We start from the raw sequence: 72,089 nt of genomic DNA, 5'->3' as shown, positions 1-72,089 counted from the left end.
TATTAATCATATTTTTTGACTTTTTGACAAAATGTTCGGCTTGAAATCCTTAATTTTACGATTCCGCTTGGAAATCCCGTCGGCTTGATGTCTCGCACCCACTATTTCACAGGGGTGGCAATTCGTAACTAGGTACCAAAGGGGTAAAATAGTTGAAAAGATCCGAAGCAGGCCCGGCCCCAACGAATTCAGCAGCTATATAAAGCATTTTCAGCTGCCCCAAAAAATTCTTTTTTTTCTGCCCTGAGAAAAATTTCAGTAATTATGCGTTTATTACAAAAACAATTACGCTTAACATAACAGAAAAAAAGTCACATAAATTTTGAGTCCGATATATGCGGAGCGAGAAGCAGAATTGTCAAAGAGCAGAAAAGGGTCCCAGAGCAGAGAAACAGAAAAATATTAACTTTATATGCTAATCGGTCAAAACATCAATATTATCAAAAAAATATATATATTCAATTATGCATAAAATAGTAATTTGATTGAGAATTTTTCTTCAATTCAAAAACAAAATTTTGATGAAATTACAGATTACTCAATTAAAGGGATCAACCGAAAAGTTCCCCACCCGCCAAATCAATTTAGGGGGGAGAAAAAATGGATTTTTCACAAGCTAACTTCGAGTATAGTCTAGATTTGTTCCAGGGGCGGATCTAGGATTTTCTCGATTCGATTTTTGAAAAATTTTCGAAAATTTTGTCGACTTTTTTTTAGGTCGACCAAATTGATTTTTCGAGCTCTCCCCAAAGCACTGTTTTGTCCCTATTTTGGAGAAATTTTCTGCGCCGCAGGCAAAATTTTGAAAAAACAGGCCAAAAACGGCGTTTTTAAGCACTTTTTGGAAAATTTTTGACCAAAAAATTGCGTTTTTTCGGCGCGCGCTCCCCCCTCAAAATTAGTATACATTGGCGCCCAAGGCGCCTTTAGAAACATTTTAGGGTCCATCATCAAAAATGGATATCTCAAAATAGTACGAAGGGGGACCCTTTGGGTCGGCAGTGGGTCGAATCCCTGAGGGGGAGGAGCTTCCCCCCCCCCTAAATCCGCCCCTGATTTGTTCACAACTTGCCGCATTAATAAAAAAAAATTGTATTAAAACGTTAATATAGGTATTTAAGAGCATGTAAATGCAATCCCGCATAAAAATGCTTAAAAACAGTCTTATTTGTGGTTTTGTATGAAATGCATATTTTGTACAGACTTATATTTTAAAAGTAATACATGCCTGGGGAGGGCATTGTACGGTAGGTCACTTGGGGAGGGGGGGGGGATTGTACGGTTGATCCAATTAAAGTATAATACATGCTTTTCTTTGGTAGTATTGAAGGATCTTGTTTATTGCAATAGGGGGGGGGGATAGTTAACAAGGTACAAAATTCGTATATATTAACTGTTCATTTCTTTCTTTATGGGGGGGGGGGGTTATTCGTTCAATTTACCATAGGGGGGATTAATTACAAGATCCGTATTGAAATATTGATGATTTATTGTTCCAACTTTGGTAACGAAAATAACGGAATAATTTTGCTCGGGGGTTTTTTTTCTCTTCAGACTAATTTCGACTTTTTAACTTGTCATTTTTGACGGAAATTTTTTAAATATCATTCAGAAGGTATTGGTCTTTTGAGCTTAAATTAGAAAAGATATTTCACCTGAGATCATTTTTCGTTAAAAAAATGTCGGTGTTTAAAGATTTCCATTTGGGCCAATTTGAGACAATTAACGCGTGATAGATTTAATTGTTCCGAATTTCGGAGAAAACGGAATATTTATGCTCGATGTTCTTTTTTTTATTCAGTCAATTTTCTCCAATTGAAATATTAATTTTCAACAAAAATTTTTAAAACCACTATGAAGACATTCACTTCCTTAGTTCAAATGTAAAAAGATAATTCACCTCCATGTTTTTTTGTAAAGTTCTGTGGGTTTGAAAATTGGCAAATGTCCCATGTTCTGGACCAAATTATGCGCGCTTTGATAACTTTATTAATAATGGTGAGATAGTAACAAAAATTATTTATGCGTGGCAATTTATCCAACACAACAAAACTATTCCAAAATGAAATGAAGCTAGCTAATTGGTGGTCGTATTATGTTTTTATGACTCGAAATTTTACACTTTCATATATTTCAAAACGTATAGGTTTTCAATATTTTCTTTTCACAAAAATTATTCAACATGAATTAAGTGACAGTCGGAACATTCAAGGCTTTGCCCTGATAGACGAGCTGTCTTGTTCGTCTTTGAAATTGTTCCATAGGGGGTAACTTATTTTGAGGGTAACTTATTTGCCATAATTGATTTGTTACAAGAAGCAAAATTTATTACTTTTAGTGTTTTTTTTAAATTTATCATTTAAATTTAATTATTACATTTTTTTAATTTCCTGTTTTTACTGCTCCATAGGCCTTAAATTATTCTGGCAGAATAAATGCTATTCAAAAATTAAGATTTAAACTTCTTCTGCGAAATAATTATAAATAAACATGTGCGAAGTATAATAAAAAGCGATCGAGCGATTCTAATTGAACCTACCGCCTCTTTTAAAATATCACCTGCGTAAGTAATCGCATACAGTTGCTGCTAAAATGTACACTTTTCCAATCAAAATTTTTTCTGCTAATCTTTTTTCGCTTTATATATTTTTCGCCTTAAATAGCCGCCCTCAGATTAAACAATTATTTTGGCGCCAATACGTCTTAGTTGCAAATTTTCTCGCTCAAAATATTAAAGTGTCAGTTAAGATAGTAATTGATCGCCGTTTTGTTTTTGATTGCCGGACTTGGTGGCGTCCCTGATGCTTGAGGGAACGAATGCTTCAAATTAATTTTAGCTTATTTTCAGCCATTCAGAATTGAGTATTCAAAATCTCAAAGTATATCGAGAAAACCTCAAAGTAAAAAAATGAACCCAGACCATTAGTGTTAATATTGACCGATTAGATAATAAGCAGATGAGTTTTCAAGACTAAACATTTTTTATGATTTTGAACTCATTAATTTGATGATTATCTGAGTAGTAATGCGGTTGTAACCCGCAATTTGTATTATTTTTGGTTAATTTCCACTGATTTAATACATTTTCTGTTAATATTGACTTCGCTTTTGTGAAAAAAGCATTTAGACAATAGAAACGCTTATTAGCGATTTTGGTTGGTTCAAATTTTCGTCACTGTTGAACAAAGTTTTCATTTTTGGCACTGTTGAACTAATTTTTTTGGGACTGTTAAACTGCCTCTGTCCGACAATTAAGACGCAAATCCCCCCAATTGTATTTCTCAGAAATTTAAACCACTTTAATTTAATAATTTAGCACATAATATTTGATTTCAACGGTCCAAATTTTATAATTTATCAAATTTTTTGTTACAAATGAAATCGAGGACCAAATTAACATCCTCCTCCCCTCCCCCTAAATCTGTTTAGGGGGCAGGATGTTAACTTGGTTCTGAGTTCCAATTTTTAGCCAATCAGAATAAAGCATTTTACATGCAGCGCTATGTAGATTTAACTTGGGAAGGGGGGGGAGGATGTTAACTTGATCCGAACTTGAGGATGTTAACTTGGTCGACCAAATTGATTTTTCGAGCTCTCCCCAAAGCACTGTTTTGTCCCTGTTTTGGAGAAATTTTGTGCGCCGCTCCCAGTCAAAATTAGTATACATTGGCGCCCAAGGCGCCTTTAGAAAAATTTTTGGGTCCATCATCAAAAATGGATATCTCAAATTAGTACAAAGGGGGACCCTTTGGGTCGTCAGTGGGTCGAATCTCTGAGGGGGAGGGGCTTCCGCACCCCCCTAAATCTGCCCCTGATTTGTTCACAACTTGCCGCAACGATAGAAAAATTGTATTAAAACGTTAATATAGGTATTTAAGAGCATGTAAATGCAATCCCGCATAAAAATGCTTAAAAACAGTCTTATTTGTGGTTTTGTATGAAATGCATATTTTGTACAGACTTATATTTTAAAAGTAATACAAGCCTGGGGAGGGCATTGTACGGTAGGTCACTTGGGGGGGGGGGATTGTTGTACGGTTGATCCAAATAAAGTATAATCCATGCCTTTTTTTGGTAGTATTGAAGGATCTTGTTTATTGCAATAGGGGGGGATAGTTAACAAGGTACAAAATTCGTATATATTAACTGTTCATTTCTTTCTTTATGGGGGGGGGTTATTCGTTACAATTTACCATAGGAGGGATTAATTACAAGATCCGTATTGAAATATTGATGATTTATTGTTCCAACTTTGGTAACGAAAATAACGGAATAATTTTGCTCGGGGGTTTTTTTTCTCTTCAGACTAATTTCGACTTTTTAACTTGTCATTTTTGACGGAAATTTTTTAAATATCATTCAGAAGGTATCGGTGTTTTGAGCTTAAATTAGAAAAGATATTTCACCTGAGATCATTTTTCGTAAAAATGTCGGTATTTAAAGATTTCCATTTGGGCCAATTTGAGACAATTAACGCGTGATAGATTTAATTGTTCCGAATTTCGGAGAAAACGGAATATTTATGCTCGATGTTCTTTTTTTTATTCAGTCAATATTCTCCGATTGAAATTTTAGTTTTCAACAAAAATTTTTCAACCCCTATAAAGATAACTCACTTAACTCACTTCCTATAACTCACTTCCTGAGTTCAAATGTAAAAAGATAATTCACCTCCAAGTTTTTTTGTAAAGTTCTGTGGGTTTGAAAATTGGCAAATGTCCCATGTTCTGGACCAAATTATGCACGCTTTGATAAATTTATTAATAATGGTGAGATAGTAACGAAAATTATTTATGCGTGGCAATTTATCCAACACAACAAAACTGTTCCAAAATGAAATGAAGCTAGCTAATTGGTGGTCGTATTATGTTTTTATGACTCGAAATTTTACACTCTCATATATTTCAAAATGTATAGGTTTTCAATATTTTCTTTTCACAAAAATTATTCGACATGAATTAAGTGACAGTCGGAACATTCAAGGCTTTGCCCTGATAGACGAGCTGTCTTGTTCGTCTTTGAAATCGTTCCATAGGGGGTAACTTATTTTGAGGTTAACTTATTTGCCATAATTGATTTGTTACAAGAAGCAAAATTTATTACTTTTAGTGTTTTTTTTTAAATTTATCATTTAAATTTAATTATTACATTTTTTTAATTTCATGTTATTACTGCTCCATAGGCCTTAAATTATTCTGGCAGAATAAATGCTATTCAAAAATTAAGATTTAAACTTCTTCTGCGAAATAATTATAAATAAACATGTGCGAAGTATAATAAAAAGCGATCGAGCGATTCTAATTGAACCTACCGCCTCTTTTAAAATATCACCTGCGTAAGTAATCGCATACAGTTGCTGCTAAAATGTACACTTTTCCAATCAAAATTTTTTCTGCTAATCTTTTTTCGCTTAAAATAGTTTTCGCCTTAAATAGCCGCCCTCAGATTAAACAATTATTTTGGCGCCAAAACGTCTTAGTTGCAAATTTTCTCGCTCAAAATATTAAAGTGTCAGTTAAGATAGTAACTGATCGCCGTTTTGTTTTTGATTGCCGGACTTGGTGGCGTCCCTGATGCTTGAGGGAACGAATGCTTCAAATTAATTTTAGCTTATTTTCAGCCATTCAGAATTGAGTATTCAAAATCTCAAAGTATATCGAGAAAACCTCAAAGTAAAAAAATGAATCCAGACCATTAGTGTTAATATTGACCGATTAGATAATAAGCAGATGAGTTTTCAAGACTAAAAAATTTTTATGATTTTGAACTCATTAATTTGATGATTATCTGAGTAGTAATGCGGTTGTAACCCGCAATTTGTATTGTTTTTGGTTAATTTCCACTGATTTAATACATTTTCTGTTAATATTGACTTCGCTTTTGTGAAAAAGGCTTTCAGCCAATAGAAACGGTTGTTAGAAATTTTGGTTGGTTCAAATTTTCGTCACTGTTGAACAAAATTTTCAATTTCGGCACGGTTGAACTAAATTTTTTCGGGACTGTTGTACTGCCCCTGTCCGACAATTAAGACGCAAATCCCCCCAATTGTATTTCTCAGAAATGTAAACCACTTTAATTTGAAAATTTAGCACATAATGTTCAATTTCAACGGTCCAAATTTTATTTTTTTTCAAATTTTTTGTTACAAATGAAATCGAGGACCAAATTAACATCCTCCTCCCCCTCCCCCTAAATCTGTTTAGGGGGCAGGATGTTAACTTGGTTCTGAGTTCCAATTTTTAGCCAATCAGAATAAAGCATTTTACATGCAGCGCTATGTAGATTTAACTTGGGGGGGATGTTAACTTGATCCGAAATCAAAGACCAAATAAAAGGCACATTCCACATTCATGGTGGGAGTAGGGAAAACATCTGATAAATCAAACATTTTTTTATTTAAGTGATCGGTATAAATTAGATTTTTGTCCTAATTTTTGAAAATTGTCGAATCTTGTAAAAAAAACTAAAAAAGGGGATGTTTGCTATCCTTTTTTTGGGTTTTGTGGATGTTTGACATATCGGATGTGTTTACGAAATACATTTAGGGTTGTGCCTTATGACAAACAAACACTAGTTGTTCACTTTTAGGGAGGAAATCTTTGGCATAGTTAGGGAAGGAGTGTTTTTTTACTGATCGTCCCGAGCTTTTAAAATAAAGTCAAATAAAAAATGAAGTTGGAATGTTCGCACCTGATTGGTTAAAATCATGTACATGGCCAATTTCAATGAAATTTTGTGTTTATTTTTTTCACGGGTTTATGTAAAGTTAAAATACAGTTTTTGTTCAAAACAAACCGGTTTGAAAGAAACGGCGGCTCGGATTCAAATATTGAAAAAATTTTTAATTAGGAAACACAAGAGCCTCTTAGCATAGAAAAGTTTTCTGAAAGCAGAACACAAAAATGTACAAGGAGTTTCTGCCAAAAAGCCTTCAGTTGCTTATGAATCAGCAACAATTTTTTTTATAAGAAACGGACCAGTAGAACCTATTTCTATCAGTTGAGAAACTGATATAAATTATAAAAGACGACTTTTCAGTCATACTAAAATACATCAAGTTAGTCAAAATGTGGAATTTTTTGATTAATTTAGTTTAAAAAAATTGATTTTCTGAAACAAAAAACGGGAAATAAAAATTCAATTTGTGTGAATTTGTGAAAAATACTTGCATTGCTTAGGTTTTCGCAATATGGTTTTGATTTTCAAGGACAAAAAAAATTTGTTGTCAATTTTTCTGGAACACTGCTTAGCTACAGTGTTTCAAAGGAATTTTCGTTCACTTGATTACGATGATCAAACTTCATTCCAACTAAATTTTTGTAAAAGCGGTCAGTTTGAGGTAAAATGAGTGTCTTTTAAATTTTGCCTATCTGTATCATTTATTGTGCCTGTTTATACAGTTTGTTAATTTAAATAGTACGAACTTAAATAGCTTGCTTCAATTCAGTTTGTAACGAATTTGTATTGCGGGATAATTCGCGACGCAAAACTCAACCCCTTTACACTTTCGGAATCATAAATAAAATCTTCAATTACTCCAGAGCATTGCCAAATTGGCAATTTTCAAACCCCCGGAAACCTACAAAAAGTAATCGAAGGTGAATAATTTGCTGAAATTTGAATAAGGGAGTCAATATTAACAATGAGGCTTACAAACTTTTCATTTATGATTTTTAGTTTGATCGCCAAAATAGCCGAGTAAAAAAAACAACACTAAGCATAAGAATTCTGCAAATCTTCGAAAATCGGAAAAAAATAGAAAAAATCATATGTTTCAATTTATTTATCCAAACGCTTTCAAAAAGTTTTAGAACTTAATTCAAAATCGATGATACGACAACCAAAAAGTGCCCGGATCAATTTTTTTTTAAACATTGTTATCAAGCAAACCATTTATGTTTTTCAACTTATTGTTACGATTACTAATTTTAAGATTAGCAGAAGATTCAAATCAATTTTTCTCAAAACTGATAAAAAAATAAAAATATAGTTTAAAATTATAAATGGGACCAAAAATGTTTAAAATGGCAGGACAGACTGATGAGATTAAAAAGAATACAAATTTTAAAAAAAAACTGTTCAGCAATTTTAATTGGCAAATTAAAAACTCAAGATGCAAAATATAATTGGTTGAAAATGGATATTCAAGTTTTTTATGTACGATAGCACACTATTTTCCAGGGTTTAAACTGGCATAATTTTGCTTTTGTCAGATAACACCCAGAAACCGCAAAACGCAAAAATTAAAATGAAGCGTTTAATGAGTTAGGGTTGATATAACCTGTTTGAATGTATGAATAATTTTAAAAAAAATTTCAGTCGACGTCTCGTTCGACAATTTTTCCCTTCGAACAATTGAATTCTTTCCTCGGCCAGTCTAAAAAATATTCAGTTCTAGGGTGCAATTTTTTTATAAAGTCGACTGAATTGATTTTCCGAGTGCTCCCAGAACACTAGAGAGTCCGTAATTTATCAAAATTTTATATTCCGCTGGCAAAATTTGAAAAAAGAACTACAAACTTCCATTTTTGGCACTTTTTGGAAAAATTTGTCCAACAAATTGCGTTAAGGTAGTTTATATTAGCGCCGGAAGCTCTTCTAGGACATTTTAAAGGGTCGGTCAGCCAAAAGCAATGTCATGAAAAAATAACAAAGAAGCGACGCTTTGGTTATTGTGGCGGTAGAGTCTCTGAGGGAGGGGTGAGAACAAACCCCCCGCCTACATCCGCTTCGGCCGTTAACTTACCTTCAATCGCGCCGTCGCGGTTGGGTTTTGTTTGGTCGTGCCGGTTGCGGTTTACTTTTCTTTGGTTGCGACAGTCGCGGACACATTGCTCCGGTCTGCAAAGTCTGGAAATACCAAGTTTTGGTCGCGGAAATTGGGACATACTACAATTTGGTCGCAATCAGTTGTTTATAAAGTCACCACCTCGACCTGGTAGTAAGGTAACTAAATAGCTTTGTTGAAAAAAAAGCTATTGGCTTTTTCTCATCCCTCCTATACATACCACTGATGATTAGCTACTAATGATCATTGGAGTGGGTGGATCGATATATCTGTTGAAGAAACCTTGCCAAACGTGGTTCAAACAACACAGTGTTGAGAGAACCCGGCTTAAAATCGTTGGAAACAGTTCTAATTTCGAGCAAATATGGATAGCGAAGCGGCTCATAATCAGGCAATAAGTTTTTGCCTAAGCCGTCTAGACTTTCATTCAGTTCACTGCTCGAACAAAAAACAACAAAGACTGAAACGACAAGCTATTGTTTCTTACTTTTTTAATAATTTGGTTAGAAACTTCTGTGCTATTTGTGCATCATTCGGCTATCCTTGTTAGTCAGATTTAAATTTTTTTGAATAGCGTATTTTGAACGCAGTTTTTTAAATCGTCCGAAATATTTCACTTTTTGAGCTGGGCTTTTAAAAATCATTTCATCTCAAGTCAATTATTATTGAATTTTTGGGTGTTTAATTATAGCCTAATTGAGACATTTTGACTTGACGCGCGATATATTTCATGCGATTAACGCGTAAGCTGCAATTTATTCTGTCTCATGAATCGTTTGCAAATTGAAATGAGGTAAACTATTTAAATATTGCTAGGCAGTTTTATCCTAACTTATTTTTTTCATAGCATTTGGGAGAGAAATTTTAAAGAAAAAAATCACTTCTTAATTTTTTTTTTAGTTTTTAGTTTTTTTTAAGGTTATATTATTTTATATCAAAACCTGTTCGATAGACAAAAAGAGAAAGTCAGAAAACTCAAGGATTTGACCTGATAAAAGCAGTCTCGGTCTTGTTGCTTCGTTTCGAAGAAAGTATGGAATAGTTTTACTCTGGCGCGAATTAATCATTTTATTTTTTTTCTATAATTTATTGTTTTTATCAAAAGAAGTTGGACCCTATTGAGAAAAGAAACTCCTTGAGTCGAAATTAAACAAATAATTTACCTTCATTTTTTTGAACAAGACACTTCTTAGTTCAGTAGATTATGTTAGAAGTATAGGTTACACAATTAGCTCAAAAACTTTTGTCTGGATAAACAGAAATTGTTTTTAAATCAATCTTAAAAAGAATTATACTGGCATGCTGGTTTTAAACCTTTGCCTTAGTCAGATCAAACTCTGAAACCAGATACATGGAAGTTGTTAGTTTTTAGAAATTTCAAAATAACGAAAAAAACTACATCGGGATTTTCTCTAGAGCCAAAATAAAACCAAACGTTTGATGATGTCAGAATGATTTAACATAACAGGACACAGAATTCGTGGCAGTTTAACGTTTTAATTTTATTCAAAAAGTCAAAAAAGGAAAAAAATTAAACGGTTTCAAATCCCTGACGGAGAGAGGGAGAAGGAAAGGAAAGGCGAACAAACCCCCCACCTACATCCACCCCCACACGTAGCCCCGGTCACAGTAGCAGATTTAGGGGGCGGGGGGGGGGGGCACGGATTTAGGGGGAGGGGCACGGATTTAGGGGGGGGGGGGGGCACGGATTTAGGGGGGAGCACAGTAGCGGATTTCGCCTTTTTTCAAATACTTGCCTGCGGCGCAGAAAAATTGGTCAAATTAGTGTCTTTATAGTGGTTGGGGAGAGCTCAGAAAATTAATTTCTAGATCCGCGCCTGCGCGGTCATGGTTGAATTTGCGTTTTGTCTCACCGGACAACAGTCGCAACAGTCGCGGAAACTTTGTGCAAAGGCTGGAAACACCAAAATTTGGTCGCGGCAATCTGAATAGTTCAGTTTAATTTTTGATCTTTTTAAACATAAAAAAAATCATAATAAACGGTTTCAAATTCTTGAGGGAGGGTAAGAGTGGAAAAATTAGTGCGATAGATTGTGACAATAAAGTGTTCAACAGATCCAAGATCCAATTAATTAAGGAAAGGTTAACATCTTTTCATTTAAAACTTTCATATGAGTTAACTAGTTACAAACTACTTTTTTATAGTTTTTTTTTCATATTTACACCAAACGTGGATATTTTGCATTAATTGGGAAACTAAAAAGGATTGAGGGATTTTTTTTTCCGCGGTTTTTCAGAAACCGCTAAAAAAATACTTTTTTGTTCGGTAATTGCTGGTTCAAAGATACTAAATAAACTGCAACTTTAGAGAATAAAATTTGAAATCTTGTTTCTATCTTGATTTCAGGCAAACTCGACACACCAAATGATAGCTCTGGTTTTTAGTTAGAAACAAGTTGACTAAGCCAACCAGAAATGATCTCTCATAAATTCTGCGAAAAAATTTCACCAGTGGTGTAAAATATTGTAATTTTGGGAGAGTTGCATTGGTACTGCTCACTCATTAGCTGCTCACTCATTAATTGCTCACTCATTAACTGATCACTCATTAACTGCTCACTCAATAACTGCTCACTCATTAACTGCTCACTCATTAACTGCTCACTCATTAACTGCTCACTCATTAACTGCTCACTCATTAACTGCTCACTCATTAACTGCTCACTCATTAACTGCTCACTCATTAACTGCTCACTCATTAACTGCTCACTCATTAACTGCTCACTCATTAACTGCTCACTCATTAACTGCTCACTCATTAACTGCTCACTCATTAACTGCTCACTCATTACCTGCTCACTCATTAACTGCTCACTCATTAACTGCTCACTCATTAACTGCTCACTCATTAACTGCTCACTCATTAACTGCTCACTCAATAACTGCTCACTCATTAACTGCTCACTCATTAACTGCTCACTCATTAACTGCTCACTCATTAACTGCTCACTCATTAACTGCTCACTCATTAACTGCTCACTCATTAACTGCTCACTCATTAACTGCTCACTCATTACCTGCTCACTCATTAACTGCTCACTCATTAACTGCTCACTCATTAACTGCTCACTCATTTACTGCTCACTTATTAACTGCTCACTCATTTACTGCTCACTCTTTAACTGCTCACTCATTAACTCATCACTCATTAACTGCTCACTCATTAACTGCCCACTCATTAACTGCTCACTCATTAACTGCTCACTCATTAACTGCTCACTCATTAACTGCTCACTCATTAACTGCCCACTCATTAACTGCTCACTCGTTTACTGCTCACTCATTAACTGCTCACTCATTTACTGCTCACTCCTTAACTGCTCACTCATTAACTGCTCACTCATTAACTGCTCACTCATTAACTGCTCACTCATTAACTGTTCACTCATTAACTGCTCACTCATTAACTGCTCACTCATTAACTGCTCACTCATTAACTGCTCACTCTTTAACTGCTCACTCCTTAACTGCTCACTCATTAACTGCTCACTCAATAACTGCTCACTCATCAACTGCTCACTCATTAACTGCTCACTCATTAACTGCTCACTCATTAACTGCTCACTCAATAACTGCTCACTCATTAACTGCTCACTCATTAACTGCTCACTCATTAACTGCTCACTCATTAACTGCTCACTCATTAACTGCTCACTCATTAACTGCTCACTCATTAACTGCTCACTCATTACCTGCTCACTCATTAACTGCTCACTCATTAACTGCTCACTCATTAACTGCTCACTCATTTACTGCTCACTTATTAACTGCTCACTCATTTACTGCTCACTCTTTAACTGCTCACTCATTAACTCATCACTCATTAACTGCTCACTCATTAACTGCCCACTCATTAACTGCTCACTCATTAACTGCTCACTCATTAACTGCTCACTCATTAACTGCTCACTCATTAACTGCCCACTCATTAACTGCTCACTCGTTTACTGCTCACTCATTAACTGCTCACTCATTTACTGCTCACTCCTTAACTGCTCACTCATTAACTGCTCACTCATTAACTGCTCACTCATTAACTGCTCACTCATTAACTGTTCACTCATTAACTGCTCACTCATTAACTGCTCACTCATTAACTGCTCACTCATTAACTGCTCACTCATTAACTGCTCACTCTTTAACTGCTCACTCCTTAACTGCTCACTCATTAACTGCTCACTCTTTAACTGCTCACTCATTAACTGCTCACTCATTAACTGCTCACTCATTAACTGCTCACTCATTAAATGCTCTTTCATTAACTGCTCACTCATTAACTGCTCACTCATTTACTGCTCACTCATTTACTGCTCACTCATTAACTGCTCACTCATTAACTGCTCACTCATTAACTGCTCACTCATTAACTGCTCACTCATTAACTGCTCACTCATTAACTGCTCACTCATTAACTGCTCACTCATTAACTGCTCACTCATTAACTGCTCACTCATTAACTGCTCACTCATTAACTGCTCACTCATTAGCTGCTCACTCATTAACTGCTCACTCATTAACTGCTCACTCATTAACTGCTCACTCATTAACTGCTCACTCATTAACTGCTCACTCTTTAACTGCTCACTCATTAACTGCTCACTCATTAACTGCTCACTCATTAACTGCTCACTCATTAACTGCTCTTTCATTAACTGCTCACTCATTTACTGCTCACTAATTAACTGCTCACACATTTACTGCTCACTCATTAACTGCTCACTCATTAACTGCTCACTCATTAACTGCTCACTCATTAACTGCTCACTCAATAACTGCTCACTCATCAACTGCTCACTCATTAACTGCTCACTCATTAACTGCTCACTCATTAACTGCTCACTCATTAACTACTCACTCATTAACTGCTCACTCATTAACTGCTCACTCATTTACAGCTCATTCATTCACTGCTCACTCATTAACTGCTCACTCGTTTACTGCTCACTCATTAACTGCTCACTCATTTACTGCTCACTCCTTAACTGCTCACTCATTAACTGCTCACTCATTAACTGCTCACTCATTAACTGCTCACTCATTAACTGTTCACTCATTAACTGCTCACTCATTAACTGCTCACTCATTAACTGCTCACTCATTAACTGCTCACTCATTAACTGCTCACTCTTTAACTGCTCACTCCTTAACTGCTCACTCATTAACTGCTCACTCTTTAACTGCTCACTCATTAACTGCTCACTCATTAACTGCTCACTCATTAACTGCTCACTCATTAACTGCTCACTCATTAACTGCTCACTCATTTACTGCTCACTCATTTACTGCTCACTCATTAACTGCTCACTCATTAACTGCTCACTCATTAACTGCTCACTCATTAACTGCTCACTCTTTAACTGCTCACTCATTAACTGCTCACTCATTAACTGCTCACTCATTAACTGCTCACTCATTAACTGCTCACTCATTAACTGCTCTTTCATTAACTGCTCACTCATTTACTGCTCACTCATTAACTGCTCACTCATTAACTGCTCACTCATTAACTGCTCACTCATTAACTGCTCACTCAATAACTGCTCACTCATCAACTGCTCACTCATTAACTGCTCACTCATTAACTGCTCACTCATTAACTGCTCACTCATTAACTGCTCTTTCATTAACTGCTCACTCATTTACTGCTCACTAATTAACTGCTCACACATTTACTGCTCACTCATTAACTGCTCACTCATTAACTGCTCACTCATTAACTGCTCACTCATTAACTGCTCACTCATCAACTGCTCACTCATTAACTGCTCACTCATTAACTGCTCACTCATTAACTGCTCACTCATTAACTACTCACTCATTACCTGCTCACTCATTAACTGCTGACTCATTTACAGCTCATTCATTCACTGCTCACTCATTAACTGCTCACTCATTAGCTGCTCACTCATTAACTGCTCACTCATTAACTGCTCACTCTTTAACTGCTCACTCATTAACTGCTCACTCATTAACTGCTCACTCATTAACTGCTCACTCATTAACTGCTCTTTCATTAACTGCTCACTCGTTAACTGCTCACTCATTAACTGCTCACTCATTAACTGCTCACTCATTAACTGCTCACTCATTTACTGCTCACTCATTAAATGCTCACTCATTAACTGCTCACTCATTAATTGCTCATTCATTAACTACTCACTCATGAGCTGCTCACTCATAAACTGCTCACTCAATAACTGCTCACTCATTAACTGCTCACTCATTAACTGCTCATTCATTAACTGCTCACTCATTAACTGCTCACTCATTAACTGCTCACTCATTAACTGCTCACTCATTTACTGCTCACTCATTAAATGCTCACTCATTAACTGCTCACTCATTAATTGCTCATTCATTAACTACTCACTCATGAGCTGCTCACTCATAAACTGCTCACTCAATAACTGCTCACTCATTAACTGCTCACTCATTAACTGCTCACTGCTCACTCTTTAACTACTCATTCATTAACTGCTCACTGCTCACTCATTAACTGCTCACTCTTTAACTGCTCACTCATTAACTGCTCACTCATTAACTGCTCACTCATTAACTGCTCACTCATTAACTGCTCACTCATTAACTGCTCACTCATTTACTGCTCACTCATTAACTGCTCACTCATTTACTGCTCACTCATTAACTGCTCACTCATTAACTGCTCACTCATTAACTGCTCACTCATGAGCTGCTCACTCATAAACTGCTCACTCATTAACTGCTCACTCAATAACTGCTCACTCATTAACTGCTCACTCATTAACTGCTCACTCATTAACTGCTCATTCACTAACTACTCAGTCATTAACTGCTCATTCACTAACTACTCAGTCATTAACTGCTCACTCATTAACTGCTCACTCATTAACTGCTCACTCATTAACTGCTCACTCATGAGCTGCTCACTCATAAACTGCTCACTCATTAACTGCTCACTCAATAACTGCTCACTCATTAACTGCTCACTCATTAACTGCTCACTCATTAACTGCTCATTCACTAACTACTCAGTCATTAACTGCTCATTCATTAACTGCTCACTCATTAACTGCTCACTCATTAACTGCTCACTCATTAACTGCTCACTCATTTACTGCTCACTCATTGAATGCTCACTCATTAACTGCTCACTCATTAATTGCTCATTCATTAACTACTCACTCATGAGCTGCTCACTCATAAACTGCTCACTCAATAACTGCTCACTCATTAACTGCTCACTCATTAACTGCTCACTGCTCACTCTTTAACTGCTCATTCATTAACTGCTCACTGCTCACTCATTAACTGCTCACTCATTAACTGCTCACTCATTTACTGCTCACTCATTAACTGCTCACTCATTTACTGCTCACTCATTAACTGCTCACTCATTAACTGCTCACTCATTAACTGCTCACTCATTAACTGCTCACTCATTAACTGCTCACTCATGAGCTGCTCATGAACTGCTCACTCATTAACTGCTCACTCATTAACTGCTCACTCATGAGCTGCTCATGAACTGCTCACTCATTAACTGCTCACTCATTAACTGCTCACTCATTTACTGCTCACTAATTAACTGCTCACACATTTACTGCTCACTCATTAACTGCTCACTCATTAACTGCTCACTCATTAACTGCTCACTCATTAACTGCTCACTCAATAACTGCTCACTCATCAACTGCTCACTCATTAACTGCTCACTCATTAACTGCTCACTCATTAACTGCTCACTCATTAACTGCTCACTCATTAACTACTCACTCATTAACTGCTCACTCATTAACTGCTCACTCATTTACAGCTCATTCATTCACTGCTCACTCATTAACTGCTCACTCGTTTACTGCTCACTCATTAACTGCTCACTCATTTACTGCTCACTCCTTAACTGCTCACTCATTAACTGCTCACTCATTAACTGCTCACTCATTAACTGCTCACTCATTAACTGTTCACTCATTAACTGCTCACTCATTAACTGCTCACTCATTAACTGCTCACTCATTAACTGCTCACTCATTAACTGCTCACTCTTTAACTGCTCACTCCTTAACTGCTCACTCATTAACTGCTCACTCTTTAACTGCTCACTCATTAACTGCTCACTCATTAACTGCTCACTCATTAACTGCTCACTCATTAACTGCTCACTCATTAACTGCTCACTCATTTACTGCTCACTCATTTACTGCTCACTCATTAACTGCTCACTCATTAACTGCTCACTCATTAACTGCTCACTCATTAACTGCTCACTCATTAACTGCTCACTCATTAACTGCTCACTCATTAACTGCTCACTCATTAACTGCTCTCTCATTAACTGCTCACTCATTAACTGCTCACTCATTAACTGCTCACTCATTAGCTGCTCACTCATTAACTGCTCACTCATTAACTGCTCACTCATTAACTGCTCACTCATTAACTGCTCACTCATTAACTGCTCACTCTTTAACTGCTCACTCATTAACTGCTCACTCATTAACTGCTCACTCATTAACTGCTCACTCATTAACTGCTCTTTCATTAACTGCTCACTCATTTACTGCTCACTAATTAACTGCTCACACATTTACTGCTCACTCATTAACTGCTCACTCATTAACTGCTCACTCATTAACTGCTCACTCATTAACTGCTCACTCAATAACTGCTCACTCATCAACTGCTCACTCATTAACTGCTCACTCATTAACTGCTCACTCATTAACTGCTCACTCATTAACTACTCACTCATTAACTGCTCACTCATTAACTGCTCACTCATTTACAGCTCATTCATTCACTGCTCACTCATTAACTGCTCACTCATTAGCTGCTCACTCATTAACTGCTCACTCATTAACTGCTCACTCTTTAACTGCTCACTCATTAACTGCTCACTCATTAACTGCTCACTCATTAACTGCTCACTCATTAACTGCTCTTTCATTAACTGCTCACTCATTAACTGCTCACTCATTAACTGCTCACTCATTAACTGCTCTTTCATTAACTGCTCACTCATTTACTGCTCACTAATTAACTGCTCACACATTTACTGCTCACTCATTAACTGCTCACTCATTAACTGCTCACTCATTAACTGCTCACTCATTAACTGCTCACTCATCAACTGCTCACTCATTAACTGCTCACTCATTAACTGCTCACTCATTAACTGCTCACTCATTAACTACTCACTCATTAACTGCTCACTCATTAACTGCTGACTCATTTACAGCTCATTCATTCACTGCTCACTCATTAACTGCTCACTCATTAGCTGCTCACTCATTAACTGCTCACTCATTAACTGCTCACTCTTTAACTGCTCACTCATTAACTGCTCACTCATTAACTGCTCACTCATTAACTGCTCACTCATTAACTGCTCTTTCATTAACTGCTCACTCATTAACTGCTCACTCATTAACTGCTCACTCATTAACTGCTCACTCATTAACTGCTCACTCATTTACTGCTCACTCATTAAATGCTCACTCATTAACTGCTCACTCATTAATTGCTCATTCATTAACTACTCACTCATGAGCTGCTCACTCATAAACTGCTCACTCAATAACTGCTCACTCATTAACTGCTCACTCATTAACTGCTCATTCATTAACTGCTCACTCATTAACTGCTCACTCATTAACTGCTCACTCATTAACTGCTCACTCATTTACTGCTCACTCATTAAATGCTCACTCATTAACTGCTCACTCATTAATTGCTCATTCATTAACTACTCACTCATGAGCTGCTCACTCATAAACTGCTCACTCAATAACTGCTCACTCATTAACTGCTCACTCATTAACTGCTCACTGCTCACTCTTTAACTACTCATTCATTAACTGCTCACTGCTCACTCATTAACTGCTCACTCTTTAACTGCTCACTCATTAACTGCTCACTCATTAACTGCTCACTCATTAACTGCTCACTCATTAACTGCTCACTCATTAACTGCTCACTCATTTACTGCTCACTCATTAACTGCTCACTCATTTACTGCTCACTCATTAACTGCTCACTCATTAACTGCTCACTCATTAACTGCTCACTCATGAGCTGCTCACTCATAAACTGCTCACTCATTAACTGCTCACTCAATAACTGCTCACTCATTAACTGCTCACTCATTAACTGCTCACTCATTAACTGCTCATTCACTAACTACTCAGTCATTAACTGCTCATTCACTAACTACTCAGTCATTAACTGCTCACTCATTAACTGCTCACTCATTAACTGCTCACTCATTAACTGCTCACTCATGAGCTGCTCACTCATAAACTGCTCACTCATTAACTGCTCACTCAATAACTGCTCACTCATTAACTGCTCACTCATTAACTGCTCACTCATTAACTGCTCATTCACTAACTACTCAGTCATTAACTGCTCATTCATTAACTGCTCACTCATTAACTGCTCACTCATTAACTGCTCACTCATTAACTGCTCACTCATTTACTGCTCACTCATTGAATGCTCACTCATTAACAGCTCACTCATTAATTGCTCATTCATTAACTACTCACTCATGAGCTGCTCACTCATAAACTGCTCACTCAATAACTGCTCACTCATTAACTGCTCACTCATTAACTGCTCACTGCTCACTCTTTAACTGCTCATTCAGTAACTGCTCACTGCTCACTCATTAACTGCTCACTCATTAACTGCTCACTCATTAACTGCTCACTCATGAGCTGCTCACTCATAAACTGCTCACTCATTAACTGCTCACTCAATAACTGCTCACTCATTAACTGCTCACTCATTAACTGCTCACTCATTAACTGCTCATTCACTAATTGAAAAATTGGTCAAATTAGTGTCTTTATAGTGGTTGGGGAGAGCTCAGAAAATTAATTTCTAGATCCGCGCCTGCGCGGTCATGGTTGAATTTGCGTTTTGTCTCACCGGACAACAGTCGCAACAGTCGCGGAAACTTTGTGCAAAGGCTGGAAACACCAAAACACCAATCTGAATAGTTCAGTTTAATTTTTGATCTTTTTAAACATAAAAAAAATCATAATAAACGGTTTCAAATTCTTGAGGGAGGGTAAGAGTGGAAAAATTAGTGCGATAGATTGTGACAATAAAGTGTTCAACAGATCCAAGATCCAATTAATTAAGGAAAGGTTAACATCTTTTCATTTAAAACTTTCATATGAGTTAACTAGTTACAAACTACTTTTTTATAGTTTTTTTTTCATATTTACACCAAACGTGGATATTTTGCATTAATTGGGAAACTAAAAAGGATTGAGGGATTTTTTTTTCCGCGGTTTTTCAGAAACCGCTAAAAAATACTTTTTTGTTCGGTAATTGCTGGTTCAAAGATACTAAATAAACTGCAACTTTAGAGAATAAAATTTGAAATCTTGTTTCTATCTTGATTTCAGGCAAACTCGACACACCAAATGATAGCTCTGGTTTTTAGTTAGAAACAAGTTGACTAAGCCAACCAGAAATGATCTCTCATAAATTCTGCGAAAAAATTTCACCAGTGGTGTAAAATATTGTAATTTCGGGAGAGTTGCATTGGTACTGCTCACTCATTAGCTGCTCACTCATTAATTGCTCACTCATTAACTGATCACTCATTAACTGCTCACTCAATAACTGCTCACTCATTAACTGCTCACTCATTAACTGCTCACTCATTAACTGCTCACTCATTAACTGCTCACTCATTAACTGCTCACTCATTAACTGCTCACTCATTAACTGCTCACTCATTAACTGCTCACTCATTAACTGCTCACTCATTAACTGCTCACTCATTAACTGCTCACTCATTAACTGCTCACTCATTAACTGCTCACTCATTACCTGCTCACTCATTAACTGCTCACTCATTAACTGCTCACTCATTAACTGCTCACTCATTAACTGCTCACTCAATAACTGCTCACTCATTAACTGCTCACTCATTAACTGCTCACTCATTAACTGCTCACTCATTAACTGCTCACTCATTAACTGCTCACTCATTAACTGCTCACTCATTAACTGCTCACTCATTAACTGCTCACTCATTACCTGCTCACTCATTAACTGCTCACTCATTAACTGCTCACTCATTAACTGCTCACTCATTTACTGCTCACTTATTAACTGCTCACTCATTTACTGCTCACTCTTTAACTGCTCACTCATTAAATCATCACTCATTAACTGCTCACTCATTAACTGCCCACTCATTAACTGCTCACTCATTAACTGCTCACTCATTAACTGCTCACTCATTAACTGCTCACTCATTAACTGCCCACTCATTAACTGCTCACTCGTTTACTGCTCACTCATTAACTGCTCACTCATTTACTGCTCACTCCTTAACTGCTCACTCATTAACTGCTCACTCATTAACTGCTCACTCATTAACTGCTCACTCATTAACTGTTCACTCATTAACTGCTCACTCATTAACTGCTCACTCATTAACTGCTCACTCATTAACTGCTCACTCATTAACTGCTCACTCTTTAACTGCTCACTCCTTAACTGCTCACTCATTAACTGCTCACTCAATAACTGCTCACTCATCAACTGCTCACTCATTAACTGCTCACTCATTAACTGCTCACTCATTAACTGCTCACTCAATAACTGCTCACTCATTAACTGCTCACTCATTAACTGCTCACTCATTAACTGCTCACTCATTAACTGCTCACTCATTAACTGCTCACTCATTAACTGCTCACTCATTAACTGCTCACTCATTACCTGCTCACTCATTAACTGCTCACTCATTAACTGCTCACTCATTAACTGCTCACTCATTTACTGCTCACTTATTAACTGCTCACTCATTTACTGCTCACTCTTTAACTGCTCACTCATTAACTCATCACTCATTAACTGCTCACTCATTAACTGCCCACTCATTAACTGCTCACTCATTAACTGCTCACTCATTAACTGCTCACTCAATAACTGCTCACTCATTAACTGCTCACTCATTAACTGCTCACTCATTAACTGCTCATTCACTAACTACTCAGTCATTAACTGCTCATTCATTAACTGCTCACTCATTAACTGCTCACTCATTAACTGCTCACTCATTAACTGCTCACTCATTTACTGCTCACTCATTGAATGCTCACTCATTAACAGCTCACTCATTAATTGCTCATTCATTAACTACTCACTCATGAGCTGCTCACTCATAAACTGCTCACTCAATAACTGCTCACTCATTAACTGCTCACTCATTAACTGCTCACTGCTCACTCTTTAACTGCTCATTCAGTAACTGCTCACTGCTCACTCATTAACTGCTCACTCATTAACTGCTCACTCATTAACTGCTCACTCATGAGCTGCTCACTCATAAACTGCTCACTCATTAACTGCTCACTCAATAACTGCTCACTCATTAACTGCTCACTCATTAACTGCTCACTCATTAACTGCTCATTCACTAATTGAAAAATTGGTCAAATTAGTGTCTTTATAGTGGTTGGGGAGAGCTCAGAAAATTAATTTCTAGATCCGCGCCTGCGCGGTCATGGTTGAATTTGCGTTTTGTCTCACCGGACAACAGTCGCAACAGTCGCGGAAACTTTGTGCAAAGGCTGGAAACACCAAAACACCAATCTGAATAGTTCAGTTTAATTTTTGATCTTTTTAAACATAAAAAAAATCATAATAAACGGTTTCAAATTCTTGAGGGAGGGTAAGAGTGGAAAAATTAGTGCGATAGATTGTGACAATAAAGTGTTCAACAGATCCAAGATCCAATTAATTAAGGAAAGGTTAACATCTTTTCATTTAAAACTTTCATATGAGTTAACTAGTTACAAACTACTTTTTTATAGTTTTTTTTTCATATTTACACCAAACGTGGATATTTTGCATTAATTGGGAAACTAAAAAGGATTGAGGGATTTTTTTTTCCGCGGTTTTTCAGAAACCGCTAAAAAATACTTTTTTGTTCGGTAATTGCTGGTTCAAAGATACTAAATAAACTGCAACTTTAGAGAATAAAATTTGAAATCTTGTTTCTATCTTGATTTCAGGCAAACTCGACACACCAAATGATAGCTCTGGTTTTTAGTTAGAAACAAGTTGACTAAGCCAACCAGAAATGATCTCTCATAAATTCTGCGAAAAAATTTCACCAGTGGTGTAAAATATTGTAATTTCGGGAGAGTTGCATTGGTACTGCTCACTCATTAGCTGCTCACTCATTAATTGCTCACTCATTAACTGATCACTCATTAACTGCTCACTCAATAACTGCTCACTCATTAACTGCTCACTCATTAACTGCTCACTCATTAACTGCTCACTCATTAACTGCTCACTCATTAACTGCTCACTCATTAACTGCTCACTCATTAACTGCTCACTCATTAACTGCTCACTCATTAACTGCTCACTCATTAACTGCTCACTCATTAACTGCTCACTCATTAACTGCTCACTCATTAACTGCTCACTCATTAACTGCTCACTCATTACCTGCTCACTCATTAACTGCTCACTCATTAACTGCTCACTCATTAACTGCTCACTCATTAACTGCTCACTCAATAACTGCTCACTCATTAACTGCTCACTCATTAACTGCTCACTCATTAACTGCTCACTCATTAACTGCTCACTCATTAACTGCTCACTCATTAACTGCTCACTCATTAACTGCTCACTCATTAACTGCTCACTCATTACCTGCTCACTCATTAACTGCTCACTCATTAACTGCTCACTCATTAACTGCTCACTCATTTACTGCTCACTTATTAACTGCTCACTCATTTACTGCTCACTCTTTAACTGCTCACTCATTAAATCATCACTCATTAACTGCTCACTCATTAACTGCCCACTCATTAACTGCTCACTCATTAACTGCTCACTCATTAACTGCTCACTCATTAACTGCTCACTCATTAACTGCCCACTCATTAACTGCTCACTCGTTTACTGCTCACTCATTAACTGCTCACTCATTTACTGCTCACTCCTTAACTGCTCACTCATTAACTGCTCACTCATTAACTGCTCACTCATTAACTGCTCACTCATTAACTGTTCACTCATTAACTGCTCACTCATTAACTGCTCACTCATTAACTGCTCACTCATTAACTGCTCACTCATTAACTGCTCACTCTTTAACTGCTCACTCCTTAACTGCTCACTCATTAACTGCTCACTCAATAACTGCTCACTCGTCAACTGCTCACTCATTAACTGCTCACTCATTAACTGCTCACTCATTAACTGCTCACTCAATAACTGCTCACTCATTAACTGCTCACTCATTAACTGCTCACTCATTAACTGCTCACTCATTAACTGCTCACTCATTAACTGCTCACTCATTAACTGCTCACTCATTAACTGCTCACTCATTACCTGCTCACTCATTAACTGCTCACTCATTAACTGCTCACTCATTAACTGCTCACTCATTTACTGCTCACTTATTAACTGCTCACTCATTTACTGCTCACTCTTTAACTGCTCACTCATTAACTCATCACTCATTAACTGCTCACTCATTAACTGCCCACTCATTAACTGCTCACTCATTAACTGCTCTCTCATTAACTGCTCACTCATTAACTGCTCACTCATTAACTGCCCACTCATTAACTGCTCACTCGTTTACTGCTCACTCATTAACTGCTCACTCATTTACTGCTCACTCCTTAACTGCTCACTCATTAACTGCTCACTCATTAACTGCTCACTCATTAACTGCTCACTCATTAACTGCTCACTCATTAACTGTTCACTCATTAACTGCTCACTCATTAACTGCTCACTCGTTAACTGCTCACTCATTAACTGCTCACTCATTAACTGCTCACTCTTTAACTGCTCACTCCTTAACTGCTCACTCATTAACTGCTCACTCTTTAACTGCTCACTCATTAACTGCTCACTCATTAACTGCTCACCCATTAACTGCTCACTCATTAAATGCTCTTTCATTAACTGCTCACTCATTAACTGCTCACTCATTTACTGCTCACTCATTTACTGCTCACTCATTAACTGCTCACTCATTAACTGCTCACTCATTAACTGCTCACTCATTAACTGCTCACTCATTAACTGCTCACTCATTAACTGCTCACTCATTAACTGCTCACTCATTAACTGCTCACTCATTAACTGCTCACTCATTAACTGCTCACTCATTAACTGCTCACTCATTAGCTGCTCACTCATTAACTGCTCACTCATTAACTGCTCACTCATTAACTGCTCACTCATTAACTGCTCACTCATTAACTGCTCACTCTTTAACTGCTCACTCATTAACTGCTCACTCATTAACTGCTCACTCATTAACTGCTCACTCATTAACTGCTCTTTCATTAACTGCTCACTCATTTACTGCTCACTAATTAACTGCTCACTCATTAACTGCTCACTCATTAACTGCTCACTCAATAACTGCTCACTCATCAACTGCTCACTCATTAACTGCTCACTCATTAACTGCTCACTCATTAACTGCTCACTCATTAACTACTCACTCATTAACTGCTCACTCATTAACTGCTCACTCATTAACTACTCACTCATTAACTGCTCACTCATTAACTGCTCACTCATTAACTGCTCACTCATTAACTGCTCACTCATTAACTGCTCACTCTTTAACTGCTCACTCCTTAACTGCTCACTCATTAACTGCTCACTCTTTAACTGCTCACTCATTAACTGCTCACTCATTAACTGCTCACTCATTAACTGCTCACTCATTAACTGCTCACTCATTAACTGCTCACTCATTTACTGCTCACTCATTTACTGCTCACTCATTAACTGCTCACTCATTAACTGCTCACTCATTAACTGCTCACTCATTAACTGCTCACTCATTAACTGCTCACTCATTAACTGCTCACTCATTAACTGCTCACTCATTAACTGCTCTCTCATTAACTGCTCACTCATTAACTGCTCACTCATTAACTGCTCACTCATTAGCTGCTCACTCATTAACTGCTCACTCATTAACTGCTCACTCATTAACTGCTCACTCATTAACTGCTCACTCATTAACTGCTCACTCATTTACTGCTCACTAATTAACTGCTCACACATTTACTGCTCACTCATTAACTGCTCACTCATTAACTGCTCACTCATTAACTGCTCACTCATTAACTGCTCACTCAATAACTGCTCACTCATCAACTGCTCACTCATTAACTGCTCACTCATTAACTGCTCACTCATTAACTGCTCACTCATTAACTACTCACTCATTAACTGCTCACTCATTAACTGCTCACTCATTTACAGCTCATTCATTCACTGCTCACTCATTAACTGCTCACTCATTAGCTGCTCACTCATTAACTGCTCACTCATTAACTGCTCACTCTTTAACTGCTCACTCATTAACTGCTCACTCATTAACTGCTCACTCATTAACTGCTCACTCATTAACTGCTCTTTCATTAACTGCTCACTCATTAACTGCTCACTCATTAACTGCTCACTCATTAGCTGCTCACTCATTAACTGCTCACTCATTAACTGCTCACTCATTAACTGCTCACTCATTAACTGCTCACTCATTAACTGCTCACTCTTTAACTGCTCACTCATTAACTGCTCACTCATTAACTGCTCACTCATTAACTGCTCACTCATTAACTGCTCTTTCATTAACTGCTCACTCATTTACTGCTCACTAATTAACTGCTCACACATTTACTGCTCACTCATTAACTGCTCACTCATTAACTGCTCACTCATTAACTGCTCACTCATTAACTGCTCACTCAATAACTGCTCACTCATCAACTGCTCACTCATTAACTGCTCACTCATTAACTGCTCACTCATTAACTGCTCACTCATTAACTACTCACTCATTAACTGCTCACTCATTAACTGCTCACTCATTTACAGCTCATTCATTCACTGCTCACTCATTAACTGCTCACTCATTAGCTGCTCACTCATTAACTGCTCACTCATTAACTGCTCACTCTTTAACTGCTCACTCATTAACTGCTCACTCATTAACTGCTCACCCATTAACTGCTCACTCATTAACTGCTCTTTCATTAACTGCTCACTCATTAACTGCTCACTCAATAACTGCTCACTCATTAACTGCTCACTCATTAACTGCTCACTCATTAACTGCTCACCCATTAACTGCTCACACTTTAACTGCTCACTCATTAACTGCTCACTCATTAACTGCTCACTCTTTAACTGCTCACTCATTAACTGCTCACTCATTAACTGCTCACTCATTAACTGCTCACTCATTAACTGCTCTTTCATTAACTGCTCACTCATTTACTGCTCACTAATTAACTGCTCACACATTTACTGCTCACTCATTAACTGCTCACTCATTAACTGCTCACTCATTAACTGCTCACTCATTAACTGCTCACTCAATAACTGCTCACTCATCAACTGCTCACTCATTAACTGCTCACTCATTAACTGCTCACTCATTAACTGCTCACTCATTAACTACTCACTCATTAACTGCTCACTCATTAACTGCTGACTCATTTACAGCTCATTCATTCACTGCTCACTCATTAACTGCTCACTCATTAGCTGCTCACTCATTAACTGCTCACTCATTAACTGCTCACTCTTTAACTGCTCACTCATTAACTGCTCACTCATTAACTGCTCACTCATTAACTGCTCACTCATTAACTGCTCTTTCATTAACTGCTCACTCATTAACTGCTCACTCATTAACTGCTCACTCATTAACTGCTCACTCATTAACTGCTCACTCATTTACTGCTCACTCATTAAATGCTCACTCATTAACTGCTCACTCATTAATTGCTCATTCATTAACTACTCACTCATGAGCTGCTCACTCATAAACTGCTCACTCAATAACTGCTCACTCATTAACTGCTCACTCATTAACTGCTCTTTCATTAACTGCTCACTCATTAACTGCTCACTCATTAACTGCTCACTCATTAACTGCTCACTCATTAACTGCTCACTCATTTACTGCTCACTCATTAAATGCTCACTCATTAACTGCTCACTCATTAATTGCTCATTCATTAACTACTCACTCATGAGCTGCTCACTCATAAACTGCTCACTCAATAACTGCTCACTCATTAACTGCTCACTCATTAACTGCTCATTCATTAACTGCTCACTCATTAACTGCTCACTCATTAACTGCTCACTCATTAACTGCTCACTCATTTACTGCTCACTCATTAAATGCTCACTCATTAACTGCTCACTCATTAATTGCTCATTCATTAACTACTCACTCATGAGCTGCTCACTCATAAACTGCTCACTCAATAACTGCTCACTCATTAACTGCTCACTCATTAACTGCTCACTGCTCACTCTTTAACTACTCATTCATTAACTGCTCACTGCTCACTCATTAACTGCTCACTCTTTAACTGCTCACTCATTAACTGCTCACTCATTAACTGCTCACTCATTAACTGCTCACTCATTAACTGCTCACTCATTAACTGCTCACTCATTTACTGCTCACTCATTAACTGCTCACTCATTTACTGCTCACTCATTAACTGCTCACTCATTAACTGCTCACTCATTAACTGCTCACTCATGAGCTGCTCACTCATAAACTGCTCACTCATTAACTGCTCACTCAATAACTGCTCACTCATTAACTGCTCACTCATTAACTGCTCACTCATTAACTGCTCATTCACTAACTACTCAGTCATTAACTGCTCATTCACTAACTACTCAGTCATTAACTGCTCACTCATTAACTGCTCACTCATTAACTGCTCACTCATTAACTGCTCACTCATGAGCTGCTCACTCATAAACTGCTCACTCATTAACTGCTCACTCAATAACTGCTCACTCATTAACTGCTCACTCATTAACTGCTCACTCATTAACTGCTCATTCACTAACTACTCAGTCATTAACTGCTCATTCATTAACTGCTCACTCATTAACTGCTCACTCATTAACTGCTCACTCATTAACTGCTCACTCATTTACTGCTCACTCATTGAATGCTCACTCATTAACTGCTCACTCATTAATTGCTCATTCATTAACTACTCACTCATGAGCTGCTCACTCATAAACTGCTCACTCAATAACTGCTCACTCATTAACTGCTCACTCATTAACTGCTCACTGCTCACTCTTTAACTGCTCATTCATTAACTGCTCACTGCTCACTCATTAACTGCTCACTCATTAACTGCTCACTCATTTACTGCTCACTCATTAACTGCTCACTCATTTACTGCTCACTCATTAACTGCTCACTCATTAACTGCTCACTCATTAACTGCTCACTCATTAACTGCTCACTCATTAACTGCTCACTCATGAGCTGCTCATGAACTGCTCACTCATTAACTGCTCACTCATTAACTGCTCACTCATTTACTGCTCACTCATTAAATGCTCACTCATTAACTGCTCACTCATTAATTGCTCACTCATTAACTGCTCACTCATTAACTGCTCACTCATTAACTGCTCACTCATTAACTGCTCACTCATTAACTGCTCACCCATTAACTGCTCACACTTTAACTGCTCACTCATTAACTGCTCACTCATTAACTGCTCACTCATTAACTGCTCACTCATTAACTGCTCATTCATTAACTGCTCACTCATTAACTGCTCACTCATTAACTGCTCACTCATTAACTGCTCACTCATTTACTGCTCACTCATTAAATGCTCACTCATTAACTGCTCACTCATTAATTGCTCATTCATTAACTACTCACTCATGAGCTGCTCACTCATAAACTGCTCACTCAATAACTGCTCACTCATTAACTGCTCACTCATTAACTGCTCACTGCTCACTCTTTAACTACTCATTCATTAACTGCTCACTGCTCACTCATTAACTGCTCACTCTTTAACTGCTCACTCATTAACTGCTCACTCATTAACTGCTCACTCATTAACTGCTCACTCATTAACTGCTCACTCATTAACTGCTCACTCATTTACTGCTCACTCATTAACTGCTCACTCATTTACTGCTCACTCATTAACTGCTCACTCATTAACTGCTCACTCATTAACTGCTCACTCATGAGCTGCTCACTCATAAACTGCTCACTCATTAACTGCTCACTCAATAACTGCTCACTCATTAACTGCTCACTCATTAACTGCTCACTCATTAACTGCTCATTCACTAACTTCTCAGTCATTAACTGCTCATTCATTAACTGCTCACTCATTAACTGCTCACTCATTAACTGCTCACTCATTAACTGCTCACTCATTTACTGCTCACTCATTGAATGCTCACTCATTAACTGCTCACTCATTAATTGCTCATTCATTAACTGCTTCCTCATTATTTGCTCACTCATTAACTGCTCACTCATTAACTGCTCACTCATTAACTGCTCACTCATTAACTGCTCACTCATTAACTGCTCACTCATTAAAGGCTCACTCATTAACTGCTCACTCATTTACTGCTCACTCGTTAACTGCTCACTCATTAACTGCTCATTCATTAACTGCTCACAGCTCACTCTTTAACTGCTCACTCATTAACTGCTCACTCATTAACTGCTCACTCATTAACTGCTCACTCATTAACTGCTCACTCATTAACTGCTCACTCATTAACTGCTCACTCATTTACTGCTCACTCATTAACTGCTCACTCATTTACTGCTCACTCTTTAACTGCTCACTCATTAAATGCTCACTCATTAACTGCTCACTCATAAACTGCTCACTCATTAACTGCTCACTCATTAACTGCTCACTCATTAACTGCTCACTCATTAACTGCTCAATCATTAACTGCTCACTCATTAACTGCTCACTCATTAACTGCTCACTCATTAACTGCTCATTCATTAACTGCTTACTCATTAACTGCTCACTCATTAACTGTTCACTCATTAACTGCTCACTCATTAACTGCTCACTCATTAACTGCTCACTCATTAACTGCTCACTCATTAACTTCTCACTCATTTACTGCTCACTCATTAACTTCTCACTCATTAACTGCTCATTCATTAACTGCTCACAGCTCACTCTTTAACTGCTCACTCATTAACTGCTCACTCATTAACTGCTCACTCATTAACTGCTCACTCATTAACTGCTCACTCATTAACTGCTCACTCATTAACTGCTCATTCATTAACTGCTCACAGCTCACTCTTTAACTGCTCACTCATTAACTGCTCACTCATTAACATCTCACTCATTAACTGCTCACTCATTAACTGCTCACTCATTAACTGCTCACTCATTAACTGCTCACTCATTAACTGCTCACTCATTAACTGCTCACTCATTAACTGCTCACTCATTAACTGCTCACTCATTAACTGCTCACTCATTTACTGCTCACTCATTAACTGCTCACTCATTTACTGCTCACTCTTTAACTGCTCACTCATTAACTGCTCACTCATTAACTGCTCACTCATTAACTGCTGACTCATAAACTGCTCACTCATTAACTGCTGACTCATTAACTGCTCACTCATTAACTGCTCAATCATTAACTGCTCACTCAGTAACTGCTCACTCATTAACTGCTCACTCATTTACTGCTCACTCATTAACTGCTCACTCATGAACTGCTCACTCATAAACTGCTCACGCAGTAACTGCTCACTCATTAACTGCTCACTCATTAACTGCTCACTCATTAACTGCTCACTCATAAACTGCTCACTCATTAACTGCTCACTCATTAACTGCTCACTCATTAACTGCTCACTCATTAACTGCTCACTCATTAACTGCTCACTCATTAACTGCTCACTCATTAACTGCTCACTCATTAACTGCTCACTCATTAACTGCTCACTCATTTACTGCTCACTCATTAACTGCTCACTCATTTACTGCTCACTCTTTAACTGCTCACTCATTAACTGCTCACTCATTAACTGCTCACTCATTAACTGCTCACTCATAAACTGCTCACTCATTAACTGCTCACTCATTAACTTCTCACTCATTTACTGCTCACTCATTAACTTCTCACTCATTAACTGCTCATTCATTAACTGCTCACAGCTCACTCTTTAACTGCTCACTCATTAACTGCTCACTCATTAACTGCTCACTCATTAACTGCTCACTCATTAACTGCTCATTCATTAACTGCTCACAGCTCACTCTTTAACTGCTCACTCATTAACTGCTCACTCATTAACATCTCACTCATTAACTGCTCACTCATTAACTGCTCACTCATTAACTGCTCACTCATTAACTGCTCACTCATTAACTGCTCACTCATTAACTGCTCACTCATTAACTGCTCACTCATTAACTGCTCACTCATTTACTGCTCACTCATTAACTGCTCACTCATTTACTGCTCACTCTTTAACTGCTCACTCATTAACTGCTCACTCATTAACTGCTCACTCATTAACTGCTCACTCATAAACTGCTCACTCATTAACTGCTGACTCATTAACTGCTCACTCATTAACTGCTCAATCATTAACTGCTCACTCAGTAACTGCTCACTCATTAACTGCTCACTCATTTACTGCTCACTCATTAACTGCTCACTCATGAACTGCTCACTCATAAACTGCTCACGCAGTAACTGCTCACTCATTAACTGCTCACTCATTAACTGCTCACTCATTAACTGCTCACTCATAAACTGCTCACTCATTAACTGCTCACTCATTAACTGCTCACTCATTAACTGCTCACTCATTAACTGCTCACTCATTAACTGCTCACTCATTAACTGCTCACTCATTAACTGCTCACTCATTAACTGCTCACTCATTAACTGCTCACTCATTTACTGCTCACTCATTAACTGCTCACTCATTTACTGCTCACTCTTTAACTGCTCACTCATTAACTGCTCACTCATTAACTGCTCACTCATTAACTGCTCACTCATAAACTGCTCACTCATTAACTGCTGACTCATTAACTGCTCACTCATTAACTGCTCAATCATTAACTGCTCACTCAGTAACTGCTCACTCATTAACTGCTCACTCATTTACTGCTCACTCATTAACTGCTCACTCATTAACTGCTCACTCATTAACTGCTCACTCATTAACTGCTCATTCATTAACTGCTCACAGCTCACTCTTTAACTGCTCACTCATTAACTGCTCACTCATTAACATCTCACTCATTAACTGCTCACTCATTAACTGCTCACTCATTAACTGCTCACTCATTAACTGCTCACTCATTAACTGCTCACTCATTAACTGCTCACTCATTAACTGCTCACTCATTAACTGCTCACTCATTAACTGCTCACTCATTAACTGCTCACTCATTTACTGCTCACTCATTAACTGCTCACTCATTTACTGCTCACTCTTTAACTGCTCACTCATTAACTGCTCACTCATTAACTGCCCACTCATTAACTGCTCACTCATAAACTGCTCACTCATTAACTGCTGACTCATTAACTGCTCACTCATTAACTGCTCAATCATTAACTGCTCACTCAGTAACTGCTCACTCATTAACTGCTCACTCATTTACTGCTCACTCATTAACTGCTCACTCATGAACTGCTCACTCATAAACTGCTCACGCAGTAACTGCTCACTCATTAACTGCTCACTCATTAACTGCTCACTCATTAACTGCTCACTCATTAACTGCTCACTCATAAACTGCTCACTCATTAACTGCTCACTCATTAACTGCTCACTCATTAACTGCTCACTCATTAACTGCTCACTCATTAACTGCTCACTCATTAACTGCTCACTCATTAACTGCTCACTCATTAACTGCTCACTCATTAACTGCTCACTTATTAACTGCTCACTCATTAACTGCTCACTCATTAACTGCTCACTCATTAACTGCTCATTCATTAACTGCTCACTCATTTACTGCTCACTCATTAACTGCTCACTCATTAATTGCTCACTCATTAACTGCTCACTCATGAGCTGCTCACTCATTAACTGCTCACTTATGAACTGCTCACTCATAAACAACCCACTCATTTTTTCCGAACCATAGCCGAACCATAGTAACAAAAATTCAGGGAGGAATTTGACTCCAAAATATACGGTTTTTGAGGGAAGACAGCGCAGAAAATGCCGGGAGAAAATCTTCAATACGTAGCGTCCTGACACAATTCTTAAAAATTTTCAAAATATTTTGCTGAAGCAAGTTCCTTTGTCGATTTCCTGGAGGTAACTTTCTCATCTAAGAACAGGCTCACTAAGGCTCTTTTTCCTGCCCTATCCTGCATAATTTTATTATTGAGATCAATTGAGCAATCTCCCCCCCCCCCCCCCCGAATGACCAATTAGGCTATATCTCTTATGCAAAAACGGTAGAACGCACGCTACAGAAAACGTAACCAAACGTAAGCAGATTATTAATTAGTTCAAAAAACGCAATCAATTGACCGATTGAACTTTCTGTGTGTCGAGAAAAAGTTTTGAAAAAAAAATCGATTTAAAAATTTTTTTTTGTAAACTTTGGTTTGGGCGGCCATTGCGTTGAGGAAAGCAAGTTACTATTGTTGATGCTCTTCCTTTGTATCCGCATAACGTGTGCAGCCCATCTCGACATTAATTCCTACTAGAAATGTTACGACTGCTCTAAAATAATTCAACTGTTGTGCAGGCGTACTTGATACCCTAGTAGCCTCCTATGTTATCAAACTACGAGCCCATTATTCCTAAATGTTTTTGTACAGCTTTTTTGAGTATCAAGCAGTAAATTGAGTAATAAAACTCGACTGGATATCAATCTTTTTTCATTTTTTAAGAGTTAACCGAACGGGTTTCCTCTATACGTTTGAACAGACTTTCTATTTATTTAATCAAGAGTAAAAAGGTAAAAGTCGAGCATTTGCATGTCACTGAAATAAAGAATCAATAGTAACTTGATTTTCCGCAGTTTTTGACTTTGCGTTTATCGCCTCAATGAATTATGAGCACCCTCTGCCTTCTCATCTGCAGATACATAGAATTGTTGTCCGCAGCACCTTAATTTTGTGCTCAATAGCGTTTTTTCATTGGAGAACGGAAAAAGTCTGCTTTGTATGTATCAGTTTGTGGTATTTTTTTCGGTAAATATTTTTGTTATTTTATATAGTGATGTTTGGTGTTCCACATTCATTGGAGACTAGGTTTATGGTTTCTTATCACTTAAACTTTTTTCAAGTGTTTATAAAAATATCTCAAGTATGGAATCTGTTACGTTATCTCCCTCCAAGCGTGAATGGCGGATTGCTTACTTGATCCGTTCATTGTTTGTATGGATCTACTTAACAATCTCCGCCCCTTTCAAGAAAGGGGGGGGGGAGATTGTTAAGTAGATCAAAACGGTCGATTTTTCGACCAATCAGGATCCAGCAAAATTGAAATTCTTATTAGAAAGCTCAGTTCTATTTTACTGTAATTATTAATAGAGGTGGAGATTCTTAAGTAGCTACCGTAGGGGGGGGGGGGGCATTGTTAAGTAGGTCCGTTTGTATTATTCGATACTATCAAAACTGACATTCGGACATTTTAAGATATGACAATTATAACTGGTTTTCGTATATAACCTTGTAAAACCAACCACTCTGTACCCCATAACTATAAAATCGAAGCTCATGCAAGGTGTGTGTGTGTGTGTGTGTGTGTGTGAGGGAGGGGGGGGGGGGGTGGAGGAGGAGCCTTCATCAACTATATCATCAAGCTCAGAAAACAATTAAAAATTTCGAAGTTGAATTAAAGATGAAGTGTTGCAGCAAAATAGAATTTCAGACATGTCAAAATGATGCAGCTTCGATGTCTTTTCTCAACTCGAATGTCCGAACATGCTTCTTGGTTTAGTTACTAGAATCACGTGACACCCACTTGATATCTGCTCATACGATGGAGCAGCAAGAGGGGTCGACGGTGCCCGCGTCCCCTCCCCCAGTTTTGTGTTTCTTGTTCGCATGCCACCATCTGCGCTGATTTCTGGCTTCGTTTCTCATGCTCTCTTGGAACTTGTCCGATGCCGGGTTGTTGTAGGGGTCTTGGTCCTTATGCTCCGGAGATCGGCCTGAAAACAAAAAAAAACCATTAGCAAAATAAAAAGCGCATTGTTAAGTTTAGCATAAATCTTTCGCCTCTTTCTCATTTGGGTCAGGCAGGTATGATTAAAAAAGGGATGTCGTGTGACTCAACAGTACCAGGGTAGCCCGTGATATTGATATTCGTTGCAAGTAATGCAATCCGTTAACCTGGATTGACAATTCGGCAGTTACATAGCTTCATAATTGAGAGACAATCAAGATCGTTATTAATATCGAGTGCAAGTTTACTGCAACTTGCTAATAGTACATCAAACTGGTTGGGCTTCTGGTTGTATAGATTGTTTTTTTTTCAGTAATACCCGTATACTTTTAAGGGTTTCTCATTCCCCCTGGTTAAAATTAAGATTTTCAAATGAGTTTTATCTCCAAAAATGAGTTTTTATTTCAGTTTTGAATTCTGTTCTCTCGCTTTTCTCTTTTTCATTTTTTCCGTCTTGACCACCTGCAGTGCCCTCTTCGTCTTCTTAAGACCATTGATCCACGAAGGAAAGGACCTGTTATCCATACGGATATTGTAGTAAAACATCCCTTTATAAACAATGTACAATTAGGTGCTAAAACTACCAGTTGGTAATGTTTACATATTATAAACCTAACTGATTACATAATACATATAGAAGTCTGCGTATTAAATAAGTATCTATCTATACCTAACAACATATGTATTAGTTATTATGAAACGCTGTATCTCAAATGCTTCGAGGTCAGCGTCGACCAGACTTAACTTTCCAAACTGAATTTAAGTTGCTCTCTATCTCTTCATATTCCAATTCTTAGTTAGCGAATAAGCATAGACTTTGAACATCGAGATTATACCGTTTATACCTCACCTAACGGCTGAGGGTATAACAGGACCAACACACGAGCTGTACTGCTCATCACGGCAAACCGCTGTTGTGCCCCTGTTTAAGAACTATATGCAATTTTTTTTGGTAATTTTCTGGGCTGGGTAATGTTGCTTCACCCTCAAGCAACGAGCACGGATCATGGTGGGCCTCGAACATCCGACCTTTCGATTGAGAGGCGGAGACGTAACCACTTCACCACCGCTCCCCAAAGAGGAAGATGGACTCCGCCATGCTTGCGGCCGGTGATCAGTCGGGCGTAACTAGACCGACCGTCTCTTCTGCCTCGCCTTCTTGTTTTCCTCTTGTCTTCTTCGAGCGTCTTTCGGACGGAATTCTATCCACGCGGAACATTCTTTACTCTTTGAATACTGTGGGGTACTCAATAATTTTCTTCGCGTACTTATCAACTGACCTTACTATGTCCACTATGGGATTTAGGAACTTAGACGACGGGAAATTAGGCGATCCGAAAATAACTAAATTTCGTCAATAACTTGCGTGCAAATTGCGTGAATTTTGTTTACAGACTTAAATTAAAATTTGGATGAGTAAATACTGGTTGTCCGTAAATTCCGTTTCTTTGCTGTCGTCTAATTTGCTTGTCGTCTAATTTCCTAGTTCACTATTGATGGTGGCAATGTATTTGTTGATGTTATTGAAATAATTTTTTTTCACATACGTTGATGCGAGTGGTGACAATCACTGCTTCTAGGTGACAGCCTGGCCGTACTTTGTGCTTTGGTCTATTGCCATTTTTTCTGAGGGCTGTGATTCTCTTGGCTTAGTAGAAGCTCTGCATTCTGAGCTTTTGGAATCTTTAATCCTCTTTTTTGATGCTAGCTGTTATTGCCACCACTTGCAAGCTGTTATAGTCACAACTTGTTTGTGTGCCCGTTGTTTTGCTCCGTGTTTCTTATAAAGCCCTCTTACCCGGTGTCTGGTTTTTGCTGTTGTCCCAGAAGCCTCAAGGATAGTTTTCACTAGTTGAGTTTGTTCGCTCTGCCGCTTATTCTTTCTCGTTTGTGTCTTGCTGCTTCTTTAGCTTCTGTCGTCTCTGTCACCAGTGCCAAGTTTTCCGGAGTTTTCTCTTTGAACCGTGGTTGCCTCGGATGCTCCGGTTGCACTACATTAGAAGTGCGTTGACCAAACATTTATGTACATTGTCTTTTGTGCGCAATGCCTTGTTCTGAGTTGTCCTTGTTCGTTCCATCAAAAGTTTAAAGAAATATTATAAGTTTCCTCTGATGGCTCCCCGGGTTGACCAAAAATGATAATCGTTTTTTAAACAATTTTCATATATGGAAAAATGCTAATCATATACTTTTCATGCAAATCCATAAGTACAGAAAACTGCATGAAAGGTCTATGATTAGTGGTTTTCATATATGGAAATTGTATGACTAGCATTTTTCCATAAATCAAAAATTTTGATTTTTTTTTACAATTTAATTTCTCAAAACTTCTCGGTTGTGTTTGTAACCGAACACAGTGACTAAAATCTTGGCTACTCAAACGTACAGTAACAAACGGTTTGACGGTTTTGCATTAAAAATGCATTGGAAGCGGCCTGAAATGTCTTAACTGTCTTACAAAAATAATATAGCGAAAGTATCAAGCTTTTAAAATTTGGCATACATTTTCAACGATAATTATTTTTAAAATTTAAATTTTTAAATTATCAGACATTGATCAAGGCATACATAAACTTGTCATAAAAAAAAGAGTTTTTAGCTTTTTTGAAAAAGTTATTTAGCGAAGAGAAAAAAAATCCAATATAATTGTATCCAGGACTACGTTATACACACACAAAAAAATTTTACATGTACAAAATTTTTTTGAAAAATATTTGTTAGAGTACAAAATTCGATTTGCAGTTGAAAAAAAAACATTAAAAAAGTTTTTGAAGCCAATTTCAAATTTAATTTGTTGTCATAAAAAAATGCTAGTCATACAATTTCCATATATGGAAACTGTATGATTAGTATTTGCTAGAAAAAAAGTGCTTCTTTTTTATTTAGTATGATACACAGATTTTATGCCAAAACTAAAAAAAATCTTTGAAAAAAGATGACACCATTTTTGCAAAAGGTATGCAATTTGTATGATTATGATTTTTTCGTAGAAGTAAAATTATGGAAGTGTACGATTAGCATTTTTGGTTTAATCAGGTCAACCCGGGTGGTAAGGACTGTAACAAGGGTCAATCTTCATTACTGCACGTCTGTTTCTAAGGATTTGGATCATGCAGTCTACGAACAGTCCTATTTCCCTGTGGTCGTCGATGATATAATGCTGTCTTCAACATATCTGTGGTTGCTGTTTTTGCTTTGTCTGAAAAGCACTTCTCTTATTCTAGATGTTTCTTTGATTTCAGCAGAGCGATATGAATACTAATATCGAGTGTCTCGATTTATGAAAATTTTTCAATTTATCTGTAGTTGATGATTTTGGTTGATCTGAAAAGCATTTTTCTGATTCTGCCTGCTTCTTTGATTTCAGCAAATCAGAATGACTATTATTAAAGGGTGTCTCAATTTTTGAGTCTTTCTCAAATTAACTTTAGTTGCTGCTTTTGGTTAGTCTGAGAAGCACCTTTCTGATTCTATCTGCTTCATTGCTGTCAGCAAAGCAGTATGACTATATTAAGAGTTGTCTCGATTTTTGAGTATTTCTCAGTTGATCTGTGGTTGCTGCTCTTAACTGATTTTTGAGTCTTACTTAAACTATCTGTAGTTGCTGTTTTTAGTTTGACCGAAAAGAACCTTTCTGATTCTAGATGCTTCATCAATTTCAGCAAAGCAGTATGAATATTATTAGGGGATGTCTCGATTTTTGAGTCTTTCTCAATTTATCTGTAGTTTATGAATCTGGTTGATCTGAAAAGCACTTTTTTGAGTCTATCTGCTTGTTTGATTTTAGCAAAGCAGTATGAATATTTTAAGGGTGTCTGGTTTTTTGAGTCCTTGTCAATTGATCTGCAGTTACTGCTTTTGGTTAGTCTGAAAGCACCTTTCTGTAGTTCTAGATGCTTCGTTGATTTCAGCGCAGTGGTATGACTATTATTACGGGGTGCCTCGATCTTTGATTCTTTTTCAACTTCAGGAAAAACGTGTTTGGCATTTTTTTCAATCTGGAAAAGACGTTTTTTTAATTTGTTCACAAGTTGCACATATTGTTCCGACCACATCATTCCAAAAAAAATCTGTTATTGTTTTTCTGAGGTACATGAGTTAGACAATAGAGAGAGAAAGTCAGATTCATTGAAGTTCGGTCTTCCAAAGTTCAGTGAAATTCGAAAAAGATCAGCTCATCTTGAAAGATATACAGAGCAAAGAGACAGCACGGATATTTTTGGGATACATGTTTACTCGGTTGGTCACGTGAGAAAATTAGTTGAGATGACTGGTCCCGCCTATTTCCTAAAAACAAAAGCCAGCACGGATTTGAACCTACGCCTAGGGTTTGGTATCCTGATTCGAACCCGCTAGAAAAACTGGACCCGTTGTAGCACCAACCAACATAGAGAAATTAAGATATTTACCTTGAAAATTAACTCAAAGTGTGCCTCTGTTTTTATTAGGGACCACAGCATTTTTAGGAGCCAAAAATGTAAACTAGTACCACTTTTGGTTTTTAAAATTGCTATTTGGAATAAATAGGGATGTTTTCCAATTCTTTCTCAATTTTTTCCATGAAAATCTTGGCGAACAAGGCAGTTTTGCTAAGAGTGTAAGTATTCGAAAATCTATGTTTTGCCGGCAGCAATTTTATTCCTAAACTTGGAAATTTGTTTCATATTTCCACCGCATGCTGGCAAACTGCTTGAACTCAACTGACTTTTGTGATTGGCATTTTCTGACAGGTTTGACAGCTGGCCGGCTTAGTTTTTTTGAATTTTTCCCGGCTTTATTTGAATTTTTTGCGGACCATCAGTCGTTTGCTTGCCCGCTTTGTTGATTATTTTATCGTGCGTCATTTCCCAGAAGCCATCCATATTTGTTCGGGACGGTCGAAAGATAAGCCGAGTACCTCAATCCCAGAAGTTGTTATGAAACAGAAGATGGTCTGGTCTGATAGATACTGATACAACTTTACTACTGACTCCTTTTAAACGCTCAATGCCTTTTATTCAACTATCGCTGTTCAGCAATATCATTCAGCTGCCAACCAAGACCATGGTTGGCTTCGAAGCACCAACCTCTGGATTGAGAACCAATTGCGCTAGCCAACGCAACCCATCTCTGCTCTTTAATGGGATCTTATTAACTTCCGCCAATGCAAGCAATAATGTTTTCCAAAGGTTAAATTTGGCGTCAATATTCGATCATCAATCATGATGGACTGACGCACTGAAAAACGGAGCCGCTAGCCTTTTTCTACTTGTTTGTACTTTCATAAATTTGTCAACAAGTTCTTACCTTGAGACGTGTTTCTTTCGTCGTTTCCAGGATCCTCTTGGTCGACAGTTAACGTCACCACTTGTTCCGAACGCTTCACTTCAGAAGATGGCAATGCTGCGTCGTCGGGAACCGCCAAATTCTCCACGCCTGCGATGAAAAAGCAAAAAAAAATTATGAGTTTTAGTCGCGTTTAGCTTTAAGTAGCTTGTTGCGACCCGGGTCGAGTCCCATACTCATGTCCAGACTTTGAAATAGAATTTTCCCTAAATGAGCGTCCTTATAAGTTATTCCGTTAATTAACAAGTTCGACTATTCCTTGTTACATTTGATTAAACGCGAGACAAGTGACATAAAACAACAAGTATAGCCGGTTACTGTGCAAGTAGCACAGAATGTTCCGACCATAGTCTTAAAAATACAAATTAAAAGTTTTTCAAATTACTGTCGTTTTTCTGTATGATGTGGTAAAAGGATCTGAACGAAAAACTAGAACTTAGGCAAATTCCACAGTCATAGTAAAACAGTCAAATTTAAAAAACAGTTTTGGAAGAAAAATTACTGAAAAAACGAAAAAAAATTGCTTAAAAGTTTTTTTTTCAAATTTTGTTTCTGAAGTTTTTGGTATTCATGATACCTAATAGGGCGCTAAAAACTCCAAAAACTAACTTTATTTGAACAAATTTAAATTTTCAACGCTTAAATTAAGCATAAATAAGCTAATAATAATGCAAGCCTGCTCACTGGCTCGAAATTAAACGAAAAATCAAAAATCACGACTGAAAGGTTCAAATCACGACTGAAAGGGCTTTAGTATGATTTCGCATTCTACCCCGTCCGATGATTATTTGTGGTTCCTGATTTTGGGTGCATTTGTTATAAACAAAATATTTGTAATATCTTTCTAATTAATACTAGTAGGGAGAACTCTCTCCGCTTATGCCGAAATCAAATTCAACTTTCAAATTGCTAGTATCCTTGAATAATTTGACTGGAGAGAACGGATTCGAGTGGATTCATTCAACAATTCCCGGGCTGAGGTGTTCGACTCATGATTCGACCAAAACGGTCGAACAATGTCAAAATTTGCTGCAAAGTAAGACGGTCGAACGAAGTCTATAGCCGGTTTACGTCGAATCGTTGGTCGAACAGGGTCGAATCAAGGGTCAAACAGGGCCAAATAATGAATTGAAGAGGGTCGATACGGTCAAATCATAAGTCCAAAAGGGTCAAATATGTTCGATAGGGTCGACCCATAGGTCAGTAAGAGTCCAATCATGAGTCGATAGGGCGAATCATAGGTCAAACAGGGTCAATTCAAGGGTCCAACGGGATTGAATCAAGGATCGAAATTACGAGCAACGCAAACAATGTCCGGTAAAGTCAAGCACAGTCGAGAAAAATTGAACCAAGTTGAACAAGGTCCGGTAACGTCGAATTAATTCGAAAAAGGACAAAGTCTGATTCAGAAAATCTCAAACGGACACCGTTTGACTCAAAGAGTTGAAAACGGACATTGTTCGATCGTTCCGGTTGAACCATGAGTCGAATAAAGGGAGTTTACATTTAATGAATTGCCCAGGAAAAACCTAGAAAATAGTTGTGCTTGTCAAATTGTTTGGCTAAAACAAGGAACTCAAAAATTAAAACTAATTTGTCCATTACTATGTATAACCAAGAGATATAGCTAAGCATTTTATCCCTGTTGTTTCAAAATAAAAAAAAAACACCATCCTGACAAAGAAGCAGACAAATCACTTCCAACTAATTGAAAGCCAAAAATTCAACTGAAACAATAATCAGTTTTTTGAATAAATAGAACATTTTAAGCAACAATTAAATTAGATTTTGCATAAACGGTCTACAGTTGATGTCACAAAACAAACTTTGAAAGTTCTTCTCGAAATCAAAAATACAGATAAAGTTGGCACATTGCATGCCTTCAAATTTATCGAATAATTGAAATACAATTGATTGTGACACCCAATAATAAATGTACGACTAAGGGTAACCAGTTTGTTATTCATTCAACAACGTGTACAAAATTGAATGTTCTCATAGAAATGTACCCCCAGAAATCTGTTTTGGAATTCTCGCCTTTTCTTATTTATAGTAACGATTTTCCCAACATAACAGATCAGAGTAAAAAGGGCAGACAAATTTTTCGAGAATTAATGGAAACTGTGTTGAATGAGCCAAAAGTTTATTATAATGGACTATATTTGAATTTTTGAAGGAGTTAATCATCATCCGAAATCTTCTCGGAACAATCAGGGCTTCATAAAAAAATGCAAAATAAATCCGAAAAATTTGGAAAAGTTCGAAATGTCTTTTGATTTTTTCTAAGGTTTCTTTGTTTTTATTCATCTTTGAAGACAAATTTAGTGTTACATTGAAAGTTTTCGTCTAGTATCTTTTATCCAACCAGGCTCAAAAAGCTACACAAAGTGGGTTTTTTTAAAAGTTTTTCTAAGGAAAACTGTCGGAACTTTCTGAACAACTTGCACATTATTCTGCTACTCCTGACAGTATATATATGGAAGTAAAATGCGCAAAACACTTTCGTCAGATTGAAACAAAAAACAGGATATAGCAAAAAAATCACTCAAAAGGTCTTCTCATAAAACCTCTAACGATTAAAAACATGCGCTGCGATTATGTGTTGAAAAGGTTCAAACTTTCATTCGACAAATGAGTTCATCGCAGACTTCCGACTACAATGTCCTTAAACTCTTCAAGTACTGTTTCTACTCCCAAAGGTTTCAAAGTTCAAAATCATCATCAACACGATTATTTAGTTCAAACAACAATGACAAACATCTTATTGTGTCTTTTGCAAAATTATGTAACACTGTTAGCTGCAAAATCCTCGGAAAATTTATGACTTTTAAAAATATGTGATCAAATTAAGGTCTACTATAGCTTTTGGTACTCTTTGTACTTAATCGGTGTTAGTTTCTGATAAGCGGCAAAAAAATTGGTTCTACTGAACAATGCCCCTTTCAAGAAAGGGGGGGGGGGGGTTTGCTAAGTTGATTAAAGTAATCAAATTTTCGACCAATTACAATGCAGCAAAATTAGAATTATCAATGCAGAGCTCTAGCGCTAACTTACTGTATTTATTTATTGGGGGTGAAGATTCGTTAGTAGATACCATAGGAGGGGGGGGGGGGGGGTTGTTCAGTAAATCCAAAAATTTTTACGCCAAAGATTTGGCCACAACCGCCGTAGCGATATCGACTATATTGTATAAAACTTATTTAAAATTGAATACTGGGGTTTATTTAGATTTAGAAAATAACAAAAATGGTAAAAACTCACCTTTTTCATTAATATTCGTTGGTACAGTTTCTTTGTCGCACTTTTCGTAACTGTGGCTAGTTTTTTCATCTGTCTCGCTGATAACCGACAAGTCGGGTGCCAGTGCCGACGATGGCCGATTCACTACCTCTTCGTTCGGATCTGCAACCCCGTTCGGCTCCGAAGAGTCGGCTTTGTCCGCACTTTTTGACGACTCACCTCTGTTTTCTCGGATATCAATTTGCCCGCTCGTTGATGATTCGGCGGTGTCTGTTTCGTCGGTGTTATCCGCGACTCCGTTCGTTTGAGGTACCTCCTTCCCGGTTTCTGGTTTCGGTTCGTTATTTGCACTGCTAGATCTCGAAGGAGTCTTTTCGTTGGTCACGTGATCCGCTTGGGATATCGGCTCGCCCTCGTCGCTTCCGAATGTCTCTCGCTTCTCTTCAGTTGAACTCGGCTCTTCGGGTTTTTGGCTCACATCTTCGTTTGGCGTAATATGATTTTCTTCCACTTGAGTAACAGACGCTCGGTTCGACGAAGTACTGGTTACGGAACCTCTTTTGGAAGACGGTGTCGCTGGTCGGTTCGGTTCGCTTGGTGCAACGTGATTTTCTTCCACCTGGACCGACACTCGGTTCGACGAAGTGCTGGTTACGGAACCTCTTTTGGAAGACGGTGTCGCTGGTCGGTTCGGTTCGCTGGGTACAGCGTGATTTTCTTCAACCTGGACCGACACTCGGTTCGACGAAGTGCTGGTTACGGAACCTCTTTTGGAAGACGGTGTCGCTGGTCGGTTCGATTCACTAGGTGCAACGTGATTTTCTTCCACTTGGGTAATAGACGCTCGGTTCGACGAAGTACTGCTTACAGAACCTCTTTTAGATGATGGCGTCGCTGGTCGGTTTGCTTCGGATTCATTCTTATCGGCAACTGTTTCGTTTTTTGGACTACCGACGTTGTCACCCGATATCGGTTTCTCTTCGGGTTTGACTTCGCCAGTTGCACTCATTGTAGCTTTTGTTACTTCAACGGGTGTGTCGACTAAAGTTGTCAACAAAAATATCAAGTAGTGCACCAAATTTAAGAATTTATTTGTTTAATCAAAACCACCTTTAAATCTACACGAGATCCAACCTTGAGAAATATGTTCATTGGCAAGATGATCCTCGTTGACTCCGTTTGTTTCTCCGTTTGGAATCCCGTTCTCCACATGTCCATTCTGCAAATTTTCAGTGACCTAAACCCCATATCCCGTGACTACCCCAAAACTACTGGACTCACAAGTTAAAATTTGGACAAATTTTGCAACTAACCGACATGTTTTGAGCTACCTCGTTGGTTTCTTGGCAATGATTCTGCTGAAATTCAGATTCTAAATTTTGATCATCTAAATGTTTCTCGTTTTCTTGGTTCTGATTATAATCTAGTTGGAGCTGATTTTCACTGCCTTCGCATATTATGTTCTCGCAAACAGCACCACTGCCAATTGATTCACTTTGATCCGAATTGTTTATTTCGGTTTGGCCAGTAAACAAGTAATTCGGACCTTTTTGGTCGTCACTTTCAATCAAATTGGCTGACTCAGTAAAATGAGCATTGTAATTTGAATCATAATTGTTGCTCTGGGCTGAAGAATCACAATATTTTGTGTCAATTTGAACACCAGTTTCTTGTTCAATTAAGGCCGATGATTCAAAATTATCATTATTGTTTTCTTTGGTTTCTTGATTTTGTTTTTCTACCAAAATGATCCCATCTATTTGATTTTGAGACTCTTTCAATGAGCTTTGGGCACCATCTCCATTGTTATTGCTTGTTTCTTCCATTTAGATGTTTTTTTAACAAAGATTTGAAAAGAGAGTAAAATTTGGAAGAATAATTACTAAAGTTATTAATAAATTGAAGGTTTTTTGAGGCAGATTTAGACCATTATATCGAGTTCACCAATTTTTGAAGAATAAACAACGCAACAACTCGAAATGACTTGAAGATGTCTTTGAAGTCGTGAATGAAATCGCCTCAAGTCAAGTGCGTTTCAAACTCAACGTTTTGAAATCAATTGAAAACCTTGCGCAATCAAACATGAATTAATTGTTGACATGAGCTATCCGGATGTATTTTATCTAAAACTTGCAATGAAAAGAATATTTAAACCAGAGTTGAAACCAGGTTCTGAAGGGCTTATCTGAATCTGGTTCAAACTCCGGTCAAAGAACGCTTTGATATTACCAATGTAACAATTATCTGAATTAAATATCCAGCATTTATGAATAATTAAGAGGTCAAAATACATCAGCAAATAATTAAAACGAAAATTGCATCTGTTCCGGTGACTTAAGTAAGAGTTTTTAGACGAAGTTGATGTTTTTGGAAAAATTTTGTTGGCTTTTAGGTTAGACTAGGGTGGACTTAGATGTGCGGGGATTTGGCCCCCTGCAACCCAAAGAGTCCCTTTGGTCAGGGGCGGTCTAGGATTTTCAAATAAATTTGAAAAATTTGTCAATTGTTTAGGTGTACCAAATTAAAATCCACCTAAAGTTATAACCAAAAAAAAAATAGCATTTTTTAGGGCACAGTCATCCTTAAAATTAGAATATATTGGCGCCAAAGGCGCCGTTAGTGCATTTTTAGGATCGATATAGGTGATACTATCTTACGTGAAGTCTTCTGGTAGTCAGAGGGTCGAAACTGAGGGTCTAAATTGAGAAAGGAACGGACTTCGACTGGACATACTTGTTCCTCCTTTACCTGACCCTTTTGCAACTTTTCACCAGGCGCTTTTTTATTACCCTTTCGATAGCAAAGGTATTGCAATCGGGCACTAGACTTTTTTTTCTCGTAAATAACTTTATCCCCATGACTCACTTCTAAAATCCTTCAAAAACCCTCTTTGCAAATCCTCTTTTCTTCGTCCTCTTCGCCAATCCTACTCTTTTTGGTTAAAATATTAAGCATGGTTGAGTTTGATTTTTCCAAATCGATTTTTATTTTTTTGTCTTTTTTATGCTGAAAATCCTAATAGAAATTAAAGTTCAAGTCTTTCATGACAACAATTTTTTTTGCCTTTTTTGTTTTTTCGTATTTTTTTCCGGTTTGATTAGTTTCCGCCTATATTATATCGGTTTAATGGCCACATATTGCGCACAATGGGCGAACAAAGTTTGTGTGTGCGTGTCTGTGTTGTGAGGGCCAGGGGGACTTAATAACATCTTATTTGTGTCAAAAAAAAGTTTGGTTGTTTTTTCTTCTTTTTTTTTCGGTTGGATAATTTTTGGCCTATTTTACATCGGCTTTGTCGCCACATATTCTGGCATTTCGCGAGCTGTGTTTGAGTTTTGAGGGTGAGGGGGACTTAAAAACTTCTAAGTAGTCTTAAATTTTTCCTAATTTTGTTCCGAAAATTTGAAAAATAGGGAGGAACTTTGTATTCGGTTGTTTTCGTTTTTTTTTTCTTTTTCTCCACGCAAAATAATCATCGGACCGGGTTGAGTGATATATCATATTAAAGCATTTTCAGTTGAGATTGGAACCAGATTAAAAAAAAATCCCAATGTCGTGAAAAACTCGTTTGAAATTTCTAATTTTTCGTTTTACTTCTAACAAATAAAGCAAACGGGCAAGCTTACAATAGCTGAACCTTGCCTAATTTAAACTTAAATTTTGCCTAAAAATTTTAAAAAGTTTTTCTAGTCATTTTTCTACAAAAATTTTTTGCAATTCGCCCATGTTAATATGACTGCCCAAATTATATTTTTACGTCAGATCCTGTTATCACACCAAGCAAAAACAACTAAACTAATTTGGAAGAAAATTTTTTAAACCGTAGTTTTTTAAAGACCCTGGTCGGAACTTTTTGTGCTACCTGCACAGTAACCGGCTATCTTTTTTTTTCCGACTCTTTTTTTCGGCTTATTAGGTCTGGGCCAAATTTATATCGACATTGTGGCCGCATATTGTTTCATTCGACTCGTGAATAAAATTGTGTGTGTGTGTATGTGTGTGTGTGTGTGTGTGTATTTGTTTGTTTGAAGTTGGGGGACTTGATATTTTTTTCAAAACATTTTGCGGCCTAAAGAGTTCGTGCTACTTCAAACAGAGCCCTATCGATATATATATAGTTCACATTTCTTAATTTGTATCGCAATTGTTGCGATGCTCAGTTTTGCCTCTGTGTAAAAAACACATGGCAAAACTGAATAAATTGAATTTCAAAACTTTCAATTTTTTTTGTTTTGGATTGTTTTTTTTTGAAGTTAGCGTTGTTGGAACGTTTTGTTGCACTAGCACATCAACCGCGAAAAATTATCCTGGTCAAAGTACCATTTAGATTTTATAAAATAACTTTCATCTCAGAAAACGGAGCCTAAGCGACTCGAGGTTTCTTAAAAAACAGTAAAGATTTTGTTCTTTCGAAACCTTTCAGTTTTTTCATTGTGGAGATGATCTTGACTTTTCATGTGTTTTTTTGCCAAAAACATTGATACAAAGCCGAATAAAAGTGCTGCAGACCACGATATTTCTTTGGAATTCAGATAAAGATGCATTTTATTTGGTCAAAACTGAATAAATTGAAAACAAAACCCGCTGTTAAAAATGATGTGTATAATTATTAACTTGGTTAACTAGTAATTTTCACCACAAGCAAATTTTCAATGATTGGTCTTAAATTCTTTTTAATGCAGAAATATAGTAAGTGTCTTCTTGTTTTTGCTATTAAGTTGTATTTGCTCAACTTAATGTTTGATTGCGATTGCTCAAAGTTATATCGACATTGTGGCCGCATATTGTTTCATAAAGTTTGTGTGTGTGTGTGTGTGTGTGTGTGTGTGTGTGTGTGTGTGTATTTGTTTGTTTGAAGTTGGGGGATTTGATATTTTTTTCAAAAAAATTTTCGGCTCAAAGAGTTTGTGCTACAGTATTTCCGACTTTGTTACCGCGTGATAACTTTTGGTTCGTTGCTACCTTCATTTCTCTTGTTATTTCAAACCGAGCCCAATCGATATATTTAGTTCAAAATTCTTATTTTGTAGCGCAAGTGGTGCGATGCTCAGTAAAAAACACATGGCAAAACTGAATAAATTGAATTTCAAAACTTTCATTTTTTTTGTTTTGGATTGTTTTTTTGAAGTTAGCGTTGTTGGAACGTTTTGTTGCACTAGCACATCAACCGCGAAAAATTATCCTGGTCAAAGTACCATTTAGATTTTATAAAATAACTTTCATCCCAGAAAACGGAGCCTAAGCGACTCGAGATCTCTTAAGAAACAGTAAAGATTTTGTTCTTTCGAAACCTTATTCTTTCGAAATTTTGTTCTTACAAAATTGGTTTGGAATTCAGATAAAGATGCATTTTATTCGGTCAAAACTGAATAAATTGAAAACAAAACCCGCTGTTAAAAATGATGTGTATAATTATTAACTTGTTTAACTAGTAGTTTCCACCACGAGCAAATTTTCAATGATTGGTTTTAAATTCTTTTGAATGCAGAAATATAGTAAGTTTCTTCTAATTTTTGTAGTTATTAATTTGTATTTGCTCAACTTATGGTTTGATTGCGATTGCTCAAAGTTATTTTTTTGGTATCCAGTTTATGAACCAGTGTTTTATATAGGCATTTAGAGACCTGATTTCTCAAAAACATCCTGATTGGTCATTTTTGGCAAATCAGTTCTGAACATTTTGATTTTCATTTTTTTTCTGATTTTCTTTCTGATTGCAAAAAGAATTTTTTTTCTGATTGCAAAAATAGGTTTGGCAAGGTTTTTAATAATTCTCCATATGCGCTTTTCTATGTAAAAAAAACCCAACAGATCTATCGTTTTGATTTATTTTCACTAACGGGTTCACTACTGGTGTAATTTTGGTTTTTGAAAGGTTTTTTTGTTGCTCTCCTGGTTTTTGAAGACTACTTTTTGAGTGGAATTCGATCCTGTAACCTTAGTGTACCGAGCGGGCGAGCTTGCGCTATCCTAACTTGTCTTTTAATCTTTGTAAACTGTTTGCTTAATTGTTTGAACGCAAGTTTTTATACCGCACACAAAAATGTCCAAATTAAAAATGAGCTAAATGATCAATTTCTTAGATATGAATCAACCTTGAGTACTTAATATTTTATATTGACAGTCCAAAACTTGTAGTCCATCAAAACGTTCTCTAATAAAAATTATTCGAGATCAATCAAAGGCAGTCATTATAGTGACCTTATACACGAGCAGTGTTTTCGATAAATAAAATCTTTTAATCATCATAGAATCTAATGTCGTGGGTTTGTCTGGAACGAGGGATTTTTTGGAATAATTTTTTTTGCTCGACATGTCTTGCAAGACTTACATCAATTATGCCTAAGTTGCAAGATTTAAATGTGAACTATTTGTTAAATGATATACAATAGTTGAATAAGGGCTTGAATTGCACTTCTAGTGTTTTACAGAAGTGCAACTTGAACATGATGAGTCATTTTCTTATTTTACTTGGAGAAGTTAATCATCATTAAATGAAACGATTTCTCAGCAGTAAGCTCGGAGCTTTTCTGACTAACAACGGTGAACCAGAAATTATTGCAGTCCATTTTTTTAAAGTTTTTACTTCGTATTCAACATTTTTGCACCGTAGGGGCTTTTTGTTGGCTTTTTAAAATAACATACACCGTCCCTGCCTAATGCTCCAGATAATTGACTTAACATCAACAAATATTCGCTCAGTTTTATTGTATCTAACGTGCTCAACCGTGCTTCAATTTCCTCGTGCAATAATATTATACAGATCTTTGAATTATATTTAACAGGTGATGACGTGCATTCATCATAACTTTTCGTTTGTCCTTATAAAATACTCTTTCTTAATATTTCAGAGAAGGTGTTACTATCAAAAATATATAATACTTTATACTTCGTACGATCTTGTTAACTATTCGGCCGCCCACAACTAAAGAGGGAATATTTGGGATCTATTTAACAATCTCCCCTCCCCTATGATATTTACTGAAGATCCTCCACCCTATGAACAAAAAACATAAATTTGCACTAGTGTTTTGTTTTGAGAGTTCTAATTTTGCCGAACTCTTATTGGTCGAAATTTCGACTGACTCAATCTTCTTAACAATTCCCCCCTTTTTTTGAAAGAGGGGAGATTGTTGAGTTGATCCGAAATTTGGTACAGGATTTAATATTTGTGTATCTTAACCGTTGAGTTTTAATTTTTTATTGAGCTGGAAATTTCTGTCTCTTTTCCATTAAAGCCTCAACCTAGAAACGAAAAAATATAACTTCCCCACATTGTAAATTTTCTATTTTAGGGTGGAGACTACATTTTGCTGGAGGGGGCATAATGGAAACGAGCCGAAATCCTTCACAAGTAATCACAGAAGAATTTTTAACAAGATCTATTTTGTATTTTCGATTGAAATGTCACGATCGAAATGTTTATTAAGTTTCCTTTTCATGACTTTATCTTTACTAGATACAAGCCAATGTTATCCACTCTGCCAGAGCACAAGTCCAGTTTGGACTTCTCAGAGCTGTTACTGTAGTGAAGACAGTAATGGGTTACGTAACATTCTGTATACACATCATTACGCATATTTTTCGTTTTTCATTACGTATTTTTTTTCGTTCCGGTTGAGCTCGTCGTTCCGGTTGAGTTTTCGTTCCGGTTGAACTCCAAATAATTTAAGTTAAAGTAGTTTTCAATTACTTTCGGGATTATTTGTAGTTTAAATTACAAAAAATTAAATGTAAGTAGGATTATTCTGTATGACATGTGTACTAAATGAGACGTGACCAAAGCAATGACACTGTGGTTGTGATAATGGAGTGTGATTTGAGCATGGTCCAAAGTCAACCTCACTTACTGATTGGCTATATTGACTCGGACAACTTATCGTCCCACTTCAAGATACAAAGTGATGCCCAGATTTTTCAATTCAACTTTTGGATAAAAGTTTTAACAATTGGAAAAAATAAAAATAGGGGTCTTTTCTTTTATATGGCCCAAAACTGATCTTTTCCATTTTTTTTGTAAAGTGGATCATAATTTTCGAATCTGATTGTTGTAGTTACTTCAAGCGAATTAAAATATGGAATTCCAATAAAAACAGAAACTTAACTACAGTTTTCTTAATTTTGGGCCGTATGCCAGAAAAGACCCAAAAAGTGAGTTTTTTTAAAATTGGGTTAAAAATTTTCGTTTTTTTGTGCAAGTGGGTGTAACGCTTTAATCGTGAGTTTACAAATCTACTGCTGAATGCTTTGAAGGAGTGGTACAACAGTGCCGAAAAATATTTTAAATACTGTTGTTATTCATCCCAAATCACTGCAAGTAATTCATTTCAAATGGACGGTAATTGAAAAGACATAACTGGCCATTTTGATTGCTGTCGCTGCTTGTTCATAAATAAAATAAAATTTTTCCTAAGTTTTTCTGAACAAGCAATTAACTCAGAAAATTGTCATTGTTTCTTCTCGGTTTCGCTTCAAAACAAATCACAAACCGAGCTCAAAGTTTTAAAATATCATCAATTTTTGGTACTGTTGAAACACACTGCTGTACTTCTGCACTGTTGAACAGCCCCAATTTGAATTGCTTAAAACAATCTCTCCCTCTTTTTTAAATTATCAAGAAAAAGCAAAACGGCAATGCGAAGAGAAAGATGGATCAACCGTACAATCTCGCCCCCCTTTTAGTGACCTACCGTAGAGTTTTCTCCCAAAGCATGAAATAATTCTGAAAAATAATTTTGTATAAATTATGCGTTTCATACAAACGCGCAACTAAAATTGTTTCTTAAATTTTTTATGCGGGTTTGTCTGGAATGAGGGATTTTTTTTTGTAATAAGATCCTCTCGAATGGGATTTTCAGACAAGGGATCTCTCGGTACATAATCAAAATTGTGCTAATTTCTAGAAAAAAAACCGCTTATTCAAAATTTTGCAGTAAAAAGGCAACAAACTTTTAATTTTGTTCATCATGTCTTGCAACATCAATTATGCCTAAAGTTGCAAGATTTAATTATGAACTATTTGTTAAATGATATACAATAGTTGAATTAGGGCTTGAATTGCACTTCTAATGCTTTACCGAAGTGCAACTTGAACAAGATTAGACATTTTCTTATTTTACTTGGAAAAGTTAATCATCATTAAATGAAAAGATTTCTCTGCAGCAAGCTCGGAGCTTTTCTGACTAACAACGGTGAACCAGAAATTATTGCAGTCCATTTTTTTAAAGTTTTTACTTCGTATTCAACATTTTTGCACCGTAGGGGCTTTTTGTTGGCTTTTTTAAAATAACATACACAGTCCCTGCTTAATGCTCCAGATAATTGACTTAACATCAACAAATATTCGCTCAGTTTTATTGTATCTAACGTGCTCAACCGTGCTTCAATTTCCTCGTGCAATAATATTTTACAGATCTTTGAATTATATTTAACAGGTGATGACGTGCATTCATCATAACTTTTCGTTTGTCCTTACAAATACTCTTTCTTAATATTTCAGAGAAAGCAGTACTATCAAAAATATATAATACTTTATACTTCGTACGATCTTGTTAACTATTCGGCCGCCCACAACTAAAGAGGAAAAATTTGGGATCTACTTAACAATCTCCCCTCCCCTATGATATTTACTAAAGATCCTCCACCCTATGAACAAAAACCATAAATAAATTTGCACTAGAGTTTTGTTTTGAGAGTGCTAATTTTGCTGAGCTCTGATTGGTCGAAAATTCGACTGACTCAATCTTCTTAACAATTCCCCCCTTTTTTTTGAAAGAGAGAAGATTGTTGAGTAGATCCGAAATTTGGTACAGGGTTTAATATTTGTGTATCTTAACCGTTGAGTTTTAATTTTTTATTGAGCTGGAAATTTCTGTCTCTTTTCCATTAAAACCTCAACCTAGAAACGAAAAAATATAACTTCCCCACATTGTAAATTTTCTATTTTAGGGTGGGGACTACATTTTGCTGGAGGGGGCATAATAGAAACGAGCCGAAATTCTTCACAAGTTATCACAGAAGAATTTTTAACAAGATCTATTTTGTATTTTCGATTGAAATGTCACGATCGAAATGTTTATTAAGTTTCCTTTTCATGACTTTATCTTTACTAGATATAAGCCAATGTTATCCACTCTGCCAGAGCACAAGTCCAGTTTGGACTTCTCAGAGCTGCTACTGTAGAGAAGACAGTCATGGGTTACGTAACATTCTGTATACACATCATTACACATATTTTTCGTTTTTCATTACGTATTTTTTTTCGTTCCGGTTGAGCTCGTCGTTCCGGTTGAGTTTTCGTTCCGGTTGAACTTCAAATAATTTAAGTTAAAGTAGTTTTCAATTACTTTCGGGATTATTTGTTGTTTAAATTACCAAAAATTAAATGTAAGTAGGATTATTCTGTATGACATGTGTACTAAATGAGACGTGACCAAAGCAATGCCACTGTGGTTGTGATAATTTAGTGTGATTTGAGCATGGTCCAAAGTCAACCTCACTTACTGATTGGCTATATTGACTCGGACAACTTATCGTCCCACTTCAAGATACAAAGTGATGCCCAGATTTTTCAATTCAACTTTTGGATAAAAGTTTTAACAATTGGAAAAAATAAAAATAGGGGTCTTTTCTTTTATATGGCCCAAAACTGATCTTTTCCATTTTTTTTGTAAAGTGGATCATAATTTTCGAATCTGATTGTTGTAGTTACTTCAAGCGAATTAAAATATGGAATTCCAATAAAAACAGAAACTTAACTACAGTTTTCTTAATTTTGGGCCGTATGCCAGAAAAGACCCAAAAAGTGAGTTTTTTTTAAAATTGGGTTAAAAATTTTCGTTTTTTTGTGCAAGTGGGTGTAACGCTTTAATCGTGAGTTTACTAATCTACTGCTGAATGCTTTGAAGGAGTGGTACAACAGTGCCGAAAAATATTTTAAATACTGTTGTTATTCATCCCAAATCACTGCAAGTAATTCATTTCAAATGGACGGTAATTGAAAAGACATAACTGGCCATTTTGATTGCTGTCGCTGCTTGTTCATAAATAAAATAAATTTTTCCTAAGTTTTTCTGAACAAGCAATTAACTCAGAAAATTGTCAATGTTTCTTATCGGTTTCGCTTCAAAACAAATCACAAACCGTGCTCAAAGTTTTAAAATATCATCAATTTTTGGTACTGTTGAAACACACTGCTGTACTTCTGCACTGTTGAACAGCCCCAATTTGAATTGCTTAAAACAATCTCTCCCTCTTTTTTAAATTATCAAGAAAAAGCAAAACGGCAATGCGAAGAGAAAGATGGATCAACCGTACAATCTCGCCCCCCTTTTAGTGACCTACCGTAGAGTTTTCTCCCAAAGCATGAAATAATTCTGAAAAATAATTTTGTATAAATTATGCGTTTCATACAAACGCGCAACTAAAATTGTTTCTTAAATTTTTTATGCGGGATTGCATTTGCACGCTTTTAATTACACACATTAATGTTTTAATCGAATTTTCTCTATTAATAATTTTGAACGATTCTAGGCTGTACTCAATATTACTTTACTCAAAATCCCTTTTTCTCCCCCCTAAACAACTTGGGGTGGGGAAAATTGTACGGTTGATCCAGAAGGACGAAGAAAAATCCAAAAATTCCAGACCATTTTTTTTTTCATCTGAAGAACTTTCCGGCTTTCAAAGTTTTAAAATATCATCAATTTTTGGCACTGTTGAAACACATTGCTGTACTACTGCACTGTTGAACAGCACCAATTTGAATTGCTTAAAACAATCTCTCCCTCTTTTTTAAAATATCAAGAAAAAGCAAAACGGCAATGCGAAGAGAAAGATGGATCAACCGTACAATCTCGCCCCCTTTTTAGTGACCTACCGTAGAGTTTTCTCCCAAAGCATGAAATAATTCTGAAAAATAATTTTGTATAAATTATGCGTTTCATACAAACGCGCAACTAAAATTGTTTCTTAAATTTTTTATGCGGCATTGCATTTGCACGCTTTTAATTACACACATTAATGTTTTAATCGAATTTTCTCTAGTAATAATTTTGAACGATTCTAGGTTGTACTCAAAATTACTTTACTCAAAATCCATTTTTCACCCCCCTAAACAACTTGGGGTGGGGAAAATTGTACGGTTGATCCAGAAGGACGAAGAAAAATCCAAAAATTCCAGACCATTTTTTTTTTCATCTGAAGAACTTTCCGGCTTTCAAAATTTTAAAATATCATCAATTTTTGGCACTGTTGAAACACACTGCTGTACTTCTGCACTGTTGAACAGCCCCAATTTGAATTGCTTAAAACAATCTCTCCCTCTTTTTTAAATTATCAAGAAAAAGCAAAACGGCAATGCGAAGAGAAAGATGGATCAACCGTACAATCTCGCCCCCCTTTTAGTGACCTACCGTAGAGTTTTCTCCCAAAGCATGAAATAATTCTGAAAAATAATTTTGTATAAATTATGCGTTTCATACAAACGCGCAACTAAAATTGTTTCTTAAATTTTTTATGCGGGATTGCATTTGCACGCTTTTTATTACACACATTAATGTTTTAATCGAATTTTCTCTAGTAATAATTTTGAACGATTCTAGGCTGTACTCAATATTACTTTACTCAAAATCCATTTTTCTCCCCCCTAAACAACTTGGGGTGGGGAAAATTGTACGGTTGATCCAGAAGGACGAAGAAAAATCCAAAAATTCCAGACCATTTTTTTTTCATCTGAAGAACTTTCCGGCTTTCAAAGTTTTAAAATATCATCAATTTTTGGCACTGTTGAAACACATTGCTGTACTACTGCACTGTTGAACAGCCCCAATTTGAATTGCTTAAAACAATCTCTCCCTCTTTTTTAAATTACCAAGAAAAAGCAAAACGGCAATGCGAAGAGAAAGATGGATCAACCGTACAATCTCGCCCCCCTTTTAGTGACCTACCGTAGAGTTTTCGCCCGAAGCATGAAATAATTCTGAAAAATAATTTTGTATAAATTATGCGTTTCATACAAACGCGCAACTAAAATTGTTTCTTAAATTTTTTATGCGGGATTGCATTTGCACGCTTTTAATTACACACATTAATGTTTTACTCGAATTTTCTCTAGTAATAATTTTGAACGATTCTAGGCTGTACTCAAAATTACTTTGCTCAAAATCCATTTCCCCCCCCCCTAAACAACTTGGGGTGGGGAAAATTGTACGGTTGATCCAGAAGGACGAAGAAAAATCCAAAAATTCCAGACCATTTTTTTTTCATCTGAAGAACTTTCCGGCTTTCAAAGTTTTAAAATATCATCAATTTTTGGCACTGTTGAAACACACTGCTGTACTTCTGCACTGTTGAACAGCCCCAATTTGAATTGCTTAAAACAATCTCTCCCTCTTTTTTAAATTATCAAGAAAAAGCAAAACGGCAATGCGAAGAGAAAGATGGATCAACCGTACAATCTCGCCCCCCTTTTAGTGACCTACCGTAGAGTTTTCTCCCAAAGCATGAAATAATTCTGAAAAATAATTTTGTATAAATTATGCGTTTCATACAAACGCGCAACTAAAATTGTTTCTTAAATTTTTTATGCGGGATTGCATTTGCACGCTTTTAATTACACACATTAATGTTTTAATCGAATTTTCTCTAGTAATAATTTTGAACGATTCTAGGCTGTACTCAAAATTACTTTACTCAAAATCCATTTTTCTCCCCCCTAAACAACTTGGGGTGGGGAAAATTGTACGGTTGATCCAGAAGGACGAAGAAAAATCCAAAAATTCCAGACCATTTTTTTTTTCATCTGAAGAACTTTCCGGCTTTTTCATTACAAATCAAATCACGACTCAAAATTCTTAGTACAATATATCAAGTGCACTAGTATTGAGTTTTCGTAGCACCAATTAAGTTTTCTTAGTATCTGGATTTGCGGGGAACAAACACACAAGTGATTTAAAATTATTAAAGTTACTTCACATCTTTTCACTTTAATATAAAATTTTTTTGGTATTTGCTGTTTTTGGGACGAGGTTAACATCCTTCCCCCGAGAAACGTTTAGCGGAGAAAATGTTACTTTTGTTCTCAGTTCGAATTTCCAGCCAATCACAACAGAGCAATCTACACGCAGCGCTTAGCAGTTTTAATTTCAATTGAATGATTGGGGAGATTTTTAAATTGGTCTATTTGAGGTGGATGACTTGATCCGTTTGTTGAAAGATATTTCATTTAAATTTTAAATTTTTCTGTTAAAATTGCTGAGCCATTTGTTTTTGGTAGTACAGATACCAGCTTAAGTATTAGCCAACCGAAACTGCGCGGAGTATATAAGCCAGCCAAAAAGATACATCATACGAACGAATTTGCCAAAATTTTTATAATTGTTACAAAATTGTTAAATAACTACTATTTACGTATTTTCGTCTGGTTTATACTTAGGCTGGTTTATATATCACCATTTTTGTGCCTACCTTTTGAAAATTTGTGAAAGATATCAAAAGTAGGAAAATATGAAAAACAGTTTCGAGTTTTTCTCAGTGCATCAATTTTCAAGATAGAGAAAACTTCACAGCCTCAAAAAACTTCTCTGATGGTAACAGAGTATATTCTCTGATCCGCTTGGTGATATGGGATGTTCCCTTTACAGATATGAACCCGTTAATTGACAATATAACCCAGCAAGGTAAATTTTTCATTGACCCAACCAAACATTTTTCTGAGCAGCTGTTTTTTTATATTAATATATGAAACTTATTTATTGCAAGTGTGCCTACTGTTTCTTTCTGATTATAAACTTTGATTCTTGCTCTCAGAAGAGGTGGTGTAAGTTAGTGATAAAAGAAACGACTAAAATATGGTTAACTAAGATTTATCTCGAGACAGTAATCAGTGTACGCTTTCACTTGTAGACGTAATCTGTATCTACCGCCTGTTGCATACTTTACAGACTTCGTACACTGTTTGTCATGATGTTTTCTCTCCTTTTGAAAGTTTGTGGGATTTTACCATTCTTAATTTTTTTAATCTGGATTATAAACATTCAGAAATCACTCTGATAGTTTTGCTGGTGCTATCAAGCGAGAGATGCTTGGGTGAATTTTTGGTTCATTTTCTATGTAAATAAATCAACAATTTCATGAGTTGTTGTTCCGACCTTTGAAAATGTGGAAGAACTTTGTATTCGGGTCTGTTTTAGTTTTTTTCTTTTTGTATTCCAGTCAAAATCAGGTACCTCAAATAATGATGGGTTGATTGATATATCATAATAAACCCCTTACGGTCATGATTCCAACCACATAAAAAATTTCAAACACTTTTCCACAAGTCGAGAAAAATCGGTTTGAACTTTAAGATTTTTCGTTTTATTCCGAGCGAATAAAGCGAGCAGTCTTAATTAAATTGCTTAGTTGCTTACAACAGCTTAATTTAAAACGTAAAAGTTTAGCTTTACTTGAGTATCGTTAGTTTATTATAAGTATTTTAGCGCCTTTTTGGTATCAAAAGTTTCAAAAATTCAAGTAACTGCAAAAAATTTATCAAATTTCGAAAATTTTATATTTGATTTTTTTTCATTTTTTCTTTTTCAGGTAATTTTCCATAAAAACTTGTTTTTCAATTTGCTTATTTTGCTATGATTGTCGAATATACCTTATCTCCAGTTTTTTATTCAGCTCTTTTATTACACCACGCCGACGAAAAAAAAATGACAATAATTTGAAAAAAGCTTTTATTTTTTCAAGCGCAGTAACCGGCAACCCTTGTTTTTTTATTGTTTTTTGTTTGTTTTTGGGTTGCAATTTCATTTTTACTACTCAAAAAGTCAAGTTATGCTGATTGAGCTTCTTAATCGTATCATAGGGTGGCACTCCTTATGATGGAAAGACTGAATGACGCAAAACTGTTTTCAGCCAATAAGAATTAAGTATTCAACAATCTCAAAGAAGTTTCAAAAAGTTTTAATATCAGTGAGCCAATCAGGCCATTAAAAGTAAACTTGACTGATTACAAAGTATGCGCAGAAAATTGAATTTTGAAATATAGTCAGATCTACGACGCATTGTAAAAAACTTAATGCTTAAAAATACCGAAGTTAAAAAAATGAAAAACAAAACGAAATTTTTTTTGATACTTGCACGAAATTTACAGTAATACTTGGCTGTTCTGCTGAAGTTTTTGTTCTGCTAATTTTAAATTAATTTTGTGCAGAAAAATTTCAGTTAATCGGAACGCTTAACTACTTTGATTGGTTGAAAAGTTTCGATCAATCGATAGCTTCATCGTGAGAACAGCCCCCGTTTCATTGCAGCAAATTGTTTCAATTAAAAAGCCAAATTGCTACAAAATAGCCAGTTACTGTGAAAATAGGGCAGAATGTCTTAAAAAACACCCACATTTTTTTCACACTAGTGCAATTTTTTCTGTGTGGTGTGATATGAGAATCTGTTGTAAAAGTATAATTTAATTTTGTTTAAATTGTACTCATTTAAATTTAATTCCATTTTTTTTCTCAATTTTTCTTGCAGAAAATTGTTGAATTTTTTTGAAGTTTTTGGTTACCAAAATTGCACTAAAAAACTTTAATTAAGTTTTCAGTGTTCAAATTAAGCATAAATAAGCTGTTGTAAGCCTGCTTCTTTGTTTGCTCGAAATTTAAATAAAAATCAAAAACTTCATACCAGTTTTCTCGATACAGAAAAAAAATTTAATAATTTATTTTATTGTATTCAAATTTGGTATATCACTCGACCCATTCCGATGATTATTTATTGTACTTGATTTTGCGTGGAGAAAATAAAAAACTAAAACAAATCCGAATACAAAGTTCCTCTCCAATTTTATATTGGTCGGAACAAAAATGTTTTTTTTTATACTTTTCTATCAAGGAGTCAGTTTTTTCAAGTTTTTGAAGTTTTCATTTTGCATCAATGCCCTCTGGTAACTTTATTTTGATTATACTTTTTCGATACTAGTTTTAAAGTTGATCGCAACCTCTAGAGTTTTACATGGGTACTTTTTAGTGGATTATTCTTTGAACCCCTTATGTGATTTGCAGAAGAAATTAAGCCCTTAAAAGTATCACTATGTTCAGTTTACTCTGGTTTTTGGCTTCTCTTTCATCCGTCTTGTTACTGCTTCTATGTTCTATTGATTTTTCAAATTAAGTTTCATTTTACAGTTATATAAATAATTAAAATGTTATATATTTATTTTAACAAGTTAATTTAGGAAAGAGAAAGTTTGCGTGGTTGCTATTTATGACTTATTTTTTATTTCGGTTTTTATTTTTCTTTGGGGGGGCAGATTTTTAACTTGTTCAATGAGGGGAGGGGAATGGAATTAATGACATGTGGTAGGCCAATCATTGACCGAGAGCATTAAGTTAAATTTGAACGACCATTGATTTTTATTTTCTGGTAAAAAATCAAAGCAAACCTTCAATTGCTGATATTTTAGTTTTTGTGATATGTTTTTTTAGGCTACAAGGTGGAAGACTTGAGTTTGAGATACATGAATGAACTGGAACTTCAGAAGTTCAATCGCACAATACACAGAATGGCAAAATCACTCTCGAGTTTAGAAGTGGAGTTCTCATTTGAAAATTGTCCCAGTGAAACAGTTGACCTTTCAGGTAAAGTTAAGAAGTTGCAGGAAAAATATGCAGTGTATAAGGGTAGAGTAAAGTTCAGAAGGAAGCTCTGGGAGCGACCAAAACTCATCGCAGACAGAAAAAAGCGACTGTTCATCGCAAGTGAAATTAATCGGGATTCATTTCTTTGTAGTCCTGCGAAACGTTCCATATCGAATTGCACACTCGCTATCAAGTCTAAGACCCCATCAATTCTGCGGTATCCGTCACCCAAATGGTTTTTCATCGTTGTAAGTTTTTAGAACTCCCTTTTTCCAATCAACTTAATTTTTCTAAAAGCGCTCTTTAAAATCAGTTTTTATAACTTCTTTAGCGAGCGTTTTGCTATCAAAGTTTGTCGAATAGACCGAAAAAACTGATGACAATCTATAAAAGTTTGGATCAAATTAACATCCTCCTATTTAGACCAAGTTAAGATCTTGCACCCCAGCATTAAGTTAAGAAAAAATTTGCAAATTTTCAAAAAATCCAACTTAGAACCAAGTGGATCTTGTTAACTATTTCCCCCCTATGGTACTTTGTAACAAAATGACCTGACCTCTTTTTTTTCTTATTGAATATTTCTAATTTTTTCCTAATCGATTATATACAAAAAAATTGACTTCAATACGCAGGAGTTCAAATATTTTCTTATCATCGTTTTGATCTAATAAAATAATGTTTATTTTAGCTTTCAAATTTGAAAAACTTCGTCTTCGAAACAATAAAATATCTTTTCGGCTAAGCGACACAGTATGGGTGGGAACTCAGTTCGACATATCAAACGAACTGAAAAATACGGAGCTGAACCTTTATATTAACCATTCAGCCGAAGTCTCAGAATTTAACATTGCTTGGTCAACTGGATTCATGACAAATGAAGACAGATTCTACCCACGAATATTTTCGTCTTCATGGGAATCGGCTAAACCGGTCAACGTTGAGTTCAATGACAACCCTGAAGCCAAATTGTTCGAGAAAGAAACTTTGATGTATGCGGGTAAAATTAACCGATTGTGTTTGCCGTCGAATTTGGAAAGAATCGAGTACGGATCCTTAGCAAACGGATACCAAATAGCAGCCGCTAATTTGGGAATTATGCGTGGTGTTGTATGTAACACGACATTTATCGATGAATCTGCGAGAGCAAATTGGCTGGATGGGAAATGCTGGAATTTGAATTTGGAGCTCTGCAAACTTTGTATGATGCACGAATACGGATTAGAGAAGTATTTACTACACTATGTTTTGCAAAAAAAATCTATAAAAAGAGAGATATATCTGAGAGCTGTGTGAGTATCGCAGACGTTTCCGACCACATTAGAAAAAAAAACGTTTTTAATTTTTTTTAAATGCCGTTTTTTGCCTGTGACAAAGGGGCTAACTACCAATAATTTTATGAACTATAAACAGCCAAATTGTAGCATTTTTTGACATTAACTTTTAAACCCCAATTTTTAAATGTGTTTAATTACAATTATTCAATTGCTTAATAGTGTTTTCCTTCAAATAAATTGATTTAAAAAATCCCTCGAAATGCCGGGGATTTAAAATTCGGTTGTGTTTTAGTTTTTTCCACGCTAAACCAGGTATCACAAATAAGCATGGAAATGGTTCAAGTTAATTATCAGATTGAAGCCCTTTCAGTTGCGATTCGAACTACCTTAAAAAAGTTTGAAACTTTTCCTCAGGTTTGTGAAAAATCGGTTTAAACTCTTCTGTTTTTTGGTCCGTCAAAATTTAGTTTTACTAGCGTCGTTTTATGAATCGAAAAATTCAAAAAGAAACTGCAATAAAATTTAGAACACATTTTTGAAATGTTTTTTTTTTTTGTTTTTGTAGTCGATTTTCTACAAAAACAGATTTCTAATTACACTATTTGACTACCATGACCTAATTTCTTCCTTTTTCTTACATATTTTTTTAGTTAGAAAAAAATACACTTATTTGAAAAAAAAATATAGTTTTTTTTTCATGACTATGGAAAATTCTGGACTATTTGCACAATAATCGGCTATCATTTTTTCTAACTTGCTTTCTTTTGGTTTTTATTTTCTTATGATTTAATAACAATGGTGAATCTTTTAAAATATTTGAACGATGCTCTACCTAAGTTTAGGTAAAAAGGTAAAAAACACTGAAGTATTCATACAAAAAGGAAATAAAACAACGTAAAAATTGCATTTTATGTTATTGCAACACTTAATTTTAATACAAATTATTTAAAAACTGAAATTAGGTGGTCATTTGTTGTTTTTCTGAACATTTTTGCAAATGTATGAAAATATTTGACTATAAGTTTTTTTTAATAATACTAGTTACCCAATGCTTCTATCATTTACAAAACTTCTTTTTCATTTTGCATTTTTTTTTCAATCAAAAATTAGTCTAGGAAATAATTTGTAAATTTTTTTTTTGTAAATTGTAGTCTCAATAACATATTGTTCAAATGCTCTCTTGTTTTTTATTTTTTCACCATTATTTTCTCCTTTTATTTTACTAATTCAAACAAAAAAATAGTTTCGTTTTTGTAGCCGTTTTTTTTTGGTTTTCGTAGTCATTTTTCTACAAAAACATTTTTACAATACCCTATATGTCTTTGACTTTGATTTTTTTACGACTATGGTCGGAAAAATCCGTGCTATTGGCACAGTTACCGGCTATCCTTATATCAAACTTGCTTTTTGTTGCTTTTTTTAAAAGCTTTTTTAAAAGTATAAAAATGCTTTTCAATTGTGAATACGCTATAAAGTTTTTGAACGATTTTCTATCTAAGTTTAAGTAAAAGCATTGAAACATTCATGAAATACGAAAAAAAAATGAAACCATGTAAAAATTAAATGAATACGAATAGAGTTACAAGTTTTATCTGAAAATTGAAATTATTTGCTCATTTGTTGTTTTTGTGAACATTTTTACGAATGTATGAAAATGTTCGAGTGTATGTTTTTAATTATATTAGTTACCCAATGCTTAGTTACCTAATTTTAGTTACTCAATGTTACATTTACCAAACTAATTTTTCATTTTGCATTTTTCTTTCAATTAATAATGAGTCTATGAACGTATACTTACAATTTTTGTTTTTACATTGTACTCCAGTAAAATATCGTTCAAATGCTCTTTTGTTTTCTAAAATTTCACCGTTAATGTACTAATTCAAACAAAAAATATATTTAAAATGGATTTTGCAAAGAAAAACAAGGTGAACTAGCAATAACTAGGAAAAAATATCAATTGCGAAATTAGAACAAAATTTTGAGCCTTTTTTCGGAATCTATGATTTTTTCTGTGCTTACACTCTTGAACAGATTAACCAAAACTGCTATTAAAAGGAAACATGAAACTCTGACTTTCAGGCCAAATACGGAATCTGAAATTTAACAGTGTAATCCGCCGATTATATGTGGTTCGGGCGCCAAACGCTTGTAGTGGAAACAAATGTATACATGAATTAATCATTGTAATTCAGCTAGTAATTCATGTTGGTTTTCGCATTTTTGATGATATAGATCCTTTCCTAAGGCAAATGAATATATTATAACAGTAGATGCTTCTAAAATGAAAATAGAACTGACGACAACGTGCCCCAAATTTGCACTGGGCAACAAAAGTTCAAGGGTGACAGAAACAAATGCTACTGGTCTCTGGTCAAATCGCCTCCCAAATCTCTCAGAAAGGTGCCCTTGGCTTACCCTTTGATTGACATCAAGGCCAAGAAAGGGATTTTGTGCCAACCTAAAGACTACAAAATACTGAGGGGAATCAAGGATTTGTTGTTATCTGCGGTTGCTAAGATTCCAACAGCCAAATTCCCGCTGATAAAAATACACAAACAGAAAAAGAAAGCTGACCTAGATGAGTACCTGTCTCAAAACATTGAAGACTTAAAAAATAGTACAAGTTCTCATGTATTATCAATTGTGATGTTGTTAGTCCCATTAATGACTGGATTATTTTCGGTTTGAACCCTATCATATTAGAAATAATAGTTAATCATCCTTTCGAACTTAGCTGCAATAACTGACTGAAAAGCTAATACAGATATGCTAAATTATTCTAGTACACTTATAAATTATTGTAGTAACTTTAATAATAGTTTGTTTAAAAATTTAAGTATTTAAAAAAAAATTTAATTCAACAATAAATCAATGTTTTATGTCATTTGCAAACTGGGCGGAGATTACTTTGAAAACTGCTCAAGATTTGAGCGGTTTTGGTGAATTTTTTTATACCTTTCACAATAGAAAAACATAACGCAAACAAGAACAATAAGTCTTAATGGGTCCAAAAAGAACTGTCAATATGGAATAGTTTTCTTGAAACATAAGATTAAAAACAGCTCGGAATTTTTCAAGAAAATCTCAATTGTTTGAAAAACCGCTCAGATTGCTTATTTATAAGAAGGACTTCAAGTGTAATTAATTGAAAAAACTACTCCTACCGCTCACGTCAACGAACAATTTTGGGGGTTTTCGACCTAGGAAATCGTTCGAATCTCGCTTCAAAAAACCGAAAGATTCATTGGAAGTCTATTGGAAGTCTTAGACGCATTTCGTGTGACATTCTGATTCGTCAGTTGCTCGCTGTGATTAGATTTTGGCACTTCGCTTGTGATTTTAGCTTCTTTAGACGAAGTCTCTCGGAGATGGCGACGAAAAGATGGATCTCTTTCTCGGCCTGAATTGAACCAATCTTGACTTGTTCTGGTGCCGGCTTGCCTTCTTGTGGACTCGATATTGCACTTGTTAAATTCGTTAAATTCGCTAAGTCGTTAAATTTAGTATCAGCTTCTCTAAACAAATTAATGCACTCTGCCCCTGCTTCCTTTATTAGTACAGTTTCTGAGTTAAAGACTTGTTCAAGTGTCAATTTGCATGAACCTCTCAATTAACCTGGGGGATGAACATTCGTCAGATCCTAACAACGCCTGTACTTTTTACTGCTTCCCTTCTGTCTGATGATTGTTACTCTTTCCTGCTTGCTCTGTTCTTTGCTTTTCATCGATCCCTCATCAACTCTGGATCCTGTCTAGAGCCTTTAGATGTCCGACTGTTTCTTTATTTAGTTTTGTTATTGCCTCTCTTTTCTTCAGTTGTTCGTCTGTGTTCTTTCCAGGGGCGGATCTAGGATTTTCTCGAGGGGGGGGCGGATTTTCAAAAAATTTTCCAAAATTTTGACGACCTTTTTTTTTTTTTTAGGTCAACCAAATTGATTTTTCGAGCTCTCCCAAAGCACTGTTTTGGCCCTACTTTGGCAAAATTTTCTGCGCCGCAGGCAAATTTTTGAAAAAACAGTCAAAAAAGCCGTTTTTGGGCAATTTTTGAAAAATTTTGACAAAAAAATCGCGTTTTTTTGGCGCGCGCTCCCCCTCAAAATTAGTATATATTGGCGCCGAAGGCGCCTTTAGAAAAATTTTAGGGTCGGTCGGCCAAAAATGGATTTCTGAAAAAGTATCAAAGGGGGGACCCTTTGGGTCGGCAGGGGGTCGAATCCCTGAGGGGGAGGCGTCCGCCCCCCCCGCCCCCCCCCCTAAATCCGCCCCTGGTTCTTTCAATTATCTTTTTTAACTTTTAAAAACTTTTTTAACTTTCCCCCTTTTAAGTAGACAAAAAAATCTTCATGATTTTTTGCATAAATCTTTCGAACAATAATTTTCCGATCTACTGTTTGAAATTTTCCAAAATGAACCAATTTTTGAATTCGACATAAGCAAAGAGTAGATAAACGTGATTTTACTTGAAATTTTTTGGATAATTTGACAGTTTCTTCACTTTTTATCGCCTTGTCAACTACTGTTGGCCTCAGTACTGGAATCAATGCTGCATTCTCAGAGACTAGTGTCTTCATTGCGTTGTGGCATACTATGAACGTGGCCGTATCCTTTTTGAAATTTTTTTTGGCCTTGTTGGTGATCGCGGGTTGGGGTTACGATTAGGGTTCTTGATCAATACTGATTGGTATTCAGAAAAACGATCTATAGCTACTCGTATATACAAGTTTCCCCCACTTTCAAATTGTAGTTGGCTGCAAAATTGAGTTGAACCTCTTCAATTGATTCGTTGGACAGTAGTTTAAAAGAAACTTTGAAGAGCCAAATTAAACGACTGTTGCTTTTGATCAGATGCCGTTTTCGACTATTTTGCCCTGCCAGTTTTTCAAACAAATTTTGGGTATACTGTTGAATGATTGATCTTAAATTAAAGTCCGAATGCTGAATAGTAAAATCTGTCTTAAGTCAAGTGATTACGAAAATAAACTATCGCATGCGATACTTGTATATGTTTTATTGGAGGCTACCCACTCAATGCCTTTAAAAACTCTCTATTTATTGGAACATTTGCTGGGGGCAACTTCAAGTTTTGTTCAGCTTGATTTTAAAATAGAGAAGTTTAATTTTATTTCAGAAAAATATTTGTTTTTCAGAGCGTCAAGACTCCTCATAGGATGACAAACAAAGCAAAAAACATTTTGTCTTAATATGCAAATGCATACGATTTACATTACGAGGCCAAACTGTGTTTTTTGTGAATTGTAAGCGGAAACTGTCAATTGTTACCGTAACAAGAACGCCCCCATTGTTCTTCTTTTGTTCTTCCATTTCCTTTGATCGTTTCTAGAAAAATTTAGCATGTTTGAAGACTTGTCTCTGGAATCCAGGAACATACAGGCACAAAATTGTGGGCTTATACAGGGCACAGTTTGGCCTCGTAATGTAACTTTGAGATAACAGTTGAAAAATCATTATAACAAAACCTTAGTTCATTTAATTTGTGCTGTTTTTTTCTCGAAACTATGCGTCAGATAGTGAACTTGATGTTTCAGATAGTTGTAATTTACGGTTGTTCAGCACCGGAATCATCAATTGGTTTTTTGCGAAAACGTTTTTCAGAGACACCAATGCAATGACGTCATTAACGTTTGAACGTAGCCTCGTTGATTTGTAAATTATCTCAATCTTTATTTAAAAAGTTTAAGAACGCTAAGAGCTGCCAACATAAAACAAAGAACACAGTGGAAATGTGCATACAACGCTCTAATTTTGCTTGGATTATGCTCAACTAACGATTCACAAGGTTAAAATGCAATTAAAATAGAGCGTGATTGAAAGTAGAATTGCACAAGTCCATGTAAAAGGGAGCGAAGACAAAAAAACTACAAGCACAACAAATCTATTACAATCCATTGTTTTTTTTAAAAAATTACTCACAAAATTCATTTTGAATACAATTTTGGGGTTATTCTATAAATTTGATTGTTAGTTGATTTGTTTTTTTTTAAATTTGATTTAACTTCCTTTTTAATCAAATTGTTCTTTTTTAATTGTTGTGTTGCCATCGAGCAAAAAATCGCGCTCTGCAAATTGTCATGTTAAGAAAAAACAATTGTCATTTTCGATCAGATTTTTTTAGACAAATTTTTGCCTTACCGCTTTCTATAAAACTTTTGGTGGTGTTACATAAACTGTTGAAAAATTGTTACTGAAATTTTCATTGGCTAACATCCATTTTGACTGGTCAGTAGTTTGACCTTAAAAACTGCCTATTCATGACAAGAATTTTCTCACGTTAATTCTCGCAAAACGCGGGAAATTCATTTAATAATGTCATGAATTGTTGCGAAATAACTATTAGAAGATTTGACTTCTAAATGAAATTTGGACAATTCAAGATTATGAATCAACCACCTGGGCCAACTTGTTTATCTGGCGACCACCATTAAAAAATCGAAGTCAACGCCGAAACAAGGACAAGCCAGTCCACCTCAAACATAACAGTGGGGCAACTTCAAGGCACCATCAGCGCCATTTCAAGTCATCATCAGGGCCACTTAAGGGCACCATCGGGGCACCCTCAGAGCCACCAGCCTCAATTTTGCTTCAGCTAACTACTCATGGGTCCCAGTCTTCTCAGCTACTCAAGGGTCCCAATCTTCAACAGTCAATCTCACAGGTCACGAATGCATCAACGGCAATAAGCAATTGTGCTTAATTTTTTGTGCAGTTTTTTTAAACAAAAATGTAAGAATTCTACAATCTCAGATGTGAAAGATTAATGTTCATTTGGTCAAATTTTTGTTAATCCTCGGGGTACTAAGATAGTACCTAACAAAAAAGGTTTCCACTTTTACAAAAAAATATTGATAGCCAATATGCCATAGCCAGTATTTTCTAGCCCAAGTTTTTCTGCTTTGAAATTTCAAAATCCCAATTTTTCCGAAACCTTTTCCTTAACTCACAACTAAAAAATGCTTTGTCAACCACATCTACGAAAGCCTTTACGAAAAATTCTGAAAGTCTCACAATTTTTTAACTGATTTGAAGGCAAAAAAAACTTCACCAAAGTTTCACCGCTGAGTCTTTAAGCATAATTCAAGGCGCTCATAACTGCGTGAGCTGTAGCTCACTTTATTTCGTTAACCACCGGCTTAACCCTCCGGTTGGTTGACCTGAACAAAAAAGATCCAATGTAAATTTTAGTAAATCTCTAAAGCTCACAAAACTTCATTAATGGAAATGCTTAGCGATCACTGCCATCCGAGCTCGTAAATTCTTAACGCACATTGTCTAGTGTACAACTAATTTTTAAACTACCTTTTTTAATGGCTCCAACAAAGCCAACCTTGCAACAACCACTTAGTCAATGGAGACGCTTCTATAGTACTTTCGATGATCTTGAGGAAGAGGCAACGAGGCAAATAGCCAACTCATGCAAAATCGAGTTCGTTAGGCTTAGTTGCGAGGAAGTGAGCATTTGTTTCAATCTGCTCGATAAACATATAGATAACTTGGCCTCGTTTTTCACTTAAGAAGCACAAGACTGCCTCGATACTGCTTCATTGCTACGAAAACGAAAGTGCGACCTACTAATCAAGGTTAGAAGGGGCAAAAAGGTCTTAACAAACGATGTTTCAATTTCATCAAGGTCAGACATTCCAATCAGAGTGCAAGGTACATCTGCAACAGCCAATGTACAAGTAAGAAGCTAAAATACTACTGAAAACTTGGCCAACAGCGTGATCAGTACTACGGCTGCCGACTTTTCAATTTACACGCCCACCTACGGTTTGATTACTTTGGACTTAGATGCTCCTCAACGCTACAGTTTCCAAATTCTACGAGTAATCAACAGAGCTATAGATCAGGCAGTTAAGAGTGTCACCGGTACATCTACAACTGACTTCAGAGCAGTCTCACCTACGGCAAACCTGGGTACTTTCAAATTTCGCGCTCGTCTACGACCTCGCCTCCACCAGTTTCCAATGAAAATTTCATTTAGAATTAAAACTCAATACACAAAGCCCATATGTCAACTAGTAATAACCGATATGGTCAGCTAACATCTTCAATTGCGTTCAGTTTCTGTTACTACATCTGAATAGTTCGTTGCCAACCACTTCAACAACCACATAGGACTAACTTGAAATCACAAATATGAAAGTAGAAGTTTGACGGCAACCCACTGGAATGGTACAACTGGTTCGAACTCTTTCAGACTGCTATAGGCACCAATCCAGGTCTAAGCCCGGTTGATAAACTTACTTACTTGCAGTCATTATGCACTATTTATGTCAAACCCTTAATGAAGAGCTACGGAGCCAACTCTTCTCACTACGAACAGGCAATACTTGAATTAGTGCGTAGATACGGTAACCCGACAAATGTGGTGTCAGCATTCATCAAGGAACTCGAAACATTGATACTGAGCGAAACACAAAGGCTTTATCAGATACACTGCTTTCCTACGAAAACTAATCTACAACTCAAACTCAACGGCTACACCCGCTAGTCTAAATTCTCAACGGCTACATTTGTCCGCTCAAATCACCCAGTAAGTCTACTAATGACGTGGAAAGAACACTGCGTGCGCAAGGCCTCGATTACGCTACACTCGATTACGCTACACGCTACACACAAAAGCTTGACGCAGTACCTGAATACGTACTCGCGAGCATGCGAGAACCTAAACATAGAATCATCGACTTCAAACCAAGCGGGACAAAATTGCCAACCTACGAAGCAACAAAATTCCAACAGCCGACCCCAAATTTACTTACGTGTCC

General features: G+C 36.3%; 1 protein-coding gene across 1 annotated transcript; it reads right to left on the bottom strand.

Annotated features, from left to right (window-relative positions):
* Positions 1–35,488: 35,488 nt before the first annotated feature.
* LOC134857095 (muscle M-line assembly protein unc-89-like) lies at positions 35,489–46,540 on the bottom strand. Its single transcript, XM_063873458.1, has 5 exons — positions 45,720–46,540; positions 45,541–45,643; positions 44,428–45,447; positions 41,128–41,256; positions 35,489–35,827 (listed from the first exon to the last, which is right to left on the bottom strand). The coding sequence occupies exons 1-5, from the start codon at positions 46,230–46,232 to the stop codon at positions 35,649–35,651; spliced, it is 1,944 nt and encodes a 647-aa protein (XP_063729528.1). The 5' UTR covers positions 46,233–46,540; the 3' UTR covers positions 35,489–35,648.
* Between the last annotated feature and the right edge of the window lie 25,549 nt (positions 46,541–72,089).

This window comes from Symsagittifera roscoffensis, chromosome 1 (assembly GCF_963678635.1).
Source record: "Symsagittifera roscoffensis chromosome 1, txSymRosc1.1, whole genome shotgun sequence".
Classification (NCBI taxonomy): Eukaryota; Metazoa; Xenacoelomorpha; order Acoela; family Convolutidae; genus Symsagittifera; species Symsagittifera roscoffensis.
Note: the sequence above shows the minus strand (reverse complement) of the source record. Positions and strands in the feature narration are given on the sequence as shown.

Bases quoted from the DNA above. Each gene is read 5' to 3' on its own strand.
- LOC134857095 (XM_063873458.1), bottom strand. From the start codon at position 46,232: ATGGAAGAAACAAGCAATAACAATGGAGATGGTGCCCAAAGCTCATTG. The intron at 45,448-45,540 runs GTTGGATCTCGT...TGACAACTTTAG, and splicing joins CAATGAACATATTTCTCAAG to TCGACACACCCGTTGAAGTA. The intron at 41,257-44,427 runs GTGAGTTTTTAC...TTTTCATCGCAG, and splicing joins AACGAATATTAATGAAAAAG to GCGTGGAGAATTTGGCGGTT.